A 72,089-nucleotide genomic window follows, 5' to 3' on the forward strand; every position below is an offset into this window, starting at 1 on the left:
ATTTTAAATTAATTTAATGCTTCTAAATATTTTTATCAAAAATATTAAAGATTGTTAATTATATTATTTAATTTATGATATATTATTGAAAGAAGAATATAATGTTATAAATTGTTATATTAATAGTTTATTAACTAAAAATTAAGAATGTTTTGTTAATTTTAATTAAATATTAGACTTGGGTTTAGTGATTATTTTTTACTTCACTAGACTCGGGGTCGAATTCCCTACCTCATTTGTACTTTCTTTAGTTTTGATCCATAAGATAACCTTTAATAAAACATGTTGTCAATCTATATCTTAGTGATGAACTTGGCTTAATGGCTAGTACTCTAAATTTAAAATTAGGATTAAATTAATAGAATGTGTAAATAATAAGGATCAAATGTGTAATCTCGAAAATAATATTAACATAATTATAATATTGTTATGATTATAAGAATTATTATAATTAAAAAGTTTCAATAGTTTTCCCGATATTCTTTATCGGCATCATTTTTTTTAAAATTAAAGGATAGCATATATTGATATTCTTGATAAAAAAAAGTCTCATTAAATAAATAAAAACTCCGTAGACCTATCTGGAAGAAAAAGAGTGCACCATTGCAAAGTAGGAACAAAGAGCTTCCCAATCCAATTATGATTCTGATTCTAGTTTTACATCATGAAGCATGTCATGTTTGTTATGTTACAATTGGGTCAGTTTGTGCAGGAGGAAGTATCTGATGTAACGACTGAACAAAGAAGAGACTAGTGAAAATATTAAAAAACTAAAGAGTAAACTACACATTTAGTATTTAGATTATTATTTTTGTTTCATTTCGGTACCTAAACTTTATTTTTTCCAAAGTAATACCAAACGTTAGTTTAGGTTTCAATTTTGTACCCCGTACTTTAAAAACTTAACGGAGATATTGATTGTGTCATCATAAGATCATCATCATTGAATTTTGTTTAAAAAATTACACATCAGCAGTTTCTATTAAATTTTTAATGGTAAGGTACTAAACTGAACTCTAAACTAAATATTAGGTATGGTTTTAAAAACAATAAAGTTTAAGTACTCAAACAGAGTAAAAACAATAGTTTAAATACTAAACGTGTAGTTTACCAATATATACAACAACAACAACAAAACCCAATTCCCATATGTATGGGGTAAGGGGGAGGTAGGGTAGTAGGCTACCCCCAACGCCAGGTTGAGAGTAGCTTCCGTGGAAGACCTCCGGCAGTCAGAAAATTAAAAATTTAGATAAAATGCAATGCATGTATAAATAAATACATAAATACATAGCTAATCAGTATTCATATGCAGTCATTATATGTGCGTCTGTAACGGGAATTAATCCCTGCATAATAATCCCTACGAAAGAATCTCTGCATATAGACAGAAACATAAGATCCGGCTAAATTTAAAAGAGGAAACATGAAGAGAATGATACACAGAAGTCAACGTTAGCAAGCCCAGTTATAATCCTTCATAAATACCAATAACAGAAACGTATAAAAAGTATAAGTCATGGAAAATACTACAAAGACATTAAAAGAAGACAGAGATGATACACCCTATAGATGTGACCCACACTACTCGACTACCCTAGTCTTTAGCCTCCATATTTTCCTATCAGAGGTCATGTCTTCGGTAAGGGCTAAATCCCTCAAATCAGATCTCAAGCAGTCTTCCCACTTTCGCCTTGGTCGTCCTTTCCTTCTGGCACCGTCGACTGTAATCGACTCTACCCTCCTTACCGCATCCGACGGTAGTCGCCTAAGGACATGCCCAAACCACCGTAGTCTTCCCTCCCTCAATTTTTCGGAAACAGACACCACCCCCAAGGACATCCTAATAGCAGAGTTTGTCGTCATATCCCTCAGAGTCCTACCACATGTCCATCGAAGCATTCTCATTTCTGCGGCCTCAATCCTCCTTACCAATATATATATATACTAAATTATTAGATTTGTCCCTGAAAAATGTAGATCATAAATTATTAAATTTAATTATCTAAAAATGTATATATTAATTTAGAATTTAGAAACCACTTAAATATTGTTTATTAGAAGAAATTAACATCCACTTTTTGTATTATTCTTAAAAGAATGAAAATAAATTTTCCTTTATTATTTTTGATTTCAAGATTAAAAAAACTATATATTTTTCATGTTTGATTGTTCATCTTTTTTACCATGTTCATCTCAATCGAGTTATCAAGTATAAATGGCAGATCTATAAAAAAATTTAAGGTGAACACACAAATATTAATAATATAAAATTTTTATATCTAAATAAATAAATACGATAAAATTTCGAGGTGGGCATACACATATATTAAGAGAAAAAACTTCTAATTTAAAGAAGAAAACTTGAATTCCAAAAACTTTCAAACACCAATGTATATCCGCCACTGCCAAGAATTTAACTTTTAATTTTATCGCAGTTGAAAGTAATTTAAAAAAAATAAATTCAATTTATATTTATGGTTTTATTAGAAATCTATGTTTATTAAATGAGTCCGTGAATTTTTATCTCTAAAAATAAAAAATTGGACATAATTTTAGATAATGTTGTTATCGATATATTTTATTTCTTTAATTGTTTATATGAACAAATGAATTTTAAGAATTTATAATTTTTAGGGTAAACTACATATTTAGTATATATAGTATCATTTTTGTTTCATTTTAGTACCTAAACTTTCAAAAAAATTTCAAAATCATACCTAATATTTAATTTTTTGTTTTAGTACCCGACATTTACTTTTTGTTTCATTTTAGTACCCATTGTTAACTTTTTGTTTAATTTTAGTACCTAAATTTTTAACTGGGGTACTAAAATGAAACAAAAAGTAAACTTTAGGTATGTTTTGAAAAAATTGAAAGTTTAGGTACTAAAACAAAATAAAAACGATACTTTAGGTACTAAACATGTAGTTTACCCTTTTTTATTAATATGATATTTTGATATAAAGTTCACATTGATAAAAATACTAAAATATTTTAATTAATAAATACAAAAATTTTAAAACTGTCCTCTCAACATATAATGTTGAGTTGATGGTTCAATCATAATGTGCTTGGCAACATTTATTGGTTCGATTACGATATGGTTGGTAACATCCACTTGTTAGTTTAACCTTATCATGGTTGGTAACATAGAATATGGATCTTGAAATCAAGAATATCTAGAAGACGGAATAATCCATATTATAATCAATGTTGAAGAAACGAACAAGATAGACGATGAAAGATGAAGATGAATATGGCATTTAGATGATGTCTTAAGTATCTTTTGGGTCAAAATTGATCCTACAAACTCATTCAAACAACTAATTTTTCCTCCAGGAAAGAACTCTGGCAAAGAGAAGGATGAAGATGGGTCACCACGACCTTAAAGTAAGAACGCGCTCGAACAACTCATATTTACGCATACGCGATATTTGAGCTCGACACATTAATCTCTTAATTATTATGGTCGTTTAATTTGTGTATCCCTCCAAAAATATTAGTTGCTAATAGAGAGTTGGAGAGTGATATTTCCCAATGTATATCAAGCAGTAAGAAACTGAAGCTCAAAAGTCAAAACCCAAATAAACACCACCTGTGTAATTTTCATATAATAATTATACATATACGGAATTATATGATTAATTGATATCCAACAAGTGACGACATTGATAAGAGTTTTTGTAAATTTACATGTGAGATTTAATAACTTTCTTATTCTCCTTTATTTATTGATTGATTTAAATATTATTTAATGGGATGTCAGTTTCATTTAACATCGTTTGTTATATGACATTTATTATTAGATATGTAAAAGATAACAATAAATAGGCTTAATACAAAAATAAGTCCTTACATTTATTTTGAACGACGGAGGAGTACCGACGGAGCGACAACGAAGATGGGTTTTGAGTGAAATTAGATGGTGGTTCGAATGATGGTGACAGTGTGACATATGGACTTCGGAATCAACCGGAATTGACGAAAAATAGTGACGGTGGCTTAAAATCCGAGAATCTTCGAACGTTTCTTCACGACAAACGACGACAACTTACGACGAAATGCCAAAAAGGTTTGATCGAGAGTCTACGCTGGTACTAACGATAGTGGTTGTTACGATCACGGCTAGCCGACCGAAGACCATGGAAGGTGGAAGGAAGGAGGGGGCTGCTGTAATGGGGATTTGTTTTTATTTTCTTTAATAAAAAAATATTTTTATTTTTAAAATTTTTAAAATAAATTCTCAAAATTATATAGCTCGACACATGTGCTCCGTTGAAAACATTAGACACCTAATTTTAACGAAAAAAATTTGACAAAAACATATTTTGAGACAAAAATTCATGCACTTATTTTTGTATTAAACCCAATAAATAATCATATAATTAAAATGAGATAAAATGTATTTATAAATTTCACTATACCATAAAATAGCAGTGAATTATAAATTATAAGATTATACGAGATTACATAAAATCCTAAAATCATATATATTTATATGGATACAATAACCCTAGCTTAATAAAATTGTACATATAACTATTTTTTTAATAAATTTCACTGTGTCACTCAATGAATATAGAATACACTATACAAAGATGTTACAGCCACTACATATTTCTCAAAAAGTAAATTCATTTCGTTCCCTAATTAACCGATGTTACCACACGTGAATTAGAATAAACCTCGTCGCAAATTTGAGCGCTTTAAGTAGACAAGCACGCCGATGCTAGTGAGGACAACTGCACCAGCCAATAAACCAAAGTGAAGAGGTACCCCTCCACCTCTCTTGCCACACACAATTGCTATTTCTTGATCGCACTCGGAGAAATCCAGATGCAATCTTAAAACCTGTCCCAAAGGAAGAGAGGAATTATAGAGGTATAATATCAAAATTAGCCTCTAACTTTTATCAAAATTATCATTCTAAGATCTCTTCTTTCTTATTTTTTTGGTGCATTCTGACCTCAACGTTTTATTTTAGACAAAAAGATACCTCATGGATGGTAACCATTAGTTACCGGTTAATGCTAAAAAAATAATGTTTTTTAACCATAGAATAAAACGTTTGAGAGAAAAAAATGTTTCAAGGGTCAAAATGATTATTTAGTCAAAAGTTATGGACATTTTTGTCTTAAACGAAACGTTGGAGCCAAAATGATCATGGTAAACGTAAGGGGCCAATTTTAGCAGTATGCCAATTATAAATTGGGTGAACTACAAGTTTAGTACCTAGACTATTACTCTTGTTGTGTTTTGATACCCAAACTTTTTTTTAAATCATACCTTACATTTAATTTAGGTTTCATTTTGGCACCCTATTGTTAAATACTTAACAGAATTGCTGACGTGATATTTTTTCAACGATGATGTGGTATTACCCTATGGTGCCACGTCAGCAATTCTGTTAAGTTTTCAACGAAGAGGTACCAAGATGAAACCTAAACTAAACATTAGGTATAGTTTTGAAAAAAATAAATTTGGATACCAATATAGAACAAAAATAATAGTTTAGATAAGTTAACCCTTATAAATTTAGAATGTATGTACCGAAAATGCAGAATGACAAGAGAGTACCACCAGTCCAATACAAACGATGTACCTTCTTTCCCTGTAATCTAGCACTTTTAACCGCAGCAATAAGATCAGCGTCAGTGGTGAGTAAAATCTTATCACCTTCGTCGTCTTTATACTGTATTAACCGAAAAGAATCAATGAAGAAAAATTAGAAAACCACAAGAACTGGGGATAAAATAAACAAGAACACGACTCACCAAAAGCTGAGGACGTCTATGATCATCACAGGAAGAATTTCTTTGCACCACAGCTGATAAGAGCTCATTTAAATTCTCAGTACCTGAAGAACAAAATATGAGCATGCCACTCTAGCATTGCATGCATGCAACATAAAGCCTCAAAGCGTGCTTACATGGTATTCATTTAAATTACACGTTTAGCATCTAAACTATCATTTTTGTTATGCTTTAGTATCTAAACTTTATTTCTTTAAAAAATAATGCATAACGTTTAGTTTAGGTTTCAATTTGGTGCCTAGAGTTAAAAACTTAGCTGCATCGATGATGTGGAATTTTTTTCCGACCATCTTGTAATGTAAATTCCATGTCATCGGTGTCGCTAAGATTTTAACGGTAGGTTGAAACATACACTAAACGTTAGGTATGGTGTTAAAAAAATAAAGTTAGGTACTAAAATGAAACAAAAGTAATAGTTTAGATGCTAAACGTGTAGTTTACCCAAAAATATTTCATTTCTTTAGTCAACGTATCAGTTCATTGTTGCTTCTAGGTATATCTAAATAAATTTAGGTCAATTACTGTCGCAATTAGCTTGACCTTGCTACGTACCACAGCTGAATCGATGTAGGAAACCCTTACGATCCTCAAATTTGAAAGAAAATGAGTTCCTAGGGACAGGGGAAGGATGGGGAGATGCCATGAGTGCAGACATTTCACTGAAATGAACATTCAGCACTGTTAATTCACAGTATAACAGGTTAGGACTAAGGACTAAGACCGGATGCAAGATTTTATGTTAGAGGGGACGAATTTATAAATTTTATGAGGCAAAAACAGATTATTAACAGAAAATACATTAAAAAAATTAAAATATAAGAGAATTTAAAAATTTTAGGGGACGACTGCCTGCCCACCCTCTCGTACCATCCCTGGTTAGAACTGTGAGGCAGGATTAGTAATACCTTTGCGTGTCATAATCACCTGACGGCTCTATAGTAAGGGCAGAGTCCCAGAATTTTTGCATCATTGTGTTCGACATTTCATTAAGAGCAGCTCCAGAGCCACTTTCAACCTTCAAAAGATCAAAATTAAAAGGGATAGGGTAGGAACTGCTTTACACTTACACCCTCCTATGAGTAAAATAGAAAGTCAAACCCATATAGTCATTTTTATTTGAATCGGAAGGTAGTTTTAAGTCAATAATTTAAATACAATAGTTTTATAAGACGGAAGTCATAATATATCTCTTGAAACAAGCACTTGGACGTCAGACTACACAAAATCGAGCAAAGAAACTCTATAGTAATTAAGAATGGATATCTTACCAGTCAATCAACCACCATATTAAATTTTCGCGGGATTCTCATTTTAATATTTTGTTTGTCACTAAAATGAATCAAGTACATTATACATATCCAACAACTTCGGAAGTATTAGCTTATATGGAGCAATATAAACATCTATACAATTGTAGAATCCCAAAGTTAACCCCACATTTGCGGGATTAGTTTCTCTAGTTTTCTTGTTTGAATAATGAGATTATGAAGTTTTTTCTCTAGAATCTCTTGTTTTATTTTTCTTTAATGTAAGGATCTAATTTGATTGTATCTTAATTTTAAAAGTTTGATGTGCGAATCAAACGACTTCAGTAATATAAGGGATGAATATTATCCTTAAAGGTCCTAGATTCGAGCACAATATTTATAGGGGTATTTGAGCGTCCATTATCAAGATAATATACAATGCATAAACATAAAATAAGAGTTTGACGTAAGAAATGCATACCATAGAAATTGCAGCATGAGTGATCTGCAGAACATCTAAACAAGCAGCTACATTTCCATCTGCACAACCACCATTTCCATGCACATAAAAAATGAAAGAATTAGGATTCTAAAACTATACAGAACAACCGAGGCTCACCTTTGTCTAGAACAGGAAGATGTAAAAACTTCCCATCATGCATTAAATGCAGTGCGTCAAGGATTGTTGTTTCTACTGTCACACATTCAGGGTTCGGTGACATCACCTTTATGATAAAGAAAATATTAATGTGGGCATAACGACTATGAAAAGTTTATCCATGAGAAAAAAATATCATTTTTTATTAAGAAAGAAAGAAAACATAACTATGGAACAACATCCCATTATACTAAAAAAATTGCAGTTTAAATCATGGATCCATCTCGTGTCAAAAATACATTATATAAATTGCACATTCCATTCCAAGGCCAGTTACCACCAACACAAGTAAGCAATATTGACATGCAATATATATACAAATACAAAAGAAAAATTAAATATATATTAGGATAAACTACAGGTTTAGTACCCCAACTATCACTTTTGTTCTATTTTGGTCACCCAACCTTTTTTTTTAAATCATGTCTAACGTTTAATTTTTTGGTTCCTTTTGCTCATAAAAATTTAACGGTGATGTTGATCTGATATTTTTTAAATTTCCATGTCACTTTCTCTATCGTATTTTATTCATTTCATTTCATTCCTAAACTAAACTAAACGTTAGGTATGATTTTTTTTAAAAAGCAAAAAAAAAAAAAAATTAAGTGACTAAAATGGAACAAAAGTGATAGTTGGATACTAAACATGTAGTTTACCCTAAAGATTAATATCTCCTGTCAAAATCGGTGGAGGGAAATTAACAATGACTATAATGTACATCAAATAAAAAATATAAAGATGAACCTTTTCCACAGGAGTAAGGTCAGGCGATAGATTTTGTGCCACAACTCGCAAAAGAATATCCTTTGAACTGCAGTTCATAGCATTAAAGCATCCATAAGAAATCACAATATATATTAAATGACTCAAAATAGACCTTTAAATACATACCAAATACAAGTAAACAATGCAGAAGATCTAAAAAATTATACTAATAAATTCATGAAAGGCCTGTGAAGAGTAAAAATTACGTTAGTATGCCCTGAATTTTATTCTCCGTAACCGTAACAACTGAATTAACCTGCAAATCCCGCATCAACTTTGCAGCAACAGATATAGGGTCTGATGAAGAAACAATTGCAACACTGAAAAATGAACAAGTTACAGGGATTGGTAAAGCAAATGGTAAAACAAACGTGACTATTAAGGAAATTGAATTCTAAAATACTTGGAGTTTTCTGCAACAATATTTGACAAGGATGGCTTCAGCATCCGCTCCCTCAAAGTCTCCACGAAGCCATGTGATCCTGATAAGAGCAAACCAAATAAAGCAAAAAGTTAGCCAAGAAATCACACATTTGTTCAAAGATATGTTGTTATTGTATATGAACCTTTCTTCATCTATATAAAAGAATCCATTGAGTTGTCTTAGTGGTTAAAGGGAGTTTTATTCTCCTTAGAGATCTCAGGTTTGAACAATTACGTTTGTAGGGTGTGTATCCGCTCGTTGATTGTCAATTGGCTAGAAAAATTATGAACAAATACTATTCTTATAATCACCCCCAGACTAATAAAAAAAATTCCCAATCCACCCCTCAAAATATATATGACTAAATAAAAAGAAAGAAATGCCTATCAATAAGTATTATTTTCCCTATGAACATTAAGCCATGAATTTAGAATGTGTACGAACCAAGCGACCTCAGAAGGAATTGATGTTATCCCTTGAGATTCTAAGTTCGAGCACCACATCTGCAGGAGTGTATATAGGTATCTCCTTTAAAATTTAAAATTACCATATTTTTAGACTTTCTCAATATATTTTCTATTGAAAATCTGTTTTATCCCCCCTAGAATTTTATAAGTTCATCCCCTACTAAAATTCAAAAAGCTCGCCCCTTAACATAAAATCTTGCGTCCATCCCTATGTATGAGCGTTCATTGTCAAATGATTGAGAATTTTTCGAATAGATACTATCTTGCATTCGGTCCAGATTAATAAAAAAAATCATTAGAATGTTATGGAATGCAAACAAATTAACCAACCAGAACCTTTGCTTCCACTATGGCGTTCAACGCCATCAGCCGAAGTGGCAATTGCATTTCCATGCTCAACAGCCTTCTCTATTCTGGAGATAGCATCATAAAGGCATCTTGTAATATCCAGCATGGCAATGACTTCACCATTTTCCACAACAGGGAGATGCCTGAATTTTCCTGTCGAAGAACCAGTCAATGAGATCAGGAGTGACGCAAGATTTTATGTTGAGAACGAACTTTTAAAATTTCAGGAGACAAACTTATAAAATTCTAGGAGAATAAAAACAGATTATCAATAGAAAATACATCAAAAATCTAAAGTATATGATAATTTGAAATTTTCAGGGAGACAACTACTCCTCCCCTCCCCTCGATCCATCCCTAAATGAGATGACTTTCACGTTTGAACGCCGGCACTATAGGTTTAAAAACGATATTGCTATTGTAAATTTGTAATCCACCTTAGTTTGGCTCTGGCATATATCGAGTCAATGATCTGCAGTTCTACGATTAAGTATAGAAATTATTTGGTAGTTTTTGACAAAGGAAATTTCACGGATGACACTCGACTATATAAAATCATACATTTTGATAGTTGAGGACTATTTAAAACCATAAGACCTTTTGTAGAAACTATTTTTAGATTCAAAAATATTTTTATGTTTCAAAAATCAGAGTCGTTATTGATTATTTTGGACTAAGACTATAAAATCATATATATATATATATATATATAGACAATTTTAGAGGCCTACGATTAAAAAACAAAGTCAAAATAGATTTGAGGGTTGATTACACATGGAAAAAATTAAATTCAGATATAAAAAGATAATGCATGAAATTCTAAATTCAAACAACGAATCTTTGGTTTTGTCTTGTATCTTTCTCTCATACAATTAGCTAACAATGAGTTTCAGCAGATGAAATAATGATAGAAACAATAATCTATGAGCACACCACTTCACCCACCCCCAAGTATTTTCCAAGTCTCTCTCAAGGATGAATGCAAGATTTTATATTACGAGGAATGAATTTCTAAAATTATAAGAGCCAAACTTATAAAATTCTAGGAGAGAAAACAGATTATTAAATAAAAAATACAAAGAAAATATCTAAAACATATGACAATTTAAAATTTTCAGGAAAGAGACTGCCACTCTGTCCGCTCCCCTCAATCCATCCTAGTCTCTCTCAATACAAATATCTTCATGACACAGGGGTGTATGTACATGGCTCCTTAGGGGAGCCATTGCACACCCATTATTTTGAGAAAAGTATTAAATTTAGTTTACTTTATAAATGGAAATAGAAAAAAATAAAGAAATTAGCATACCCAAAATGTTTTTAAAATAGAGTACTAAAATTTTGGACTCCCAATTTTTTATTTTTAGATCAGCCACTGATATGACATACTATCAACCATTTGAACTTTACAAACATATAAGAGTTCCTTATACTTTCAAAAACCAACTTTAATATAGGATTTCTTTGTCCAACTCCATTGGAATATAACCAATTATTTCTATAATAATAATAATAATAACTGGGTTATGTGATGAAAATAACATACTCAAATACCTTGAACCATCTTCTGAAGTGCCTCAATGGCCAAAGAGTCAGACGAAACAAAAATTGGACTAGACGTCATGATCTGAGATACAAATGTGTCCTCGGGCTTCAACCCTTCCCCTATTACTTTAGTGGCAACGTCCTGACAATGACATACATTGACATACGTATACTGAGGAAATAAAGAACGTTGATAAATACTTAAACAAAAGGTATAATACCAAAATTAGCTCCCAACATTTATCAAAATGGTCATTTTGACCCCTAATTTTTGGAACATTTTGAACACAACGTTTTAATTTTGGAAAAATGCCCTATATAGATGAAACCATTAATTAATACAAGATTAACATTCCAAAATAGGAGTTTTGTTCACTCTAAAATGAAATGTTGAGGGCTTTTCCTCTGAAAAAGAATAAGGACCAAAGTAACCATTCTTTCTAATGTTAGCTAGCTTTTTTGTTCTAAAATGAAAATCGGGACAAAATACTTAAAAAAATTGAATCTAAAATGACTATTTTGATAAAAGCTGATTTTAGTATTGTGCCTAAACAATAATTAAGGAGGAGAAAAAACCTTATCAGTGACGATCCCAGAGAGCAAGCCGTTGGAATCAGTGAGCAACACGGCATTAACACGGCGGGCTGCCATCCGTCTACAAGCCTCGGACACGGTGGCTGCTTCGGGGATGGTGAGGGCTTTGGACAGCCTTAGCTTCTTCACCGTTCTCTCAACAGAAATGGAACTGACAAAATGAAACAATGTTTGGTTAACAAAAAAAAAAGCTGTAATGCTAACATTATCCCCTAACATTTATTAAAATAGTAATTTTGGTCTCAATATTTTATTTTAGAACAAATCTTTTTTCTATAGATGGAAATCTTTAACAAGCCATTAACGGTCCAAAAGAATGAGAGGTAATAGTAAGGAATAAGAAAAAGAAAAAGAAAAGGGAAGTGATGAATGAGACCTGAGCTTGGAATTGTCGAAGGAGTAAGACTTCTTGGTGGCGGCGGAATTTCTTCTTTTCTGAGAATCCCGGCGGGATGGAGAAGGCGCCGCTTGGCTGCTCATTTCCACTAATTTTGTTTCCCAAAGCTCAAATGAATCGGAAAAAATAGGGTGTGAAGGAGATAGGGGTTATGAGAGAAAAGGATTTAAGTGGCCCTCTCTCTTCCACCACTCCTTTCTCATCCTCCGTTGTTGGTTTCATGGCTTCCCCAGGATTTTCTTTCAATTTTTCTGAGGCGGTCTATTTTTCTCAAGTTCAAATTTCATATATTATATTATTCATATTAAACTATAAAATAAATTAAAATAAAATCTAATTTGTTCAGTAAATTAAAATAAAATACATAAATAATTATTAACCTATATTGAAATGTTTAAAGTTCTAAAATTTTTAAAAAATCTATTATTAATTTTTTATTTGATTATAAAATAACGAGTCATTTTATACTTAAATTATAAGTTTTATTATTCTTTTTTAATTTGATTATAAAATAATAGGTAAACTACACATTTAGTATCTAAATTATCAGTTTTGATTTGTTTTAGTATCTAAACTTTTATTTTTTTCAAAATCATGCCTAACGTTTATTTTATTTTCATTTTAGTACCCCAACATTATAAACTTAACGTGTTTTGTACCTAACCTATCAAATTTGATCCGTTTTAGTACCTAAACTTTCAAAAAAAATCAAAATTTAATGTTAAATTTTGTCAGGATACTAAAATGAAACAAAAATTAAACTTTAGGTATGTTTTAAAAAAAATAAAAGTTGAGGTATTAAAACGGATCAAAACTGATAGTTTATGTATTAAACTTGTATGTAATATGCTAAATTACTAAAAAAAGTATCTTATTTAATCATTCAATTATAATTTTATTTTTATATTTTTATATTTTTTAAAATCATTAAGCAATTTCTCATAATAAGATTCGCTCGCCACTCATGAGTCAATTTGTTTTGGCTAAGGATCTATTTTGCATCAACTTTTCTATAACCCCCTCACAAAACGTTTCTATTTTTAATTTGATCTCCGTACACTTGATTAGGATCTGGTGGGGCTAAAGTGCATATCTTGCTATGGTACCTGGGTGAGTACCTATTCAATTTGTCATGGTGGACAGCAATGCATCTCTATTGTACTGTCGTGGACGTACAAGCAGCAAGTGGGCAACATGCATAAGAACTACATTACACTAAAACATCGTCACAATAATTACCCATACGAATTGTAATCGATGAGTAGCTTCATTTCCGAATCCTCGTTAAGTCATTAGAGATGATGGTGTCATTGGCAAGGTAAGGTCGTTAAAATGGCTTCATTTGGGCTTGAAAGACTCCATTTCACGGCTTCATTTGGATTCAAGGGTTTGTGAAAATGGCTTAGAAGCAATAGGGTTGTACTTATTGCAGCTAAGGCTCGTCTCATCTTGCAACTGCTCTAGGATATGTAGGATCTTCTTGATGAGGAGACCTCAAACAACTCATTTTTAGAACTTCTCAAGGATGAAGTTGGTGGGAAGATTGTTAACAACGAAAATTTGTCTTCTTTTTCAATTGATGTTCAATACTGATGGCATGAACATCAACAAATCGAGCTGAAGTATATATCTTCTTCGTCTCTTTGAAGTGATCATCCACAGATATGTCACCTCAGGTAAGGTGTTAAAGGCATTTCTTGTTGTCTCCATAGTATTGAGTGGGAACAAACTTTTTTCACATAACTCGTCGTCTTCAATGAATCAATTTGTTATTGATGATTCAATCGTTGCTTTCGCAAAAGCTGCGTCTACCAACTCAAAACAGATTAATATTTATCCCAATTGGGTCCATTGAACCACAACTCCATCTCTAATTTAAACATTTCTCACCTTTCTTCCCATTGATACCTACATGGACTCAGGCAACCAAAAGCTCGGCCTCGACCCCGATACATTCAAAAAAAACTTCTTCCAACGCTGGCTCCTAGAGCAGACCGACATCTCAAGAGCTTCTCTCGGCGTCCCAGCGGCTGAGCAGTGCGGACGAACATAGTCTCCGCCGACTCATCCGAACCGTATTGGAGCATTACGAACATTATTACAAGGCCAAGGCACGTGGGCCAAGCAAGACGTGTTGGCCATGTTATCACCTTCATGGACCAGCAGGTTCGAGGACGCTTTTCTTTGGATCGGCTGGTGGCGACCCAGCACTGCTCTTCACTTGGTCTACTTGAAATCCGGGATTCAGCTTGATGACCAATTAAACGAACTCATTCAAGGGCTGGAGAGGGGAGATTTTGTGATCTCTCACCGGCTCAGCTGTCGAGGATCGATGAGCTGCAGGGAGGGGATGAAGTGGTGAAAGAGAAGGTGGAGTCCACCATGGAGTTGAAGGAAGAGGGGTTGAAGGAGGAGTTGCAGAGGGCCGAAGAACTTCGGTTGACGACACTGAAAGCCGTGATCGACGTATTGAGTCCGATTCAGGGTGTAAATTTTCTGTAGCGGCTGCTGAGTTGCACATCAGGGTTCATGAATGGTGCAAGCAGAGAGACGATAAGTATCATCATCATTGTCACAAGCAAGGATTTAAATACTGGTTATCAGAATAGCAGCCGTTGTAACCTTTATTGCATGATTGTAACAACAATCGATATGTCCGCAATAGCGATAAACGCAACGCAACTAAAACACGACTACAACCGAAATTTATGAGATTACTGATAAACAAACTCAACAGCATGAGAGTTCCTGCTAAAACAAATATGAGCTAGGTCTAGTTGCTTCAATTGTTTTACTCGAGTCTAGCATTTTTAATCATCGCTATAATTTTACTTGATTACAAATTCTTCTGTGGGTGGTGCAATGTTAATATTTTGTCCAACCAATGATGATCAGCTTAATCTTTGCTTTTAAATTTATATAGAGCAGATCACAGCTTATTCAACCATTAAACGTGTTTCAGATAGAGACCAAAATTTAGATCGTGAATTCTGATATTTATAGAGATTTGCTTGAATATAGATTTAAATAATTTATAAATTTGAATGTTAAAATTATGTGTACAAGATTGCTCAGGTCAATTAATTGTGCTTCATGAAGAGTAGAGAAATACATACAAATTATCCAAATCTTTGAGCTTTCTGAGCCACTTTTGTGTATTTTGCGAAACGTATGGCTTTAATATCCCACTCTTTTCTTCACTTTCTGTGCCGCTACTTGCTGCTGCTATGTTCTCCATCGGTTTTTCGTTGTCACTGGTTTCCGCCTGTATGCTCCTGTGCTTCTTTCTCACCTTGAGCGATAATAGACGAGAAACTTCACGCAGGCCGCCCCATTTCTCCAATGCACGTGCAATGTCGTAGCGACCTATACGTATACAACAGAGTTCATAAGATCATATATATATTAACAGTGATGCTTCTTTGAACGACTTTCAATAAACCTGCAAGCTCAAATGACTTTCTGCTGGGCATAAATGATGGATCCATCCCCCAGCTCCTCTGGAATCGATCAATCTGTACGGTAAAACAGGACAATTACATAGTTCCTAACCATCAACTTGTACATATTATGATTCTGTATTGCATTAATTTTCAGCCATATGATATTTTACTGAATTTTCATTTGGCTGATTGCCCGACGCGTGTAGTGCTACAACGCTGAGTTTAAGGAAAAACATATGAATTAGTATTGAAAACAATTCACCTCCTCCTGCAGATTCTCGAGGTTGTCCCAGTAGCCCTTTGGTTTGCGTTGTTTGTATGCAAGGGAGAGATTCATCGAAGATGCAATCCTTCTAAATCCACCCATGCGTGTGATTGCTTTCTCGATATCCACTCTTCCATGCAAACGAAGTTGCTTTCTCATCGGCATAAATCCTTCCTGTCCGTGTTCGGATATAAAGTTCTGGAGCTCAGTTTTGAGGACTTCAATATCCCTTTGCAAGCCCGGAACTCTGGGTCTTTGTCTAAGTGAATTAGCATTACTGGAACCCGCATCCGAGTGAGCAGTATCACTACATTCTGTTTCATTGCCATTGCTGGAGGAAGAAGTTTGCTGCCCTGAAAGCAGTCGATCTTCTTGTGTTTCCAAGGAAGTTTCAGCCTCTCTTTTTTCAACACAATCTCGAATCGCGCATAAATTGGATGGTAGATCTTCATATATAACCTACGAGGTCAGAGGAGTAAACCTTCTTTATTTGTTAGCAGCTTTCCTATTTGTAAATGACAAATATTCAAGTACAAATTAAGAAACAAAAAGCCAAATATGTTAAGGGAGGATTATGGATTATGGATACATTAACCATAGAATCTAACACAATAGATGATTTTTTTTTTTATAGGAATAGGAGGTCTCATTAAAAACCTCCCTCATAGTTGACTCTTGATAAGTGGCAACTAATTGAGGGAGGAAAAGAGTACCTCAATTTATTAATAGACTAGAATTACATAAGATACATATTACATTCTAACCCTGAATAACATAAGATAGACATAACACTCCAACCCTCGATAATAAAACAGAACTTTAATACAAATAGTGTTGGGAAACAATGACCCATCAGCCTAACCCATCCTCAACTAGTTCATCTGACTCAACAGAAAGCCTGCAACACTCAACCGATCCCCTGCTTAGCTAACCTGTCGGCCTCCATATTGCAACTCCTAGGAACCCATCTAAGAACGAAGCCCTTTGCAGTAACAAGAACTCCAATTTCCTCCACCAAATCACTGAAAAAAGTTAGGAGCAGGTTGCAACTTTAAAATCCAATCCACTGCACATTTGCTATCACTTTCCAAAATAAGTCTACCCTTGTTAGCCCAATCGGAAGAAAAGAAAAAGACCAATCCATTCTTAATAGCTTTCAGTTCAATCAATATAGGGAGACCAGGCCCTACTGCAGAAGAAAAATTAGCTAAAGAGCAACCAAAACACCACCAATACCACCCTGCATCCCATCACCAGTCACTGCCCCATCAACATTGAGTTTGAACATATCCGATGGTGGAGGAGTCCAGCCAATAGCCTTCTTAGTACTCGTACTAGAGAGAAATTTATCAGCCCGCGTAGGATCTCCTACTAGTAGGCCAGTCTGAATCCGAACCCCAGGGTATTTAACTAAGAACCATTTCGCCAATCTAAATCTAGTGATAAAGAACAGAACAGTAGAGTCACACTTGCCGTTTTCAAAAACAACCAGATTTCTTACCTTCCAAATAGACCAGAAGATGACAGCCGGAATAAACCTCCAAATAAGTGAATTATGCCTTAGGTTCGACCACGAGCATAAAATAGAAGAAGGGTCTTGAGGCAACACCGAAGAGATATTCCATAACCTTAGAAATTTGCTCCACAAATCCTAGGCAACAATGCACGATAGGAACAGGTGAGCAATAGATTCATCATGAGAAAGACATAATGGACACAGAACATCCGAAATCTGAATCCCTCTTCTCTTCAATTCCACTCTAACTGCTAATTTCTGATGACAGATCTGCCATAAAAAAGTTTGTACTCTAGGAGGTGCCAATCCATCCCAAACCCACTTCTTCCACTCAAAACTCCCTTCAGACCTACCATGTAACGACAATCTACAAGATTTGACCGAGAACATGCCATCCCCCTTTCCTGACCATTCCATGAAGTCATCCACAGATCGAGACAGCAAAATCTTGTCAATCAATGACATTAAAGCGATCCACTGGTCCAATTCCCAATCACAAAAAATTCTTCTAAGTTGAATGTTCCAAACCCAGACATCATCTTCATACTCACCAAACTCAGAAACCATCCCCCATTTGTTCATCGACAAAACAAATATTATGGGGAAATGGTTTTTTAAAGGCAGATTAGTAATCCAAACATCAATCCAGAAAGCAATCGACCGACCATTTCCCACATTCATCTTTGAATTTTGTCTCAAACAATCACCAATCTGATCATTCTTAGCATAGTTACTGAAGATACCTCTCCATATCCAGGAATCTAAAGGTGAACTCGCCTTTGAAATTGGAAGAGACATAATGCTAACGTTGTTTTTGCAGCAAATCAGATTCTTCCACAGACTATATTTTTCATTAGCAAATTTCCAAACCCATTTTCCAAGTAGGACCCTATTAATCAACCTTAAGTCAAGTATTCCCAGACCACCCTCTTCGATTGGTTGACAAACCGATTTCCAATTCACCCAGTGAATTCGTTTTTTATCAAGATCTTCAACCCAAAGGAAGTTGGCCATTAACGAGTTCAACTTCTGAGTCACTTTGAGAGGGATCTTGAAAATAGATAGAAAAAAGATCGACAAGAATGATAATACGGATTTAACCAAAACAAGTATGCCCGCCATCGACAACGATTTAGCTTTCCACCCAGCTAATCTCTTATTAAAATTCTGGACAACCGGTTCCCACATACCCTCTGAATTTTTCTTAGTTCCAATCAGTAAACCAGGATAAGACATTGGAAAAGACCCCACTCCACAACTCGCTTTCATAGCCCAATCTTTAACCCTGTGAGCTTCCATATTAACCCCAAATAATGAACACTTAGACAAGTTTAAGTGTAACCCAGACATAACACCGAAAACCCTCAATACTCTCTAATATTTAGAATTTGCATTGGAGAATCTCTACAAACAAGGATTAAATCATCTGCAAACTGCAGGTGTGTCAACTGAAAGGAAAGCAGAATACAGTTCAAGTGCATAATTGACATACCTCTTCCATGAGAGCTTCAGAAAGAACGGAATCTCGGTGCATTTTTGACTCCACGGAATATTTCAGTAGTGTGTGATGATTTCCAAGTTGCTCTAGATGCCATCTTCCCTGAAAGGAATCAAAATCCCCTTCAACCTGCTCAAAACTGATCTCTTTTTCAAGTTGTTCATGCAGATCTAAAATAACCCGAGCATGAAATACCATATACAACAATCCCTTGCATCCCTCCTGCAAAAAGGATAGGTTACATCATAAAATAGGCCAGATACAAAACTTGCTTCGTATTTGGTTGAGCTAATAAAGATCTCCAGACTCGTGATGGTGCTTAAAAGCACCATAGTTAAGAGGCCAAAGCTGAAGCGGTCCTAAATATAGAACTACGACAAATACATCATATTTAAGGTATGGTGATGCCAAGAATGCTTTTTGCATGGTGAAATTGAAGTGGAAATTTATATGCATATCCACCGGCATATGAAAAGAATGTGGCTACTCAATATTGTTTGTAAGCTCAATATGGTGTTGCATATCCTTAAGCAATCACCAAAAGCATGGTTTGGGAGACTTGCGAGAGTTTTGTTAGCCATGGTTACAAACAAAGTCAAATAGATTAGACATTGTAAGTAGTAACTAGAAGTTAGCTGACGAGTAACTAGTAGTAAGGAGTAATAGATTCTATGCCAAAAGTTAGCTGGGAAGTTTGAGATTAAAGCATTAAGGAGACTAAAATTCTTCCTTGAGATTGAGGTTGCTCACTATAAGAAGGAAATTTTCATTTTTCAACAAATGTATTCGATCTACTCAAGGATACTGGTAAGTGGTAATACTGCATGCAAACCAGCAAGCTGTCCCATTGATCCTAATATTGAACTTAGGGAAGCAGAAAAGGCTATTACATTGGATTGGGTGATATATCAATGTCTGGTAGAAAAACTCATTTATTTGTCTCACACGCAATATGATATAGTAGATGCAATTAGTTTGATAAGCCAGTTCATGTACAAGCAACCTATAGAGTTAACAGTATCTAAAGCACATCAGGGAGAGCCATTTTGTTGAAAAGAAATTGAGGTTTACAACTTGAAGTCTACAGCAGTGCAGATTATGGTGGATTGGCTGTTGATAGAAGGTCAAATTCTGGGTATTGCACATTTCTCGGTGGAAATCCTGTGATGTGTTGAAATAAGTAGCCAAATGCAGTGGCTTGCTGAAATGCAAAGCCTGTATTCCGAGAAGTGACTTACTTTGAGTGTGAACTGCTTTGGTTAAAAATCATCATCGGCCTTAAAGATTAAAGTGGGTGGTCCAATGACACTCTACTATAATAAGAAATCTGCGATTAATTTAGCTCATAACAAGTGACGTGATCAAACCAAACACATTAAGATTGGCAGACAATTAAGAAAAAACTAGAAACTGGTTTGATTTGTATCCAAGGCTAGGAAGATGATAACTAATGCAACAAGATCAAAGCAAACACATTCAGATTATCAGGCACTTCAAGAATCTAAAAGCGTTTACTATGGCACCTTAAAAGTGAAAAAGTTTCATAAATAAATCTTACCCGTACCTGAAGAATGCGAACTTTGCTGTTTTCGCGTGATAAGACTTTACTGATAGCTAAATTCGGAACAATCCTGCCAAAACGAAACTTATTGAGGAAAACCCAGGAACACAAAAGAACTATTTGATTAGAATGATATAAATAATTGAATGCAGTGGATTTATTTAATCTAAATTATTCTCTTTTATCGTCAATCTAGGAGCAATGGAGAACGTGTAGTAATTGGTAACTAATAAGTTTGTGCTAATGTATGCTTCGAAAAAGAATGATGCTTTTTTTTTCTTTTTATTAATCTAGGGTGAATATAAGGTAGTATTTGTTAAATACTTTTAACTATTAGACATTAAAAGCTCATACCCCTGACATATATGGTACTCAAACCCGGGGCCTCAAGGAATAACAACAATTCTTTTACCACTGAGGTCACTTAGTTCGTGCACAGAATGAAATATAGCTTTGAATATAATATATGTGATCTTTTTCAATGCCATTTCTACCTTTATTAGTAGTGAATTCCTAAATTGTTAATGAATGCTATGAGAAAACATTATCATGTCATGATAATAGTGTGGTCTTTATAGTTAACCTATTCAGAGTGACAAAGGCCAAAGTCATGGATTCTTCTTCTAGAAAGAAAAACTTTTGGTAGAAGGAAATTGTTCCTAGTAGCTAGAAGTCAATGCCACAGATTTAAATTGTAGTTGTGGTTGCGTTTTCAATTGCATTGCATTTATAACGGTTGCAAACATAACAGATGCTATTGTGGTCATTGCGGGTATCGTGGTTGTGAATTTCTTTAAAAAGAGTTGATTTTTTTAAAAGGAGATTTTTAAATAAAAAAATAGAATAGCAGAAGCGGGAATAGCAGCCCGCTATTTTTGCAATCGGCCACTACCAGTTAAATTGTGGCCGCGATCCACCACTATTGGTGTGATTATGCTCCACATTGTTATTTTCCGCAATAGTGGTTTCAGCCGCCGCCGCTGCCTCTATTCCGCCTGACCGCTATTTAAAATCCCTGGTTAATGCTACAGTAATTCATCACTTCCATGAAGTTCTGGTATAATCCGTGCCTTGTCACTCCTTTAGTTGCTTTAATAGTTACATTATTTCCAAAGATGAAAAAATGTATTCAAAGATATGAAAAAGAAATAATAGTTTTCATGATTCTTATCATGGCCAAGTACCCAATTAGCTAATAACCCAATTTTTTTTTTGATAGAACAGCTAATAACTCAATCATTATACTTTTCCAACTCTACCAAGACAAATAGCAATTATGTTGCTCTAACTCTTCATTTTTCATGAAATAATCATGTCCAACAACATATCATACATGAGTATAGGGACATGATCCTCCAAAGGTCCTCTAATTACCTTAAAAAAGAACATATGCGTTTCATACACATAATAGTATTCTTCTCCTTTTCTCTTCTCTTTCTACATCTAGGACACCTTAGCTACTGTTCACAACACAAGACAGTATGCATAACCTTCTTTAATCTTTGCTAAACAGAACAATACATCACAGATTTATTCTAGCCCTGCTGCCACCTAGATTTCCAGCCTGCTTTTCCTTAAAATCATCTTTCTTTGGATAAAATATCAATTGAACTAAACAGTCCTTTGAATCCCTATGGTAGAACATCCCTAATTTTCTGCACCTACCTTCTATGCATCCTTATTCTATAATTCCCCAAGTGTCATACATCACTTTGGACTTCTCTAGGTTAGATCATTCTAATTACTTGTGCCTCAAACCAACACTAAAATAGCAGTGCTAGTTCCTGATTGTTTCTTGCGGATTGATTTTGGTGTTTAATGATAATCAAATCAAATGTCAACACTAAAAATTATTACATGGAATGTTAGGGGGCTTGGGAAAAGTGAAAAAATCATAGCAGTGTCAAGAATGGTTGATAGAGAAAAGCCATTCATTTTGCTATTACAGGAAACTAAACTTAATGTTTCCCGAAGTGGATTAAGGAGGAGCTTGGGGGCAATTTGCTTCGAGGTGGTTGCTTTTTTCCTGCAGATGGTTCTGTAGGAGGCTTGATGTGTTTGTGGAATGAGAATTTTTTGAGGTCAGTGCACAACATTTCCACAGTAGATTTTTGTCATTATCAGGGAAGTTAAGATGAGCAATTTTGAATGTGTTATTATAAACGTGTATGGTCCATCAGTAGAGGCTGATAAAGAAGAGTTTTTCAGGGAGTTTTTGTGTTTTCTGCAAAGTTTGAATATGCCTGTTTGCATGGGGGGACTTCAATGCTTATCTAGTTCCTGAGGAGAAATGTGGATTTACATAGAATTGGCATTCTATGGATCTGTTTAGGTCTTTTATACAACTTTATAATCTATTGGATTTTCCGTTAGTAGGGGGGAGATTCACATGGTGCAATAATAGAGAGTATTCCACTTGGGTAAGGCTGGATAGATTTTTGATTAGTGGTCCCTTTCTAAATCAATTCCCTAATCTGATCCAAAAAATGCTTCCCAAATCCCTCTCGGATCATAATCCTGTGGTGTTAGCAGAAGATTGCAATAATTGGGGTCCTAAGCCGTTTCGTTTTTTCAACTACTTGCTTGAGGAAGATGGGTTTGTGGCTGGTGGAAAACTCATTTTCAAATCTGAGGAAGGATAATGGTTGTAGGGGTTTTTTTCACTTCTTAAAGGAACTAAGCAGATTATTAGGAATTGGCCAAGGAATAACCAGAGGGGGATTTCTGATGATATTACAGAATTAGAAGCCAAAATTAATGGTCTATAACTGAAGATACAGGGAGGGGGATTTTTTTTCAAGAAAGGGATCTGCTTGTTCAATCGACGAAGGCACTATGGAATTTGCATAGGAAGGAGGAGAGTATTTAGTTACAGAGGTCAAGAGTGAAATGGAGTAAAGATGGGGATAGAAACACCAAGTTTTTTCATCTGTGTGCACTTAACAGAAATAGAATTAACACCATTTCAGCATTGAAGGTAGCAGATGATGTTATTTCCGATCCGAAGCAGTTGAGATGCTTTGTTTTTTATTACTTCAAGGATAACTATAATTCGAAAACAACTCTAGAGGTGGATAAAATAGATCTGAATTTTGCTAAACTGACAGATGATCAAAAGAAGGTTCTTGAAGATAAATTTTCAGAAAAGGAAGTGTGGGAGGCTGTTTTTCATTCGACAGTGCCAAAGCACCGGGTTCAGACGGTTACACCATGGGTTTCTTTAAGAAATTTTGGCCAATCTTGAAGCCTTTTATTATGAAATTTGTTGAGGATTTTTACAATGGAAGGAAATGGGAGCATGGGTCAATCATGCATTTATAACTTTGATCCCCAAGATCCGAAATCCTGAAGGTATCGAAGACTACAGACCGATTATGAAATTTGTTGAGGATTTTCACAATGGAAGGAAATGGGAGCATGTGGTCAATCATGCATTTATAACTTTGATCCCCAAGATCCGAAATCCTGAAGGTATCGAAGACTATAGACTGATAAGCCTAGTTGGCAGCCTGTACAAAATAATTTCCAAAGTCCTATCTAGAAGGCTTGTTTCTGTTATTAAAGATATAGTAAGTCCCTCAGTTCACATTTATTCCTGGAAGGCAGTTGCTTGACTGTGCCTTTTTAACCAATGAAACTATTGATTTTTAGAAGATAAACAAATGTGAGAAGAAATGAAATTCTTACTTTATTGCTCTAAACGTAAATTACAATTTATAAGGAAGAACTACTCTAATTGGAAATAATTCCTAAGATCAGGGAATTAGATTAGTTGACTATTTACTAAGGCAAACTCCTAGAATTAAGAAAAAATATTGTTCCTTGATTCTAGGAATTCCAACACTCCCCCTCAAGCTGGTGTAGATGTTCATCAACCAGCTTGTTAGTGAGATCTTCAAACATGTTCTTGTTTAGGCTCTTGGTAAACAAGTGCAATTGTTGTTATTGGTAGGTAGGTTATGCATACTTCCCCTGATTCGATATTTTCTTTGAAAATGGCAATCTATTTTACATGTTTGCAATCTATTTACATGTTTGGTACGATCATGGTGAACGATTGTATGCTATGCTCACTGCTGCCTGATGTCACAGTACAATTTCATAGGTCTGGTGTGAGGTATTTTTAATTCCCTCATTAGTCAGCTTCAGACTACTGCAGGCTACAACAGATTATTTTTACTTCTCCACGTCACAAGGTTACCCCACACGTAACTGCAGTAACCGCTTGTAGACCTTCTATCATTCACCGAACCTGCCCAATCAACATCTGTGTAGATGTCTACATATCGGTTATTTGTTTCTTGAAGTAGGCCCTTACCGGGTTCCCTCCAATTATCTCAACACCCTATGGACAGCCTCTAGATGTTTCTCCCTTGGGTTATGCATATATTGGCTGATAACACTCACACTGAAAGCAATGTCAGGACGAGTGTGGGATAGATAGATAAGTTTTCCCACAAGTTGTTGATATCTCCCCCTGTCTACTTCCTCTCCATCTTCATTATTTCCAAGTTTCAAATTGAATTCAATTGGGGTCTCTGCAGGTCTGCAACCTAACATGCCAGTATCCTTTAGTAAATCTAGAACATATTTTCGTTGAGAGATGGAGATACCTGTTCGAGACCTTGCTACTTTCATTCCAAGGAAGTATTTTAGATTTCCCAAGTCCTTAAGCTCAAATTCAATGCTAAGAAACTCTTTTAGGCATCTGATTTCATTCGAATCATCTCCTGTTAGAATGATATCGTCAACATAGACTATAAGGATTGAGCATTTACCTTCCTTTGAATGTTTGTAGAACATGGTATGGTCAGCTTGTCCTTGGGTATATGCTCTGCTGGTCATAGCCTTGGCAAATCGACTAAACCAAGCTCTTGGGGACTGTTTCAACCATATAGTGATTTCTTTAACCTGCATACCCGACCTTTTTCTTCTTCGAATCCTGGTGGAAAGTCCATATACACTTCCTCGGCCAATTCACCATTTAGGAAGGCGTTTTTAACATCCAACTGAGTCAAAGGCCAATCAAGATTTGCAGCAAGTGATAGAAGAACCCGAATAGTATTAAGTTTGGCAACAGGTGCAAAGGTCTCATCATAGTCGAGCCCATATGTCTGAGTGAATCCCTTTGCCACAAGTCGAGCCTTGTGCCTGTCAATAGTTCCATCAGTTTTGAATTTGGTGGTGAAAATCCATTTGCAGCCTACTGTTTTTTTTCCTTCAGGCAGATCCGAGATTTCCCATGTTCCATTGTTTTTTAGAGCATTCATTTCTTCCATTACAACATGTTTCCATTCGGGTGATTCAAGAGCTTCCTTCACATCCCTTGAAGTTTTTACATGGTCAATATTTGTCACAAAGTTTTTGTATGACTTGGTCCATAAGACACAAACCGAGAGATAGGGTGTTGGGTGCAGGTCCTTACACCTTTTCAAATAGCAATTGGGAGATCAATAGATGGAGAATCAGGGGTTACCTCTGTTGTAGAACAGCCCACGGTTGTAGATGAATTTGGCATTGCTATGTCAGCTTCAGGAGAGTAATGACGCCTTGAATAAACCCGGAGTTCAGGAGCACAGAGTTGTTGAGTTTCAGGAGCAAGCTGTTGTTGTTTCTGCAGACTAGGATCATCATTGTGCTGCTGGGAAGAGGGCTGCTGTGAGGGAACTATGAGGATGTCATTAGGTGGCTGTTGTGAGGGGACTATGAGGATGTCATTTGTATGAAAATTTTGTGGTAGATTAAGATCAGGTGGTGGAGTAATAAGGAGGGTATTGAGGTTCTCATCTTCATTGAGAATCTCCCCCTAAAGATGAGTTGCTGAAAAATATGGTTCTGTTTCAAAGAAGGTTACATCTCGGGAAACAAATGTACGATGCAAAGTAGGTGAGTAACATTTGTACCCTTTTTGCGTAGGGGAGTAGCCAACAAAAACACAAGTATGAGCACGAGAGTCAAGTTTAGATAGGTTGGGTTGATGGTTATGGACAAAGACTTTACACCCGAATAATTTAACCGGTAAGTAAGAACATGGAAAGAGGTAAAGCTTTTTGAAGGGTATTTAGAGGTGTTTGAAATTTAAGGACTTTGGATGGCATTCGGTTAATTAGGTAGCATGCGGTTAGAACAACCTCTCCCCATAGGTATTTTGGGGTATTTGTGGTAAACATTAGGGCTCGAGCATCATTTAATAGGTGCCGATTTTTTCTTTCCGAAATTCCATTTTGTTGTGGTGTGTCTGGACAGGAGCTTTGGTGTATGATGCCTTGTTCTGCAAGGTAAGGACTTAAAATCGAGTTGAAGTACTCTCTTCCATTATCGGTGCGGAGCGTTTGTATGGTGGAATTGAATTGGGTTCTAATCTTAGAATGAAAATTTTGGAATACTTTGGGTGTTTCGGACTTTTCTTTGAGGAGATAAACCCAACAAACTCTAGTATGGTCATCAATAAATGTTATAAACCATCTAGCCCCCCGTAATATTTTTCACTCGGCTAGCCCCCCATAGATCATTGTGTATTAAGGAGAAAGGTTTGGATTGGATGTAAGGTTTTAATGTATAAGGAACACGAGTATGTTTTGAGAGTTGGCAGATTTCACACTTTAGGGAACTTGGATTTTTATTTCGAAATAACAGTGGAAATACATACTTCATGTACAAGAAGTTTGGGTGTCCTAGCCTTTGGTGCCACAACATAATTGTGTCCTCATGTGAAACAAATAACGCCAAACTTCCTTTCTTATTGTCTTTATTCCATATGTAGAGTCCATCATCAACCTTAGCAGTACCAATCATCTTCCCCGATTTCTGTTCCTGTACAACACAACCACGAGCATAAAATTCAACAAGAGCATCATTATCCTCATTAGTTACTAACTGACAGTAAATTGCAGGATAAACTTCGGATATGTAAGACTTTGTCAAGAGAGAGTTTTTCAGTGAGTTGAACTGCCCCAGTCCCAGCAATAGGCGAGTATGAACCATCAGCTATTCGGATACAGATTGATTGTGACAGGGGATGTAGCTGGGAACAGGGATGCGTTACCTGTCATGTGGTCGAGGCACCTGAATCCAGGATCCAAGCATTGATTAGTTGAATCCGAAGTAATATTTAAAGCAGTACCTTGAATAGCCAAGGATCCTGAGCAGTAGGTGTTTCAAGTATCTTGTGTAGGGCTTCGAGTTGAGATTTGGTTAGGCAGACATCGAAGGTATTTTCTGTAGAGGATGAAGTGTTGGATGATACAAAGGCTAAGGTTTTAGATTCGAAAAGATGTTGTGGGTTGTTCTGCCATAGGAAGAAAACAACGCAAGAACAATTTCTAGAAGAGCAGAATAGGATCGAATGAGTCCTACAGCTCTGATGTCCATGAACAAATGTGAGAAGAAATGAAATTCTTACTTTATTGCTCTAAACGTAAATTACAATTTATAAGGAAAAACTACTCTAAGGAAATAATTCATAAGATCAAGGAATTAGATTAGTTGACTATTTACATAAGGCAAACTCCTAGAATTAAGAAAAAAGATATTGTTCCTTGATTCTAGGAATTCCAACAGAAGAAAAGGGAGGAAAGGTGTTGTTTTCAAGGTTGATTTTCGAAGAGCTTATGATTTGGTGGAATAGCCGATTCTGTTGAGATTACTGAAAATTATGGGATTTGGAGATAGGTGGATTTCATGGATTGATTTTTGCATTTCATCTGCCTCTATTTATGTTCTAGTCAATGGTTCTCCAACTAAGAAATTTTAGATGGGTAAAGGGTTGAGACAAGGATGCAGTTTGTCTCCTATGTTGTTTAATATAGTTGTGACAGGAAGCCAGTATCTTTTATGCGGTATTGGATCCATGATAAGTTCTAACCTGATCGCTGCTGTATGCTTCCAACCACAAGAAACCTGTAGATGCACACTTTCAAAAAAGGTAAAAAGCTGGAGTATATTCAAGAATTTAACATAGGATCCAAGCAGCTCAGGCATCTGGAGACTAATGCTTCAGAGAGTATGGAAGTGCGAAGCTTAAAATACGATGAGAGAGTAAGAGAGAGAGTGAGTGAGAAAGGCCAAAAGTCCTCCGATAAGGATGGACGGCGTTCGTAGATAATCTGAGTAAGAGAGTCTATAGGAGAGTAGTAAGGGAACTCTTCCACAGCAGGGTAGTGTTTGAGGGTCTATATTCCGAGTGTTTTAAATAAACCAAATTATAGGAATCATACTTTTGCGTTCGTTCAGCAAGGGAAGACTTGAGAAGGCGATTGTGAATGTTAATGGAACATTGTTTGATGGAAGAGATTATCTGTAGGGCTGCAAAGTACAGAGTTATCGGAATAGGAATGGTGATATTAGCAAATCAAAAGTGGAAGAAGAGAATTCCAACAAGGGCGAGGTAAGGAAAAGAGAGAAGGAGCAAAATTTTTCTATCGCCTGAGGGATGAAAGAACATATAAGGATGCACTGGTCTGCAATGGAAGGCAGGAGTTGAACTGGGGATAAGTCAAAATAGAGAGGGGCGTATGAGAATGGACTCTAGGAAGAAGAACATGTGGGAGATGCACATACCCTCATATGAATCGGATTGAGTTAAAGATCCTTAACGGGGATTATTAAACCACTTTTCGATTTGGAACTAGTTCAAAAGGGTCTGGTGAGTGATGGGATTACGGTAAAGATAACCAGCTGGGGATATGCTTGGAACTCATGCATTATAACCTTTAGTTCGGTTGAAGAATTAGAGGAGCTGTTGTTGAATAAAAGGAGGAAATAACCTTTTGGTTTGAATGGTTGGAACCTATTCTGAATGAGGATGGTATTCCTTGGCTTTTTGTTCGGTGAATTGGTAGGAGTTCCATTGCTATACTGGAATGTTTCATTTATGGAAAACTTGCTGCAAGGTGGGGGAAATTTTGTATCCATGAATCGCGGTCAAGAGAGATGATATATCCGTAGTAAGGTTGCTACTGAGGGTGGCGAGCCCCTTTGATATTCCGGAAAAATTAACGTTGGGTCATATGGGAGATCTTTTACGGTTAAGACAAGTTTGGGGTCAGTGTTCAAAAAACATGAAGTTTTTCCAAAAGTTGAAACATTTCTATGGCAACTATCTCACCTAAAACTAGCTGTTAGAGTGGAGTTAAAGAAAAGAGGTGTTCCCCTTGTAGATTTACTCTGTCCTCTATGTCAAATGGAGGAGGAAACAATTCAACACCTCTTTTTTTTATGTCCTGTTGCTTGGGAGCTATGGAATAGGTTCATCAAGTTATGGGAGATAGCTACAGTTTTGCCAAAAGATCCCCTGTCATTTCTTTACTCTTGGTCTTTTTAAGGGCTTCTTCTATTTGGAATTTTATCCCAGGAGTGGTTCTGTGGTCGCTTTGGAAGTCTAGGAATTTAGTGGTGTTCGAAAACTGGAACTTTGACAGCCCTACTCTGTTCTTCATTTGCAGATTTAGGTTGGCCAAATGGTTTTTAGCTAAATTTCCTAAGACTAATATCCAAGTCGATTTACTAATAGGGGATCATTTGCTTGCAGACAGGATTGCAGTTAATTATCCTAAAAAGAAGAAGGATCACTATTGGTTTCCACCTCCGCCCGAATTTTATAAATTCAATGTGGATGGGGCGGTTAGAGCTGATGACTTGCAGAGTGGAATTGGAGGATTGTTGAAAGATTCGAATGGCTCTACATTGATCTCTTTTTCTAAGTCTATGGGACCAGGTCCTCCTTTGTTTGCTGAGTTGAAAGCTATTAAAGAAGGCATTGATTTGTTTCTTTTGTCGGAATGGGTGCTAAAGGGTAGTCTAATTCTTGAGAGTGATTGTAAAACAACAGTGGATTGGATTTTGAGGCCTTTTGTTGCCACTTCGTTTTTCAGTTCTTTAATTGGGGAAATTGGGATTTTAATTTCTGCTAGAGACATTATGGTTAGGCTGGTTCCTAGGGCTTGTAATTGAGAGGCAGACAAGTTAGCTAAGGAGAGGATAGGTTGAATGTCTATAGTGTTATAGTGGTTATGTTTGGTATTTTATTTTGGGTAATTATCTGTAATATATAGTTTTATGTAATTTTCGTTTATTAATATATTGAGGTACTCTTTTCCTCCTTCCGCTAGTTGCCTCTTCTCATAAGGCAACTATGAGGGAGGTTTTTAATGAGACCTCCTATTCCTATAAACAAAATAGCAGTGCTAAAAAGTGGAGTTCCAAGACCTAATTAACAACATTATTGAATGTAAACTTTTTAAGAGAGTGTAATAAGCTGCTAAACTAACAGATTATAAACAACTACTGCCTATAGCTTTTAGGACTGAAATGTAACTAATGCCACTAGATATGGGAATTAAAAAATAAGTCCTTTAGTAAACAGAAGGCTAAAGTACAAGGATTCTACTTTCGCCTTTGTTCATTTTGGTTGCCAGGAAAACATGGCAAATGCCATAGCGAAGGTTAGCAATACGATGATCGATCAAAAAAGGGTTTCAATTGGTGTAGCAAAGTTCGCGAAAAAGAAGGATTTTGGAGCAAGTCGTGGGTTGGCAGTTGAAAGGTCAAGGAATAATTTGAACGTGCATATTAGGAACGCCGAAAACAAAAGGGAGTTTTTCAACAAGGTTAACGTTGGAAGGTCTTATAAAAAAACATTGGCAAATCAAAAAGTTAATGTTGGGAGGAAAAAGATGGAGAATGTATTCATACCTGCTAAAGAGAAGGAATGGATGAGGTTTGCTTTAACTGGAATTATGAAGGCAAGTTTAGAGTTTTAGTTTTTTATAAAAAAAGACAGGTTTAGAGTTTTTGTTTTTTATAAAAAAAAGGCAGATTTAGAGTTGGATGTGGTTCAAAAAGCTTTGTTCAGTGACGGAATAGTTGTCAAAATAGTTAGATAGGGCTATGCGTGGAACTCTTGCATAATAATTTTCTCCTCGGAGGAGAGCTTGAAGGAGGCTTGGCGAAACAAGAAAGATGAATTGTCTTATTGGTTTGGATGGATTGATCGGCTGGTGATGGAGATTGGTGTTCCAATGGCGTATTGCTCTGTTGAGCTAAGTGGAGTTCCTTTAAATTGTTGACATGAAACCTTCTTCGCAACTCTGGCGAGTCGGTGGGGTTTACTGGTTGGCATTCATGACGAGACCTTGAGGAGAAAGTACTTGTCGGTTGCAAAGTTGATATTGAGAGTTGTTAATCCTTTTGATGTTCCAAGTTTGGTTACTGTTCTTGCAGATGGGAGGTCGTATAAGATTGGGGTAAAGATTGGATCAACTTCAGTGAAACCAGAGGTGAATTTGGATCTAAGCAGTTCTGAGGATGTTTGGAAGGAGGAGGTGACGCCGGAGGACCAAGACGGTGGTTGGCTGGAGTGGTTTGAAGAGGATACTGAACAGTCGCTGGAAGAGTCTTTGAATCGAGTTACTTCGTGGCTTGAGGAAGGGAGGACATATGGCAACCCAGAGGGAACTTTGAATCAACAATCATTGCAACAAAAAAAAGAGATGGAAGTCATTTATAATAAGGAGATAGAACCCCTCGATACTAGGAGAGTGTTTAATAGGGAGTATGCGAGGTTGGGCTTGAGAGATTTTGATAGACAACTCTAGAGTGGGCAGGCCTAATCAGAGGATGGTAATGAGCCCATTTTCCCTATTAAGAGGATTTATCTTTCTGAGCCAGTTGTTAACATTGCCCAATTCTATTTTGGGGAAAGAAATGGAGAATTAGGACAATTTGTTGTGGAGTCAATAAAAGAATGAATAGTTGAGGGTGAGACTAGAATGATTGATTTTAAGAGTGGAGATGGAGTCTTTAGCAACTCTAATAGGTTAGCTCAGAAAGATTGTGGGGTGAGCGAACGTAACCAGGAGACACGTTCAGGGGACCTTCGGAGGAAATCACAGTCCCTTTTTTCAAGTCGATTATGTATAAGGGTTTGGTGCCAGATCATTTTTGGAAAAGTTATCTTTGGAAGGGTTTGGTGCCTCCAAGGGTGGAAACTTTCATGTGGCAAGTAGTTCATCAAAAATTGGCTATAAGGGTTGAATTAATAAAGAGAGGTGTTCTTGGGATATTGGATCCACTGTGCACTCTATACAAGCTGGAAATAAAGACCTCTTCGCATTTATTATTCTCCTGCACTGCTGCGTGGAGATTGTGGAATAGGTTTCTGCATTTGTGGAAGATTTCAACTGTTATACATGAAAATGCGTACTGCTTTCTTTCAGCTTGGGAGGAGTTGGTGCCTCATTCAACTATTTGGAGATTTATTCCTGGTGTAGTTATGTGGACGATTTGGAAATGTAGGAATGCCATTGTTTTCGAGAAGGGCGTGTTCGATCAAGTTCAGTTGTTTTTCACAGCAAGGTTCAGATGAGTAGCTTGGTTTCTAGCAAAATTCATTAATATTCCTATTTCGATGGACTCCCTCATTGGTGACCCCTCTCTCAAAGACATGTGCTTTGTCTCAAAAAGTCAGCCAGCAAATCAGATTTCTTGGTCCCCTCCCCTTGTGGGGTTTCTAAAATATTATGTGGATGTTGCTATCAAAGGTGATTGAAAGGCAAGTGGTATAGGTGGGATTCTAAGATAGCTCCGACACAATGCTAGGATCCTTTCAAGAAGTTGCTGGTTCGGGTCCTCCACCTTTAATGGAATTGAAGGCCATTAAATTTGGCTTAATTTTTTTTAATCTTCTAGTTGGTGCTTTACGGTTGATTATTGAGAGCAATAGCTAGTTGTGTGTGGAGTGGATTAAGAACTTGGATAAATGCCCAAGTTTGTATGTTTCAATTTCTAAAGAAATTGCAGATAATAACAGAAACTTGGAGGGTATTCTATGTTGGATAGCTAGGCCAACAAACTTAAAGGCAGACGTTTTAGCTAAGGCAAGAATAAGTAATAAGTTAAGATAGGGAGTTTTGGTTGGGTTTTGTTTTTCTTTCTTTTGTTTTATGTTTACTCTACTGGGTTAAAAGTTTGGTTGTACTCATATGTTTTGTATTATTCTTTTAATTAATAAAATTTGAGGCATTCTTTTCCTCCTTCCGCTTTTTACTGGAATATCATATGGTATTCTAGAAATTATGAAGGGGGTTTTTAACGAGGTCTCAATTTCTTATAAAAAAAATCAAGTTCAGTTGCTTTCAAAAAAATAAAACAAGTTCAGGTGGAAAAATGCAGTTAAATCCTTAGATTGGAGTTCAAGAAAAGGGGATAAAAATTACTTACTCTGGAAGACTCTCGTATGCAGTTAAAACATTCCAAACTTCGCGAACAGGAGCTTTTACGGTTATGCTAGCAACAACACAACGATGGACGCCTCCATTTTCCTTCACCCCAAAAGCATTTTATCAGGAACAGATAAAGCATATGTCATTATATCAGCAATAGCTAAAACAAAAGTGGCTTACAGAAAATAAGGGACCCTATGAGAACTAGGCCTGTAAACAAACCGAACGAACACGAATGAGGATGTTCATGTTCGTTCGTTAACTTTAACAAAACAAACGAATACGAACAACTAAACAAACAGAATTTCTTGTTCGTGATCGTTTGTTAAGGAATGTAGTTTGTTCATGTTCGTTCATAAACGAATGGATTACCGAATGTACACGAACATAAATAAACGAATGGGCCCTGTGTTCTTGTTCGTTCATTTAATTAAATGAACAAAAATCTTGTTCATATTCGTTCGTTTAATAAATAAACAAACTTGCTGTCGAATAGTTCACTGGACGTTTAGTTCATTTACAAGCCTAATGATAACGGTCTTGAATCAATTATTTACCAATAAGCCATCAAATCTACGAAGATGAAATTCATCCACCATGCAAGGCCTGTCAATTCTGCAGACTTTTCCAACACCCCAGTTACTGTTCAACTCACTTGTAGACGGTAGAGGCCCAGTTATTTTTAGGTCTACTGATGGTGGTTTCTCCATTCCTAAAGGTGCACCATCCGAGTCCATAACAGGTGAAGAAAGAACAGGATAAGATGCTCTAACCAAATCTTTTGCTATTGACATCTTCTGATTCCCATGAAAAATCTTTTCAGCTTGACAAGCCAAGGCTCGAAGATTCAAAGGAAGATCAGAGCTGATAATCCTCTCCAGGAATATGGCAGGGAAGTTAAATCTCGGAATTACATTAACTTCATATGATAAAATTGCAGTACCATACCTACAGTAATGTCAAATAGAACAATGGATTTTACATCATATGGTAAAAGCAAGAATTCCAAAACATGTTGGCTGTGAAATAGAGTACATCAATGCTACCTTGTTCCAGATTTGACCGACCATTTCCCTTCAAACTTTTTAAAATCTCCATCAACCATGGTAAAATGGAGTTCACGACCATTAGACTGAATTAGAAGCAACAACTTGTAAAGCTTGTAGGTATTAAAGAATATAGATAGTCATTTGTGAAAACTAAAGCTACCAAGACAAATGAAACGAGGTCAAAGTCATTTCTGCAGAACTAACAATCCAAAGAAATAAGACTACATAAACCTCTACTGCACACAGCATTTCACACACATAGAAGCCAAAAACACATCCATACAAGGGTCTGCAATATAGTTCTTTGAAAAAACCCTTTGCACTGATTACAAGTCAGAGCTTTCTATCAATAAATTTTGGAAGAAAACATGCTATATGATCCAATTTCAGATCAATATCCTATTTCAAGTAGTGTCACTTACTAAACCATCAACTTAGTGGCTTAATGAGCATTAGCATTCTCCAAAATTTCAGATTGAGCTTAGCATTGCTTTGCCTTCATGAGCATTCTCCATTCTTGATTATTCACTCATAGTCCATGCATTATCACATTGTTAGAAGTTAATTTTATATTTTCTCCAAAATTGTGATATTATGACTTAAGAGGAGCTTGAATGTTTCATGGATCAATTAGCATATCATATAAGAAGTCATTGAGGATCTATGAGCGGTAGAGGAACCAAGGGTGTTATTGATTTTAAGCTTAAAGACCACACAATGTCAGTGCATAGAGGATGGCAGAGATAAGCTCCCTCTGTTTACTCCTAAGCCAAGCAGATCCCAAATATTTTCTCCAAAATTCAGATTCATTCCTTTCCATCAGCTAAACATAATCAAGATGATAGTTGTGAAGAAAAACCTTTAGTGAAAAAGTTGCAGACTGGATTTCTACTGATTTCATGTGCATAACATGGACTCATGGAGATAGCAGTATTCATGGGAAATGGAAGATGTTATACAGAGGATTTCTAGCCTATTAGGTACCAACTTGAGAAAAGCAAGGCCTTGTGGTTAATTATGCAACCAAAATAAATAAGTGATAAAATAGGTCAGAAAACAACAGCCATTTGTACTAGTGCAAGGTATTTGAAGCAAAATCTTGTGATTGACTAACAGAAAATTACTTGCGTATCTATATCACAGTTCAACACCATAAACTATAAGGTTTAGGATGCTTACTGAATTGGGAATTTCTTGGAGATCAAGAACAACACGCGCTTCAATATGCCAATATAATGCCCTTTGCAAACCTCTCTGCTCCAACCATATTCGTCCAGGATGTGGGCAAGGAATCCTTCCACTATCAACCAGACAAAGTTCATTCCAGTCAGGTATCAGAGAAGGGAATGAGATGGAAATAAGAAAGAATTTGATCCAAACTGAAATTAACTTCAAGTAAAGGTGTGGAGCAAGGATTTAAACAGTGGTTGCGGTAGCGTTTTCAGTTGTGATTACTGCAATTGAGGACATAGCAGATACTATTGCGATCATTGTGGATATCGCGATTATGCAATAATGGTTTCAGACGACATCGATACTGCTATATAAAGGCCACTATTCTGATAGCAAACCCCTATTTAAATCCCTGGTGTGGAGAGATAATGATTTGTAAGAAACCGATTTGTGTACACTTCACAATGCTTTATGGCATGCAACAAGAGTAAAAGTGAAAGAAATGATCAAAATCGACAAATACATAACTTCATTTAAACTATAATAGTACATAACAACAGCACGAAGCATTCATGTTCTACCACTGAGTGAGTTATTCATGCTCTAAAGAAGGGAGTTGAATTTCCATGTATACTATGAGCACAGTTCAAGGAGAGACCGCATTCTCTTTATAAGATTTCAAGGGCTTAATATATAGGATATTCATCAGGGATTCAAATAACGGCGTAGTAGAATAGCAGCTGCATCCGAAACTGCTATTGTAGAAAGTAGCACAGCTAATTGTGGCAATAACAGACCGCTATTCTCCCTATTGTTATGCTATTCTATTTTTTTTAATAAAAAATAGCTCTTTTTTAGAAAAGATTCCTTTCAAAAAAAATATAGTATCCTTATATATGTAATCATAATAAAGGCAATGGGACCCCAACTGCAATTTAAATCCTTGATATTCATCAAATTCGCAATGGCGGCATAGACTAACAAACTAACACAATTTAGTAAGGGAAATACAGATTTTCAATAAAAGAATAGAGAAAACGTCTAAAATATATAAAAATTTGAAATTTTTAGGAGGTTACAGGCTTTCTCAGTCCATCCGAAGAGCAACATTATACGATCAATATACTAGAAGGGTGACGTTGATAAATGGGTTAAAAGAAAAAACTGCAAATAAGATTAGGGATGAAATCGGCAAGGCGTTCATAATCAGTTAGAGCATCCCAGACGGAATCGATGTCAGCGGAAACCGAAATCTCGGCTTTGATCCGTCTTTCCCTCCAAGAAAGCACTTCCAGTTCGCAGTGCACCCTCTTGTTCCTCTGTGGCTTATTATCTGTTTCCTCCTCGTTTCCGCCGGGATGAGCGGCTCTTTTGGCGTAAGTGGTGGTGAGGGAACAGGTCTTGGGTGCGGTGGAGAAGGCAATGCGATGATTTTTGTTGGAGAGAAAAGGGTCGTTGTTGTTCAATGGGAATGAAGATGAAGAGAGAGTCAAAGTGGAAGAAGCCTCGCATACGCAGAGTTTCATAGTGGCTGAGAATTGAGAGCAGCCGCAGTTTCTTCCATTCTCAGTATGAAGCTTCAAGTTAAAACTAGAGAGCGAAGGTGATTGGTGGCCTGGCTTTGTCGTTTACTCAACCAGAATGTGTGGTTCAACTTCGTGCTTCGTTTCAAAAGGGCCGTTTAGTCCTTATGAAAAGAAATAGGGTAAATTACAAATTTGATGAGTAAACTTTATTCTCTCCTTCTTCATTTATTATACATTAAATCTTTTTAATTTTTAATTTAATACATTAAGTCTTTTTTATCACTCGATTGTTAAATAGTTAACGATATTAAAATATATTATTATCTAGATACAAAACGACATCATTTTAGTAAAAATTTTATTTTTTAAAATAATATCATTTTTAAAATATTTAATTATTTAACAAAAGAATAATAAAAAATAAGAGAGAAAGTAAACTCCACTGATAAAAAAATTTAATATATTAAATTTAGTGAAAAATAGATTTTTCTAAAGTTTAATAAGTAAAATAAGAGAGATAATAAAATTTAGTGATGAAATATATAATTTACCCAAAAGAATATGTGGTTGTTGTCACGCACTGTCCACAACCCGGACTGATTTTGCAGGATAAATTACACTTTAATATTTAAACTATTACTTTTATTCCACTTTAATATTTAAAATTTATTGTAACAAAAAAATATTTTAAATTTTATACTTTTAAAATTATATCTAAGGATTAGTTTAGATTTTTATTTGTATTTAAAAAATTTATAAAATATTAATTTAATATTTTTATTCTTTTAATAATGACGTGACATTATCTTACGATGACACGTCAATATCATAATGCAGTTTTTAATAATGAGATACCGTTAATTTTTTCAATAATGATATAATATTAATGATTTTAAATTTAATTAACCAATGAAATATATAAATAAGATAACACCTTTGATATGGATATCCTATAATATATAAAACTGTACTTTTAACTATGAAATCAACCGCTTCTAACAGCAATATTAAAACATTTAACAACAATTTATAATGACCTTTAATCTCCATCCATCCTTTAAAATACCAAAATTTTCATTCATCTAAAACATTTTATGATATTATTCTCTTACTAATTTCAATTATTGTAATTTTTTACTTTTTATATAAATTCACACTAGATTTTAAAGTATTATTTGATACACTATCAATAAAAAATAAGATAAACTACATGTTTAATATCCAACTATCATTTTTTTTGGATAAGTAAGTTATATTCCATCCAAAAGAATGCAGCCAAGGCTGCTACAAACCGACACAGACATACAAGCGCAAAGACTACTTACATCCTCAAATCAGAATATCCATGCCTGTACATCTTAATTTTTACAGACTCTAACAGTCTATTTACAATTACATCTATCGAACGAATCAAATTTCTATGATATCTATGATCACGTTCCTCCTAAATGAAGTAAAGAAAACCAGTCCACACAAGCTTAAGGACACGAACTCTAAGAGATTTACCTTTGAGGTTAGCCAAGAGCCATTGAAGGAGATCATCCCAGGAACGAGCCACAAACGAGAGGCTACAAGCATTCAGAACAGCCCCCCAAACACCTCTTGCATAAGAACAGTCAACAAAGAGATGGTCACGAGATTCCAAACCATCACCACACAAGCCACACCCAGCATCCACAGTCAGTCCAAACCGAGCAAGCCTATCTTTCGTGGGTAACCTATCAAGAATGACCATCCAAGAAAATTAAAGAAAACTTAGGAACATGGCCCGGGAACCAGATAAGTCTATGCCAACTAACTTTCTCCTTGCTTTCACAAATGCAATCCCAAATCCATTTCCCATTAACAAGATTCCAGTTAACATAAGGCAGAAACAGTCTCCTAGCCTCATCTCTCAGCTTCAGAAGTTTGACTAATATCCAGCTAAAGTGGGGTTTGCAAACAACCTCCCAGTAGCTCACAGATTTAAAGCAATACTCCTTTATCCATGCAATCCAGAGCAAGCCCTCACCAGCCAAAATGTTTCTGACAAGTAGCAGGCAGCATGCTCTGCTCCAGACCACAAGATTCCTGAGACCCAAGCCACCCTTAGACTTTACAGAGCAAACCTGGTTCCAGCCAACACGAGCACCCCTAGCAGGGATGTCACTGCCCTTCAAGAAGAAACGCATACAGAGCCTCTCAACATCCCTTATAATCCCTTTAGGAAGGACAAGCTGCCTGCTCCAGAAATTGAAGATACCAAATAAAACAGTTTTACCAACTGCAGTCTCCCCAAAGCTAAGGTTCTGTTGGACCATTGGCTAAGCTTGTTTTTAATCCTAGCCAATAAGGCTGCACAGTCTTTACCTGTGAGCTTCATAGTCACCAGTGGTACTCCAAGGTACCTAACAGGAAGATGCCCTAATATGAAGCCAGTAGCAGTGCAAATCTGATCCAGAGCATAAGTACTCAAACCACAAGCAAACAATTCTATTTTCTGGGCATTTAGCCTAAGGCCAGACAACTCATAAAATTTCTCCAAAGTACTCATCACTCCCAAAACAGAATTAAGAGACCCATGGCAGAAGACAAGTAAATCATCCGCAAAGCAAAGATGAGTGAGAGGAACTCTCTTACACTTGGGGGAATTTAAGATTCCCTGTTTAGCCGCAACATCCAAAAGAAAGACAAAACATTCATGGCCAGGAAAAAGGTAAGGAGACAGGGGATCTCCTTGCCTAACTCCCCTAGCACCCTTAAAGAATCCACAAGGCTCCCATTAAGAGACAGAGAACATAGGAGTAGTGATGCAAGCCTTGACCCAATTACAAAAGATGGAAGGAATACCCAATGCCTCAAGAACAGACAACAAGAAACCCCAATTAACTGAGTCAAAGCTTTTGAATATCTATCTTAATGGCACACCTAGGGGAAAGACTACTCCTAGAATAGCCCTTAACAATTTCCTGAGCTAACAAGGTATTATCAATAATATTCCTCCCCCTCATAAAGGCAGACTGACTTGGAGAGATCATGGTAGGGAAGAATCGCATAAGTCTATTCACAAGGATTCTAGTGATGGTCTTATAAACCACAGAGCAACATGATATGGGTCTAAAATCTCTAGCCAAGCAAGCATTGAGGGATTTAGGGGCCAAAACTAAGGCAGTAGAGTTGAAAGCAGGTAACATGCAAGAGGAGTGAAAGAAGTACCTCACAGCAGAAATAAAATCTGCTCCAACAATGTCCCAAGCAACTTTGAAAAAACCAGCTGTATATCCATCTGGTCCAGGACTTTGTCTTTACCTTGCTTAAACAAGGCCTTTTTAATCTCTAAATCATCAACCTCTTTAATGAGAGTCAGCAGCAACATCAGGCAAGGTGTAATTAACAGTTTTGAGATTAGCAGAAGAATAGCCCCTAACCTAGGATCAGTGGAACCAATGAGACCAGTAAAAAGTTGACTAATTCAGCAACCATCTCATCAAAGAGTCAAAACACTGGCCCTCCTCACTCATAATAACTCTGGTATTCTTCTTTTTGTTAGACTCAACCTTCTGATGGAAGAATCTGGTATTTAAATCACCCTCCTTTAACCAATGCATTTTAGCTCTTTGCCTATAAAACTCAGACTCAGCAACTTCTAGGTCAACTAACTCAGCTTGAATAATTTTTTCATCATCCAGCCTTCTCTGATCCCATGAGACAGGTTAAAAACTTGAAGCTGTTCTAGCTCAGATCTCTTGGAACTAACTCTGCCAGAAATATCCGAAAAGAATTCCTTATTGAATATCTTGAGGCAAAGCTTGAGTCTTTCAGCTTTTGAATAAGCATTGCATAGGGTTCCCTTCACAATGAACCTGCCAGATTCCAGAACAGTACTCAGAAAACCATCCCAGTTTAAAAAATTTGAAGGCTTAGGCCTCTTGGAAAACACCCTTTTTTAGACCCAGTAACCCAGACAGTGGTTTGACACTCCTTGAGCCTTGAATTCAACAAAGGACTCAGGGAAATCCAACATCACTGAGAGTTGACCAATATCCTGTCAAGTTTCCTGGCCAAAAAGAGCTCATGTCTGTTGACCATGTAACAAAGGGCCTAGGAAATGATGATCCATCAACTCAAGATCATCCAGACACTCCTGGAACTCCCTCATATCAGGAGTAAAATGCACACCCATGACCTCAAAGTCAAAACTTTCCTCAGGACTAGCAATGATGTTAAAGTCCCCTCCAACCACCTATGAGAAAGAACTTAAATCATTAGCAACAGTCTTCAAATGAATCCAAAGATCTCTCCTAAGGACCCCATGATTGCTACCATAAATGGCAGTTATGCCAGTCCTGTGCCCATCAACAGTACCAAATAAGGTGATGGCCTGATCACATTTCCTCAGCACAGAAAGCAAAAGATTCTTCCTCCATAAAATCCAAAGTCTACCTCCTTCAACAGAATCATAATTCTCAACAATATTCCAGTCACTAGATAAAGAAGAAATAAACTTAATAGAACCATCTCTTCTAATCCGAGATTCCATCAAACATATAACATCAACCTCAAAAAAAACCAGTCTCCTTAAAATTTTCCTTTGCTTAAGGGGGTTGTTAATCCCCCTAACATTCCAAAATGCAACAATCATCAAGAGGAAACAAGAGGCGCTCCACTACCATAGACTAAACTAACCACATTACTTTTGGCTTTATCATGATGGTCCTTTTTCTTAGCCTTTATCTCATTAAGCAAAACTGCCACCCCCATAGAAGCTACACGAGTCTTCCTAGTACCTTCTGCCATTATCAACTTTATCAGAGGTACCAACCGCATCCTTTTCTTACCCCTAGCCTTCTTTTTAAAAGAGTCTTGAAGAGGAGGGAAGTCATTAGCCTGCGAGACAGCTAACTCAACACCCTCAGCAACAATACAAACACTACACTGACCACTGTTATTCTGTTGCTGACCCCCAGTGGTAACAACCAAATCAGTAGACTGATCCAAGACAGATAAACAGAATGCTTGTGACAGGAATACAGGTAACCCCATGAAAGGCTTCACCACTAGAGCTACAAGAAGTATCCTTGCAAATAGGAACAGGCTCAGACAGAACCTTAGAAAGATTAGAAACAGAAACAAGATTACCAGAATTGACCACATTATCAGAAGAGGTATAGGATACAACCTTCTTCCTCTAAACTTTAGCTTCCTTAGGCTTTAATGGAATACCAGACTCCAACAAGAGCTAACATGGTGACCAAAACCTTGCACTTATCACAGCTTTTAGGAACCCAAGGCACATACACTCTGATTCTCACAGAAGATCCATTTAAAAACACATGAATCAACTCAGGGATAACACCCCCAGCTTCAAGCTCAACACACACTTTGGCAATTCAAGCCTCGACCTAGCAGCATTATAGAATCCATATAAAGAGGGTTACCAATTACGCTAGCTATGTAGCTAAGACCCTTTTGAGTGTAAAGCTCCAAAGGGACATTATGAAGTTGAACCCAAACCTACATACAAGACAGATCAAAACTAAGATTCTGAAGCTCTGGCTCCCATTTCCTTAAAACTAGGGGCTTATTTTGAATATGCCAGGGACCGTATCAATCACCCAGTCCCTTAGATCATAATTCAGAACGAGAAAACATAAGATTAGGGCCAGCCAACTAACCGTAACCTGTGATGAATTCCCCCAAATCGCCGCAATTGTTCGTTGCAATGAGGAAAAATTTGGGGCCAAATCTAAAAATTGCCCCACTAACGCATGATTCCAGTCAGCAATACCCTCCTCAATCACCTCAGAAGGGGGTTTAACAGTAGCAACACCGTCCTGCAGAACAGGAGGAAAATATTCAAGCGACTGTTCCTTAGAACCCACAAAAAGCTTCCTCCAGTCTAAACCCAGCGACTCCGAACCCATGAAAAGGAAAAAAGAACAAGACGAGAAAATGAGAAACAACCAAAACGAAGGAATAATCAACAGCGAAGAAGAAACTCAGGAAACCCATTAAGCCAGCAAACGAGCGTCCAGAGAGTTTTCATTTTTCTTCACTACTAACTATCCTAATATAATTCAACAACTATCATTTTTATTATATTTTAATCTATTGATTTTTTTCAAAAATTATACCTGATGTTATATTTTAATTTCATTAACACCACCTACAGTAAAAAGCTAATAGAACCACGGGTGTGATAATATCATAATATTATCTTATAATAACACGTCAACATCACCGTTATTTTTTAATGATGAAAAACCAAAATCAAACTTTAAGTAGGATTTTACAAAAAAAAAAATTGACTCTAAAAAGGAACAAAAATAATAATTATAATACTAAACATGAAATTTACCCTAAAAATAATACTCAAATAATGCCATGTTCCGTTAGGTTATTTTTTACTGTATCAAATAATAATCCCTTACTTTATACAAGGCACGTGCACACGACCACTTATAGTTTATATATATATATATATCGTGCGTCACACAAGATGAGAAACTGCTACAATTTTCTAATTGATATAACCTAACGAGCTATAGCTAAACTCGAAAGCAACTCATGATTTATTCATTTCTAGATGAAATGAGGTATGGAATTCCATGCTTTGTATGCCTATGTCGAATACACATAATAATTTACATACACGAGATTGGAACTGTGACTTCCACCCACTGCCCTGACTCACTCTACAAGCCATTAGTAAGTTTAAGACCATTGTAAATGAATCACAAACGATATCAAAGAATCAGCAGACCTGCCTGCCCTGCATGAGCACCCAGAATACTGGAAACCATACATCACTTGGTAAATTTGAAGCTGGAGCTTAAACGAATTCGAATATGGCACCCGTATGATTGAATCCACACGATACCTCCAACGCTTTAACATTTTCACCAACCCGGACCATCGTAGGTTTTATGTAATCTACATCACTTCCATGACCCTGTACAAAGAGCAAACAGCAAATGATAGCATCCATGTACATACAATCTTGACAATCTAGCCATAAAAAAATGACAAAGATGAAGATTAGTATTCTATATCTTTCTTTCTAGTTGCTAAATTTAATTCATTTCCTGAGAAAATGCTACCAGCAAAAAACAAAAACAATAGTGTAGACTGGCTAGCAAAATGGAGCCTGGTGCACGAGTAGGCGTTATAAATCTCGTGTATCCTCTTAATATGCTGAATTCTGTCTTTTCCTCTGTGTAGGGATTGACTACTCTCGGGTTATTTCCTTGTAACTTTCACGCATTTTCCCCCTTAGCGACAACGAAAAGAAATATCTCCAAATTTGGAATGCATGGGAACATAATAATGAACAACAAAGGAACTATGCTCCAATAAGTTCTTTATTTTCCTTTCTCCACACTTCTACCAGTTGCTTTCTTTTTTAAGCTTACATTAAGTTATAGTGATATTCTAGTTATTGGTTTGGTCTAATTTGTGGCTTCGATTTCTTAGCAGCATCATATTTAAAGCAAAATCCATACCCATGCCAGGTCTAGTTGTTCAAACATGGGTATGCAAGAAAAAAAGTGTAAAGAAAATCAAGAGCATCCCCTTGTTTTTTATTCTTTTGGTATATTGTGTTACGAAACTGATGCCATGAAAGGGGGAAAAACACTAAAATCAATGAGGTTTTCATTACCCTAACGCTTCATGAGGAACCACAATAAAAGAATTGCAATGTCAAATGGTTCAACTATCATTTCTTAGAAAATGCAAAATGAGAACCAATAAAATGCCAATAATACAAGAAAAATAAAAGCAAACCGGTTGTCCACCAGAAGAATGCCCATCTTCAGAAAATGTTCCATGAGAACCTCCCCAACCCCATGTTAAAACCTTGCCATCTGGACATGAATGGCATCAAATACACATTTCTCACACAAACCATTTCACAGAATATTTAAGAACTTGATCATTCAAACTGTATGCAATAATCAATACATTTAGCTCATGTATCAATTATTAGTTGCTTCGGGTCTTAATTTTATGATTCTTTGAGCTAAAAGTATAGTTTTTATTTGTTTTTTTCCCTAAATTTTAGTATCAACAAAATATTGTAAATTCCTAGCAGGTGACAGGACACTTCAGATTGGGTCGTATAGTATTACATTTATATCAAGTCTTCATATCATGGTTTAGAAGCTTTCTTTTCCTTCAACTTAGTTTTCCATTCAAGACCTAAGACTTTGTAGAAGTCTTTCTGTGATCTGAAATTAATGTTGAGCAACTTCTCACAATATTACATCTTCAAATGTCTATTTGATATCAAATATATGAGAAAAAATAAAAATTGAGAAATAGGAGTTACAGTTTCTAATTAATAATTCTTTCACGTGACAGGAAGGCAGTATCTTTTATGCGGTATTGGATCCCATGATAAGTTCTAACCTGATATCGCTGCTGTATGCTTCCAACCACAAGAAACCTGTAGATGCACACTTTCAAAAAAAAGGTAAAAAGCTGGAGTATATTCAAGAATTTAACATAGGATCCAAGCAGCTCAGGCATCTTGGAGACTAATTGATTCAGAGAGTATGGAAGTGTGCGAAGCTTAAAAATACGATGAGAGAGAGTGTAAGAGAGAGAGTGAGTGAGAAAGGCCAAAATTCCTCCGATAAGGAATGGACGGCGTTCGTAGATAATCTGAGTAAGAGAGTCTATAGGAGAGTAGTAAGGGAACTCTTCCAACAGCAGGGTAGTGTTCTGAGGGTCTATATTCCGAGTGTTTTAAATAAACCAAATTATAGGAATCATACTTTTGCGTTCGTTCAGTTCGCAAAGGAGGAAGACTTGAAGAAGGCGATTGTGAATGTTAATGGAACATTGTTTGATGGGAAGAGATTATCTGTAGGGGCTGAAAAGTACCAGAGTTATCAGAATAGGAATGGTGATATTAGCAAATCAAAAGTGGAAGAAGAGAATTCCAACAAGGGTGAGGTAAGGAAAAGAAGAGAAGGAGCAGAATTTTTCTGTCGCCTGAGGGATGAAAGAACATATAAGGATGCACTGGTCTGCAATGGAAGGCAGGAGGTTGAACCGGGGATAAGTCAAAATAGAGAGGGGCGTATGAGAATGGACTCTGTGAAGAAGAACATGTGGGAGATGCACATACCCTCATATGAATCGGATTGAGTTAAAAGATCCTTAACGGGGATTATTAAACCACTTTTCGATTTGGAACTAGTTCAAAAGGGTCTGGTGAGTGATGGGATTACGGTAAAGATAACCAGCTGGGGATATGCTTGGAACTCATGCATTATAACCTTTAGTTCGGGTTGAAGAATTAGAGGAGCTGTTGTTGAATAAAAAAGAGGAAATAACCTTTTGGTTTGAATGGTTGGAACCTATTATGAATGAGGATGGTATTCCTTTGGCTTTTTGTTCGGTTGAATTGGTAGGAGTTCCATTGCTATACTGGAATGTTTCATTTATGGAAAAACTTGCTGCAAGGTGGGGGAAATTAATTTGTATTCATGAATCGACGGTCAAGAGAGATGATATATCCGTAGTAAGGTTGCTACTGAGGGTGGCGAGCCCCTTTGATATTCCGGAAAAATTAACGTTTGGGTCATATGGGAGATTTTTTACGGTTAAGACAAAGTTTGGGGTCAGTGTTCAAAAAACAGGAAGTTTTTACAGCAATGTCTTCAGAGATGGCTGCCGACGGTGTGAATAGCGATCATGATGCATCAAAGGAGGAGGAAGAAGAAGAAGGTCCTGCTGCAAAGGTAGTTGGCGGACCTACTATGTCAGCCGATGACTTTACGAGTAGGGTGGACAAGTGGTTGGAAGTTAGGTGGATTTGATGGGCTGTCTACAGACTGTGTGGGACAACAACTTTTTAGGCAGGGTAGAGAAAGTCAAAATAATACTGCCGACTTTGTGGGACAAGAATTAATGCAGCATGGTAGAGAAAGTCAAAATATTACAGCAGGAATTTCAATTACACGAGATCATGAGCTAAATTACAGAGGGGATTTTGAAGGTCTCGGGTTGAGGGAAATTGATAATTTGGAGGGGAGTGAACAAGCCCAATCCGAAGAATTATGAGTCATCCTCCAATTTAAAAATCATTCCTTCTGGGCCACAGAGGGGATTTTGAAGGTCTCGGGTTGAGGGAAATTGATAATTTTGAGGGGAGTGAACAAGCCCAATCCAAAGAATTATATGAGTCATCCTCCAATTTAAAAATCATTCCTTCTGGGCTAGTAGTTAAACTTACAAACACGGTTAATGGGAATAATATCCTGGTACGGGAGGAGCCACAATATGTTCGAGAGGAGAGTGTTTTGGAAGGAAAAAATAAAACAAATAAAAAAAAATGCTCAACCTGATATAGGAGATAAGGGTGATTCAAAGGGAAATTGTATAAACAGAAGGTCTTCTTCATCCCCTCCAACAAATCGAAGAAGATTGAATTATGATACCGTTTTCTGTGACAGAATTTACAACAGGTCGGGAAAAAAAAAAATAAGGTTGATTCCAACAAGGTTGTATCATCGGTTGATTGTTCGGTAGAGAAAGAGGATGTTGAATCTACTTGGCAGATTAACAAAATGTTGGGGGTAACATTCAAAGGAGGGGAGGAAGCCTTTGCCAAGAAGTTTTCGGATTTGAATCCGAGCATGGGAGCAGAGGGCGGGAATTAATCCTGCAACTCTGGATAAGGATTATAATGTACTAAAAATGGTTGGGGTCTCTTGTGTAACTTGGAATATCAGGGGATTAGGTAGGAAGGAAAAGGCAAGGGCTGTTAGGAAGGTTGTAAGTAATAGGAAACCTTCTTTTCTCTTTTTACAAGAAACTAAATTGGAGCTGGTTAAACCATCATTGAAGAGGATATTAGGGAGTAAGTATCTTGGAGGTTATGTTGTGTCGCCTTCAGAAGGAGCATCCGTAGGAATTCTAAGTTTTTGGGATGATAATTGGTTCTTGGCACATATACAGAAAATTACATTCAGGTTTGTGGCGATTAAAGGTACTATCAAGGAGTTAAATGAGGATTGTTGTTTTATAAATGTGTATGGTCCTACAACAAATTCGGAAAATGAGGCTTTTTTTTGGAGGAATTGTTAAGTTTCATCAGCACATTGGACTGTCCCGTCTGTGTAGGAGGTGATTTCAATGCGCATTTGTCACAGGATGAGAAGATTGGGAAATCACAGGATTTTACATCATCAAGGCTATTCAGGGATTTTGTTTTTCAAGCAAATTTAGTGGATTTACCTATGGTTGGAGGGAGTTTTACATGGTGTAATAACAGGTAAGTCCCTACATTTGTGAGACTGGATCAATTTCTAGTTACAAACAATTTCTTAAGGCTATTCCCAGACATTGTACAGGTGTTGTTACCAAAATCACTGTCGGATTACAATGCAGTTGCTTTGGAATCAAGTAAGATAAATTGGGGTCCAAAGCCCTTCAGACTTTTTAGTTACATAATGGATGAGGTGGGTTTTAAAGATATAGTTGAAAGAAAGATTGAAGAGTTGAAGAAAGGAAAAAGGAAGGGAATTGAAGTCTTAATTAAAGAATCAAAAGAAGTGATCAGAACGTGGTCTAATAACAGCAGATTGTAATTGCCGAGATTGATAAAGAACCTGGAAAAATCTATTTCAGACAGGGAAGCATTATTACAACAAGGGAATTCAATGGTGTCGATGGTGGACATTGTAAAAGATAAGAATGAGCTATGGTCTTTGTATAAAAAAGGTGAATCCATTTGGTACCAAAAATCAAGGGCGAATTGGATTCAGAATGGTGATCGGAACTCTAGATATTTCCACCAATGTGCAGCAAATAGAGGGAGAGTCGATGCATTAAAAACTTTGGATGTCAGCGGTGTTTTGTTATCGGATCCGAAATAGATAAAAAAAATTATTCAAGAATATTTCAGGGATATCTATAACTTGCATCCTACGGTGGAGGTGGAGCATTTGGATTTGAACTTTAAACGGCTTTCTGAGAATGAAGTTGCTCTTCTTGAAAGAAACTTCTCGGAGGAAGAGATTTGGGTGGCAATTGCGTCTTCGGACAGTAATAAGGCACCGGATGGATTGAACATGAGGTTTTTAAAGAAATTTTGGTCAGTTTTGAAGGATGACATTATGAAGTTTTTCAAGGGTTTCTATGACGGGAAAAAGTTAGGGAGAGGTGTGAATCATTCCTTTATCACACTTATTCCGAAGAAGCCGAATCCAGTTCGTATTGATGAGTATAGACCTATTAGTTTGGTTGGTGGTTTGTACAAAATTTTATCCAAGGTCCTATCAAGAAGGTTGAGGATGTGTGTAGATGTGTTGATTGGCCCTTCACAGTTTGCTTTCATCCCAGGGAGACAGATATGCGACTGTTCATTCTTGGCTAATGAAGGTATTGATTATTGGAGGATGAAAGGGAGGAAAGGAATTGTTTTCAAAGTGGATTTTAGGAAAGCATATGATACTGTGGATTGGGATATCTTGATCAAAATAATGAAGTTTATTTGGAGAAAGATGGCGGTCTTGGATAGTAGAGTGCTTAACTTCTACTTCAATTTCAATTCTTGTGAATGGTTCTCCAACATTCAGTTTCAACATTTCTCGGGGACTACACCAAGGATGTTCCTTATCTCCACTTCTTTTTAATCTTGTGGGAGAATTTCTAAACCTTTTGCTTTATAAAGCAGTCAAATTGGGGTTGTTTGATGGTTTTCAGATAGGCCGAGATAATTCATCTTACGCTTTCTCACTTACAATTCGCTGATGATATGATAATTTTCTGCAGAGCCTCAGAAGGTCAATTGAAGAATATTAAGAGGGTTTTGGATGTCTTTGAATTGTGTACATGTTTGAAGCTAAATCTATTGAAAAGCAAGATTTTTGGGATAAATATAGAAGATCAAATATTTGAGGATTGGGAAAATTCTATTGGGTGTATTCGTGGTGAATTTCCGACGGATTATCTAGGGCTTCCTTTGGGCGCAATGCGGAATTCTGTATCTATGTGGGAACCGATAGTGAATAAATTTTATCAGAAGCTTGCAGGGTGGAAAATAGGGTCGTTATCGTTTGCGGGAAGAGCTGTTCTTGTAAAATCGATCCTGGATACACTCCCAAATTTTTACATGTCTTTTTTTAAAATGCCCGTGGGTATTCAGAAGAAGCTGAAATCTATCATAGCCAATTTTTTGTGGGGGACCACAGTTAGGGATGGCAAACGGGAACAATTTCGTGGATTCCGCACCACACTTGCTCCAATTGGGGCGGGGATGGATATAATTTTAGTGGGTAGTGGGCGGGTGTGGATTTAGAAAGTGGTACCCGTCGCGGGTAGTGGGCGGGTAATGGGTTTGACACCTTACCCACCTCGCATCCGCCCGCCCCACATCCGCCCGCCCAGCTAAATATCCATTACATTTTGGACATTATGAATTTAGGTGTAATTTTAGAGACTAATTTATAAATCCTAATATTGTATAAGATATAACTTGTTATTTAACCAAATATTAGGGATAAGTTAAGTTTATGCATAATTTTTTTTCCTTTTAAACCTGTCATTTTCATTACTGCGCCAATCTTCAAAGGCAGTCTGGGTGCTACGCATTTCTCAATTTCATATGTTACTATCAAGTTTCTGTCGATCTTCAAATGATGTTGGATTTTGTGGTGTTTTTGGTATAAAGGATTCACTGTCTTAGGATATTGGAAGGGATTGCATAATAAAATACTCGTTTTTTAGTTAAAATGTCGAAATCTTATATCAATCTGCATGCATTGATATTGGTTGGAACAGTTCGAAACTTATCGAAACTGTGGGAACGTACTGAAATTTGGATTAGAATGGAGCTTAGACTACTTGATATCAGTTTAGGGCAAAATGAGTAAGTACTAGTTTTATTTATGTGTTTGTTGCTTATGTATAACTTAAGTTTGTTGTCAAGCGGGTCTAGCTGGGTATATCTCTAGTTGGATAGTGGGTGTGGGGATGGATTTGAGAATGTACCCGCGTGGGTGGGTGTGGATTTGAAAAATTTTACCCACCATGGGTGGTGGGCGAGTGGTGGATTGAAAAATATTATATGGGTATGGGGATGAGGGAGGGAGTATCCGCACCCGACCCGCCCGTTTGCCATCCCTAACCACAGTACAGAAGAAAAGGATCCACTGGGTTAATTGGTCGCTAGTATGCAAAAAGAAAGAATTTGGGGGTTTGGGTATCTCAAATTTAAAACTGCGAAATAGGGCTCTATTAGGAAAATGGGTTTCCAAGTTTGGGACAGAGAAGGATTCTTGGTGGAAAAAGCTTTTATGTTGCAAATATAATGTTGATAGGAAATCTATTGTTTTGAACAAGGAATTGCCTTCCAATGCTTCTTGGATTTGGAAAGGAGTCATCAATAATTATTGGTCAAATGACACCGTCGGATTATGCTTTTGTAATCACCATATTTTACAGGTGGGAAAGGGAGATTCAATTAGATTTTGGCATGATAGTTGGTTAGGCAACATCCCTTTGAGGACCAAATTTTCCAGGATGTTTTCTTTGTCGGTTAAAAAGGATGGGTTCATTGCAGAATTTAAAAATGTTAGCAATGGGAGGTGGAGTTGGGACATTCACTTGAGGAGAAATTTGATGGATAGTGAAATTGATCAATGGATTGAACTGATGTCGTTGTTGGATTCATTTCAGCCTAGATTAGAGACTAAAGATTGTTTCATTTGGAAAGGAAATGGTGAGGGTGTGTTTTCGGTTAAGTCATGCAGTAGCCTAATTTCCAGCTTGTCCGAACCAGATTTGTCATGGTCAAAGATTGTTTGGAGTGGGTTATTACCTCCCAAAGTTGAGGTTTTTCTTTGGTAGGTGGTACATCAGAAGCTGGCTGTTAAGACTAATTTATTGATTAGGGTTGTCCAAGGAATTCAAGATTCTCTATGCACGTTTTGTGGTTTGGAGTAGGAGTCGGTTAATCATTTGCTCTTTTCGTGTCAAACTGTGTGGGAAATTTGGATGTGCTTCCTTCAAATGTGGAATTTATTTTCTGTTTTTCCAGATAATCCTAAAGGTTTTCTGCTATCATGGTTTGAGTTAAATCCAAATTTTGATATTTGGAAACTTATTCCGGGTGCTATTTTGTGGACTGTTTGGAATTGCCGGAATCATATTGTGTTTGAGAATGGTAGACTGGATAAGGCTAATCTTTTCTTCTTGGTTAAGTATAGGGTGGCTTCTTGGTTCTTGGCTAAATTCAATGATCTCAATATCCAAGTTGACTGTCTGGTGGGTGATTTAACCTTAGCATATTATAACCGTGCCCCTCCAAAATTGAGAATGAATAAGCCAAAGTGGTGTCTACCACCTACGGGTTTCTTTAAAATGAATGTGGATGGGGCTGTAAATTTTGATTGGAGGTGTAGTGGTATTGGGGGTGTACTCCGGGATGCTGAAAATAATAGGTTGAGTTCTTTCTCAAGAGCGACTGGTCCAGGCCCCCCGATCCTAGAAGAGATTCTTGCAATCCAATAAGGCTTAAACTTGTTTATTTTTTTTATAGGAATATGAGGTCTCATTAAAAACCTCCTTCTTAGTTGGCTCTTGTGGAAGAGGCAACATCGGAAGGAGGAAAAGAGTACCTCATCTTATTAATAAACCAAAATTACAACATAATCTTACATCTTACATCATAACTTCCAAAATAAAATACAAACCAAACCAACCATAAAGCTATAATCATCAACCAATTCCCTCCTTAGCTAACTTATCTGCCTCCGAATTGCAACTCCTAGGAATCCATCTAACAATAATACCCCTAGCAGAAACTAAGGTCCCAATTTCCCCAACCAAAGTACTGAGAAACGTAGGGGCAGAAACTGGTGACAGAATCCAATCAACTGCTGATTTACAATCAGGCTCTATGATTAATCTTCCTTTCGAAGCCCATTCAGACGAAAGGAATAGATCAATTCCTTGTTTAATAGCCTTCAGCTCAGCTAACATAGGAGGACCAAGACCCACCGCTATAGAAAACGAGTTTAAAATATTGCAATTCGAATCTTTCAAGACTCCACCAATTCCACCCTGCAGCCCATCACCTCTCACTGCTCCATCAACATTGAATTTAAAGAAATCTGTAGGAGGTGAAGACCAGTAGATAGCCTTATTCGATTTATAGGAAATAGAGTGAAATGTATCTGCCAATGTTGGATCTCCTACTAGTATGTCAACCTGAATATTAGCATTAGGGAATTTCGCTAAAAACCATTTAGCTAATATAACCCTGGAAATGAAGAACAAAGAATAAGTATCTAGTTTCCAGTTCTCAAACACCACTGAGTTCCTAGCTTTCCATAAAGACCATAGAACGACTCCTGGAATAACTTCCAAATAGTAGACTGCTCCCTTAGATAAGACCAGGAACAAAGAAGGGAAGAAGGTTCTTGAGGCATAACTGAAGAGATATCCCATAGTCTTAGAAATCTATACCACAATTCCTCTGCAACCGAGCACGAAATAAACAGATGATGGATTGTTTCCTCATATTTATGACATAAAGTACACAGAACATCTTCTATCGAAATCCCTCTTTTCTTCAATTCCACTCTAACCGCCAATTTTTGATGAGTAATCTGCCAAAGAAATGTTTCTAATCTAGGAGGAGCCATTCCAGACCACACCCATTTCTCACTGCTCCATCAACATTGAATTTAAAGAAATCTGTAGGAGGTGGAGACCAGTAGATAGCCTTCTTCGATTTATAGAAAATAGAGTGAAATGTATCTGCCAACGTTGGATCTCCTACTAGTATGTCAACCTGAATATTAGCATTAGGGAATTTCGCTAAAAATCATTTAGCTAATCTAACCCTGGAAATAAAGAACAAAGAAGAAGTATCTAGTTTCCAGTTCTCAAACACCACTGAGTTCTTAGCTTTCCATAAAGACCATAGAACGACTCCTGGAATAAACTTCCAAATAGTAGACTGCTCCCTTAGATAAGACCAGAAACAAAAAAGGGAAGAAGGTTCTTGAGGCATAACTGAAGAGATATCCCATAGTCTTAGAAATCTATACCACAATTCCTCTGCAACCGAGCACGAAATAAACAGATGATGGATTGTTTCCTCATATTTATGACATAAAGTACACAGAGCATCTTCTATCGAAATCCCTCTTTTCTTCAATTCCACTCTAACCGCCAATTTTTGATGAGTAATCTGCCAAAGAAATGTTACTAATCTAGGAGGAGCCATTCCAGACCACACCCATTTCTTCCACTGAAAAAGAGTTCCCATTCTACTTGAAATAGTAAGTCTACCCGATTTTGCCGAATACACGCCTTCGCCTTTCCCCGACCAAGCTAGAAAATCCTCCATATATTCATTCAAGACAATATTATGAATCAAACTCATTAACGCACACCACTGCTCAAACTCCCAATCACAAAGATTTCTCCTTAGTGTAATATTCGAAACCCATCTATTATTTTCAAAGGCACCAAATTCAACCACTTTACCCCTTTTATTAGTAGAAAGGGCAAAAATCCTAGGACATTGTATCTTTAGAGAAGATCCATTGCCCCAAATATCATTCCAAAACTCAATTGACCTACCGTTCCCCACTTGTAACTTCGAGTTGGACCTCAAACACTCTCCAATCACGTCCTTTTTCTCATAGTTACTCAGAATCCCTCTCCATAGCCAAGAATCTTGAGGAGAAACAGCTTTGCCTATTGACACAGATAACGTACTGATATTATGCAAACAACAAATTAATTTTTTCCATTGAGAGTCTTTTTCATTTGCATACTTCCAAACCCATTTCCCAAGCAAAACTCTATTAGCCAAACTCAAATCCAAAACTCCTAAGCCACCTTCTTCAAATGGTTGACATATCGTATTCCAATTCACCCAATGAACCTTTTTCTTGTCTGAAACTTCACCCCAAAGAAATCTGGCCATTGCTGAATTTAGTTTCTAATTTACCTTCCCCGAAATCTTAAAAATAGAGAGGTAAAAAATAGGTAAGGATGACAACACCGATTTTACCAACACCAATCTTCCAGCCTAATCTCGAGTAAACTTTCCGTAAAATGGGCTCCCATAACAACTCAGAATTTTTATTCGCCCCAATAGGTAAACCTAGATAAATCATAGGAAAAGATCCAATCCCACAACCAGCTTCCAGTGCAAGATCTTGTAGACTGTCTTCTGTCATATTAATCCCAAACAATTTACTCTTGCACAAGTAGAGGAAAACTCGATCCCCGAGCACATAAATGCATATTTCTAGGTTTTTCACCAACACAAAAAGGGTATAAATGCTTTGATCCTAAATCTGGGAAGTATTTTTTTTATAGAAGTTGGAGGTCTCATTAAAAACTCCCTTCGTATTCGTTAATACACTAAAGGTATGTTAACGAACATTGGAAGGAAGAAAAGAGTACCTCAAATATTATTGATAAAATACCCGATACAAAAGATACCACGAAATATCCTCTCATGGTGATGTACACCATTACAACAAACACCTTAACCTCATATGACCTCATCCAAAGCCACAGTCAAATCACCTTACTTCTAATTACACCACCAGCAGTAGGAATAAAACAGAACATAATACAAATTAAAAGCAACACCTACAACCATATAGACTAAAACAACCACAATTGAAGAGACAAGATCTAATGAGACTCGTCTTCTTCAGGAGCCCAAGAGTTTGGTTTGAATGAAGGTTCTATCTCATGCACCATGACCTTGAAGAAGTTGTCAGCAACCTTCAATTCCACCATCGCATCAATTCTCGCATAAGCCTTTGTGAGGACTTGAATTTTTGCCCGATTAAAGGATGATGGATACTGACAACTTTCGTTGATAGCTAGTAATAAACCCCATTTATCAGCAATGTTCTTGAAAGTATCCCAATTCCATGCGTGAAAAGGAACACCCTCGCAAACTAACCATACTCGACGATACTCCATTACCAAACTCTCTAACCAAGCTTCGACTATGGAGAACCACTCTGCGAGAATCTTTGATTTATCGTTCTTCACGCTTCTCAATGAAGCATTGTCTTCGAAAATCATTAAAATCGCATTACCAGCAGCTCTCATTAAGGTGAAGCCAATGAGGCCCTTCGCTTGCATTTGTCTGGCGAGATGACCAATTTTGACAAAGTCCTTGCACCACCCCACTAGACAATTGCTCAACACCTGAAGTTTTTCTTCATCTATAACACCTTCAACTTTATAATGATTCTTCCTTGAAACATCTTCCATCCCGGACTTGCGAAGAACACCTGTCAAGGACTTTCTCCAAAATGACTGTCAAGGTTTGAATTTAGCAAAATAAACACCAATTTTGCTTCCGTCGATATGAGAACCATTCATTTTTGAGATCGCTCTCCTTGCTTCATCGAAAGTTGCAAAGCGAATGAACCAAAGCGAACTCCTTTTGAATTTCTTTTATTTGTAATAAAAGCATCAAGAACCCAACCATGAGAGCGAAATAAAAATCCAAACCTCTTCCAGTGAATGTTCTCTGGTAAGTTATCAATAAATAACGTGTAGCATCCAGTCTTATCATTACTGCACCCCTTTGAGGTGGACTCCAACATCATCCTCTCATATTTCTCCCCCGCCGCAGTCCTACACTGCTTCTCTTTGGCCTTCTTCGCTACCTTCAAAGTCGGCGCCTGCTGCTCCACTCTCTGTTTATGAAGCTCCGATTCCGTAACCTTCGGCACCAAAATCTCCACTCGATTCGCCTTCTTATCCGGAATTTTCAAACTTTTTCCAGCCTCTTTATCCCCACTATTGGACTGACGGCCAGCCTTAGCCCCGAGAGCTGCGGCTTCAACCCTCATCTCATCTCCTTCCACGCGTTTCTTGGTCACCTTTTCCTCCAGCACATGGACATCATAACTTGATGGACGAACTTCTTTAGGAACGGAAGATGAATTTGTTGTCTCCCGCCCAGCTGCAAGCTTCTCATCGACAGATTTCTTTAAGGTTTCTGCATCTTGCACAACTTCTCTTGCTTCCCTTAGTTTAGCTAAAGACTCTTTAACGAGCTGCTCAATATCAAGCCTTGTCTTATGCAATTTGTCACGTAATTCAGCGGTGTCTTTAAGTGAACCAAGGGAATTAACAAGGCGATCAAATGCCACAATAGCAGTTCGTATCTTGGAAATCCCCGCCTCCACAGACTGCAAAGCCGAAGCATGTTCTGTAGCTAGTCTTGGCTTTTGCCGAGAGGACTTATAATGGAGAGGGGTAGCAGGACCCACTTCAAGTTTCCGGGAACTCATTTCTTTTGTGTTGCTTTATCGTTGAAGAAAAGCAAAGGAAGAAAGGGTGATGAACAGAACCAAAACTGCAGCTAAAGATCAGCGACGAACGTGGCCGACTTGATTGCTTGTGGAGAGACGACAGACGCAAGGAGATGGAGAAAGTAAAAATAATGACTATACTGCTGTTGTAGATCGCGCCGTCGTTGGAGAAAAAGAAAGAAGAAGCGTCGCCAACAGCTAAAAAGTCGAAGAGCCACGTTTAAGATCCACTGAGTTGTAGGCTCTCCTTGGTGAAATGAAGCCTAGATCCTTGATGCTGACGTCGAGTCGAAAAAATCTGAAAGTTTTGGGGTTCAACGGCCACCGGAAGTGACGGCCAGCGCGGCGTCTGACGGCGACGGCGGGTGGCTGATGATGGCTGCGGACAACGGGTGTAAGTCGGAGGAGAGAAAAATTTTCAAAAACGCCTGGGGAATTTGAAATTTGAAAACGCAGGTTAGAGTGAAGCTGGAGCTTCTCTCACTAACACGTGACTCCAAAATATTTTGAAAATGCAATCTGGGAAGTATTATGTGAGTATAGATGTCACGTTTTTTGAAAAACAACCTTTTTTTTACAAAAACTCTCTTCCGGGGGAGAATGACTCTGAAATGAGTTTTTGGGATCAAACATCCTTGCCAAAATCGGTTGTAAATAGCTCAGTGGAACCAATTCATATTTCCGTAACTAATCCTAGGATTTCACAACCTATAAATTCACAACCTCGTGAGACTCAGGTAGAAACCAACTTGGAACCACCTACTGAACTTCGTGTTTATTCTAGACGGATGACTCGACCAAGTAATATTCCACCGGTCCCCAATGTATGCCAACCATCGGACTCGACTATGGTCCAAGGTACGACTTCTCTTTCTCCTATTTCTTCTCCAAATTTAGAGCCTTCTACAGAATTCTTTGAACCCATAGCCTTGTGCAAAGGTGTTAGATCATGTACCACAAAACATCCAATATCCAATTTCTTATCTTATAATAAACTCTCTCCAGATTTCAAAGCTTTTTCCACCAGGATTATGGATGATGCACTACCTAAGTCGATACATGAAGCTCTAGAAGTTCCGAGATGGAGAGAGGCAGTTTTTGAGGAGTTAAAGGCCCTGAAGAAGAATGACACGTGGGATCTAACTCCTTTACCTGAGGGGAAACGATCTGTAGGCAGCAAGTGGGTGTTCACCATCAAATACCATGCAGATGGCTCGGTCGAGAGATACAAGGCAAGACTCGTAGCACGAGGCTTCACTCAGACATACGACCTTGACTACGAGGAGACCTTCGCACCTGTGGCCAAACTAAACACCGTACGTGTCCTACTCTCACTAGCCGCCAATCTGGATTGGACTCTCAGACAGTTTGATATGAAGAATGCGTTCCTAAACGGTGAGCTAGAGGAAGAGGTGTTTATGGAAGTTCCTCCAGGCTTTGATGAATTGAAGAATGATGGCAGGGTCTGCAAGCTAAAGAAATTTATTTATGGATTGAAACAATCTCCGAGAGCTGTGAAACAACATGGTTACACTCAGGCCCAGTCTGATCATACTATGTTCTACAAACACAATAATGGTAAAATTGCTATTTTAATTGTGTATGTAGATGACATTGTTATGACAGGAGATGACACAGTAGAGTTGGAGTCGTTGAAGAACTTCTTATCCAACCAGTTTGAAGTCAAGGATCTAGGAAAACTCAAATATTTCCTTGGAATAGAGGTGGCTAGATCCTCAAAAGGTATAATTATCTTGCAAAGGAAATATGTCCTCGATATCTTGAAAGAGACCGGATTACTCGGATGTAAACCAGTGGCGACTCCTATTGATCCGAATCAAAAACTCGAAAAAGAAGATGGTGCTGAGCCTGTGGACAAGAATCGATATCAGAAGCTGGTGGGGAAACTGATTTATTTGGCTCATACAAGACCAGATATTGCATTTGCTGTGAGCTTGGTTAGTCAGTTTATGCATTGTCCCTCAGAAAAACACTCCAAGGCTGTTTACCGGATTCTTCATTACTTGAAAGGGAGTCCTGGTAAAGGAATCATGTTTTCGAAGAATGGAAGTCGAAGAGTGGAGATCTTCACTGATGCTGATTAGGGCGGAAGTTCTACAGTCAGAAGATCTACTACCGGTTATTGCTCCTTTGTCTGGGGCAACTTAGTTACTTGGAGGAGCAAGAAGCAACCAGTTGTCTCTAGAAGCAGTGCGGAGGCCGAGTTCAGAGCCATGGCGCAAGGAGTATGTGAGTTGTTATGGCTTAGGAGGATCTTGGAGGAGCTGAAGGTTGAAAGAGATAAACCGATGAAGTTGTATTGCGACAACAAATCGGCAATCAGTATTGCTCAGAATCCTGTACAGCATGACAGGACCAAACATGTCGAAATAGATCGACATTTCATCAAGGAGAGGCTGGAAAATGGCGATATCTGCATACCGTTTGTTCCATCATCAGAGCAGCTCGTCGATGTTCTCACCAAGGGACTGTTTACTACGATGTTTGAAGGATTTCTATCCAAGCTGGGAATGATCGATATCTATTCTCCAGCTTGAGGGGGGTGTCGAGAATATCTAAATTAAATATTAGATAGGATCAGTTTTAATTAGATAGAATCAGTTTTTATTCTATTAGTTATTAGATAGGATCATTTTTAATTAGATAGAATCAGTTTTTTATTTTATTAGTTATTAGATAGGATCATTTTTAATTAGATAGAATCATTTTTATTATGTTGCTAATTTTATGCATCTTTTTATGTAAAGTTGTTACATTGTAAACTCTATTTAAGTCAGCCATATTCAGCAGAAATAAACATGATTTATTCGGAACAAGTTTTTTTGTCTTTATTTTACATTATTTCATCATCTTTTCGATCAACTCATACTCCCATCTCTTCCCAATTGGAAATGAACTCTTTAAAAACTTCCCCAAAACTCAATTCAGGTTATGGAGACAGATTGCATTCTCAAAAGGTTCAGATACAAAGCAAAGGAAATTCAAGCATGTTGTTAATGGAGGTTTTTCTACTAAAATTGGATTTGTTAAGGGGAAGTCAATATGCAAGCAAAGGAAAGGTTAGTTGAAAATAGTTAATTATAAGTAACTTTTCTAACGTGGCAACTGCAGACTGGAGGAAAACTCTTCATTACAAACAAAGGAAGCAATGCAACTATTTCCTCTATGGAACTTGATGGAAGAGCCATAATGAAACAAATCAATGAGGTATTTGAAGAAGGCATCCTCCGATGGAGGAAAAAATTCATAGGTTTTCACACATCATTGAACATCCACTAACCTTTGGCTTGTTTCAAAGGATCATTAATATGCTACAGGGAAAATGGTGAGATTGTTGTCAAGCCTGCAAGAAAAACCTCTTTTTCATCCAGTTCACCCATGCCAAAACTAGGGATTGGGTCATTGAGCATGGGTCATGGCATATTCAAAATAACCTTAACATTCTCAAGAAGTCTAAACCATGAATGAAATCAATAAAATTTAACGAGTACTTAGCCCATTTGTGGAATATACCTCTTGAATTGTATACCTTGGAGGGAACAAGCTACACTGCAAGTTCATTAGGTGCTCTATAAAATCACTCCCAATAGGCAGAGGCTTACTGATGCCAAAATAGGTTTTAAGATCAAAACAATAAAGGACATGCCAAAGTTCATCAAACTTCAATTCAAGATGATACTTTAGCCTCTATATCCATGCAGTTACCTTGATTTCCCAAAAATATTGCATGAAGTATAGCATTTTAAGGCATTTTGAAAATGAGAGTGCTCTAGTAAGCCAGCCAAGACAGCCGCCAAACCAAGATGATAAGAATGACACCAAGAAGATTAAAATGGAGCTAATCAAGACTAGACCTCATGACACAACAAGAAATAAAGTAGCCTATGTTGAAGGTAAGCCATTTGCTAGTGTAGCAAAAACATGTTTTCCACTTGGAATATGTAACTGATAAGAATGAAAGGATGACATAGCATAGGTCGCTTCAGTTTAAATTCCACATCCCTAAGAACTCTATGTCAGCCTTGATGATAGTTCTACACATACTACCAATCAAGGATAGATCAATCTCTAATGGAGGAAGAATGCCTTTTGTGAAAGCAAGAGAAGGAATCAATGGATTGTTTGTTTCTCAGCTGCAGGTACTCTTACTGATATGGCACTATCTGAACGAATGGCACAAGATCAAAGAAGAGACTAGAATGCATCGATCACAATGGGCCACAAGCAGACTTAGAGGCAAGCCTCAACCTCAACCACAATCACAATCCTTATTGCTTGGAAAGCATTGATCTACTTCTTTTGGAGGGAAAGAAATAAAAAGTTGCACTTGCATGCCAAGCCCAACAAAGACAAGATATCAGAGCAGATAAGAGAAACAGTCTCCTCACATTTGCATGGTCACTGTTGGATTCTATTAATTCGGCGCTATGTAAACTCATTTTTCCTTAACTGTCAGCTAATGTAACAAAAGTAACATCATAGCAGTTATGTTGCTTCTTGGATGAAATAAGCTTAAGCCGCTTATCCAAAACAAGACACAAAAATAAATTCTTTTAAAAAATAACCTTAAAGAATGTATATAATTGTTTTATCTGTATCGATTGGCATTATTGAAACTCTGTAATTCCCAATATCTAACTTCCTTTCAAGCTTTTCAACATGATCCCTATGCAACAAAAAACTTACAGACAGCCAAAATTCAGATTTATTCATTCATTCTTGCGAACATGATATTTAAGGAGCTCAGTCTAGCATCCTACATTTATATATGACCAGAATTATAAGTTCAATTTGCAATAGATAAAACAAATTACATAAGCATAATTACCCTGTATTTCGCCAATCATTGTCAAGCATTTTATTACCATGATCGAGCAAACCAAAATAACAGAATAAAAGGTGGAAAAAAATCTGACTGTAGAGTAATTTACAGAGTCTGCTGAACCTAGCTGCCCAAAATCATTGAGTCCAGTGGCATAAACCCTCCCGGTTTCTGTCAAAACATAGAAGGGTTTAATCGGAGACCGATTCCAAAAATGATCAATCATGAATTCACGAGAAAACGCAAAGATCCTGAAGTTCAGTTCGTAAAGGACCTGTTAAGAAGAGAGTATGGGCGCCACCGCAGGCAATGGACTTGAGGGTTTGGTGTTGGAAGGAAGAGGAGTTGATGGGTTTAGGCCGCCATTGGGAGTCGAGACTCCCAACACCCAAACGCCCGAAATCTCCATTACCCCACACAGCAGCGAAACTCCTTGCGGGCTGAGCTGAGGTTGATGAACTCAAACCTCTTCTCCAAGTTAAGAACTCTTCTCTTCCACAAAAGATGTTTGTTTTCCTTAGAAAGTTTCTCAACATCTTTGTTCAAGAGTGTACAGCTTTTGGTTTTGGGCTCTACTGAATTGTATGGTTATGACCAAAATGAAAATGAGTTGATGGCTTGCAAGATTGCCACGTCCCGCGTTTTACTTTTTATATCTCTAGACTCAACTCGATCTTTCACTGGTTAAATTTTGAGTTTAATCCTTCTACTAACCTCCAAATTTAGATTTATATCGATTTTGTTATTATTGGGATTTTTATCGATTTTGGTAAAACGTTATCGGTTTTGTTATTTTTTTACCGTTTTTGTTATTGTTGGATACTTTATTGAAAATGTTAAAAAATATTGATTTTTATGTAAAAATAATAATATTTTAAATAATTTTTTAACAATTTTATTATTTAATTAATAACAAAATTAATAAAATCTTTTTTAGTTGTATATTAAAAATATCGCACTGTATAACTTCCCAAAATAAGTCCCTCTTCTTAATAGTGGACTAATCAAGTCCCCACACTTTTAAAATGGAATCAAGTCGGTAGAACTGACACTAGCAGGTGTACAACTTCTTTATTGAAAATCTATATTTTATGAAAACACTATTATTTTATTATAAAATTATTATTTAATATATAAATTGTGTAAAAATTATTTTACATAACACATTTTTTAAGGCTTAAATATAAAATAAGTGTTCAAATTATATCACTTTTCATGAATATGTGTCTAAAGTAATTTTTTATTCATCATGGTTTCTAACATTACAAACATTATCATTTTATGTGTTCAGACCGTCAACGACGTTAATTTCCTCCGTTAAATGACATGTGTCATAATCTTAGAATTTTGAAATTTTTATTTTTTCTTAAAAAATAAAAATATTATTAAAAAAATCCCAAACCTTTCCCTGTGTCCCTCCCCTGCTCCTCTCCCTCCCGCTGCTTCCATGGAATTTCCATGGCCAAACGATCAACCAAATGGTCGGTTCCATAGTCGATTAAACGACAGATTATCACGATTGATTAAAGGAATTTAAGGGACTGAGTATTTGAGATTTTAGGGTTATAGATTGAAATTTTGGGATTTGGAAATTTTGGGTTTTGAGATGATAGTAAGGATTGTGACATGTCATGGGTGGTCAATGATATATGGATGACTGATTGTCAACGAATTGATGGTCGGAAATGACTCACGGTTGTAGTAAATGAGACTAGAATAAGAGAGTAAAGAGTTTTGGATTTTTTTTTCGTATTTTAGAAAAAAAAATTGGGGCTTTTTCAAAAATAAAATATTTTTAAGTTTTTTTTTAAATCAAAATTATCAGATTATGACATGTGATACTTAATGAAGGAAATTAACGTCATTGATGACCCGAACACCTAAAATGGTAACGTTTGTAACGTTAGGCACCGAGCTGGATAAGTACAAAAATAATTTAGGCATCTATTCATTTTAAAGACAAAAATTAGTCTGTGTTTACCAAAGATTAATTCTAAAGGGTTCGTGAGTCGATTACGCGTGGGGAAGGGTAAGCACCCTCACAACGCCCAAAATTGATACCTTCGATTATATGTTGTCTAAAATGATGGAATTTGACAAATTTGAATTCAAAATTTAAGGTGTTATTAAATTAAAAACCCCCATTAATTATTTTTTTTTGACCAATATCCCCTTAGTAGATTTGTTAAAAAATAACCCCCTTTGTGCACACGTAGGACTAACTCATGTCCTATCCAGTATGTGAATGTGTATCGCATTTCACAAGACGTGAGGTACCATGCACTTTTCATATTTCCCAATTTAATATGGTTATTTAATACCTCGCGTTTCCTAAAACGCGAGGTCCACGAGATATTGAATCGTCTCGAGAAATTTATCGTGAAAAGTATTCAATGTACTTCGCGTCTTCCAATAAGCGAGGCATGTTGTTTTCTTATTGTCATCCTTTGCCACTTCCAACAATATTATTTAATCCCCACGCCTCTGTCATAAATAAGACATATCCCACCACGACGCTCAAGCAAAATATGTAATAGAACATGTCTATGCAAGTTCTTGAAGAAAAATTCTCAAGAGTCTATATCTTCCTTTTTTGACTATTGCGAATGTGAGGGGAATTGTTTTCCTATTATCGTCCTGTGCCACTGCCAACAACATTATTTGTGTGTACCTTCCGTACAACCAAGTGTCGTCGATCTGAACCATTGGCTTGCAGTGTCAAAATGCATTAACACACTGTAGAAATGTCCAAAATATTCGGTGAATTTGGCACACACCTTCTATGACATGATCGTTTTCATAAGTCAACACAGTTTCCAGTTTGACGATTGTGCCCGATATGTTTTTCTTTATTAGTTCCGAATATGGCTGTAACTCTTTGTACGATTCTTCCCATTAAACATACACTTTTTGTTGAGCATGATACCTGGCGTACCATGCTTTATGGTAGTTAACAGTGTAGTCGTACTGAGATGTGATTACAACAATACATCTAGAAACTGAAATACATGGATTTACTTTGACTAGTGGTACGAATGTAACACCCACAACCCGAATCCGACCCAGATCCGAGTCTAAGGTGTCACATTAACTTTTCAAAACTTTACTTTTTCCAAAAGAATGAAATTGCTAACTTTTATTAATCCAAAATACATAATTTACACAAATATTTAATTTAAAGAGTTTACAAAACTTATCAGAGCTTATACAATTTAAATCTTTTAACTACATGACAACTAGATTTTTATACAATAAAATAGCTATTATTCATTTCTCTTCTGATCTGACCTTCAGTAAGAAGAAATTGACATGTCTTGCATCTCAACAATCCATAAGCTTATCAAAACCTGCATGTGAAACACTCACACGCTAAGTCATAGACTTAGTGAGACATGTAAATACATATGTAACTAACAAATACATGTACATATCATATCATACAACATTACACTGGTATACATACTTAACCATCATTAACATGCTTATCATCACATAATTTATTATCCATAATTCATTTATATCATATGAGCACATACTTGCACTAAACATATAACATAAACTCTTATTAATCACAATGCATGAATCATTACTACTATCAGATCATACATAATCACATATCATTTCATATAACCAACACACATATTCACTTATTATTATCATTATGAACTTTCTATTTATATACGTCATATAACACTGATACCATTTCACCACGGAACACATATTATCATAACAAGTTATTTATTATCTTTAAAGCCCATGCATACTTTTGAGAACTGAAGGTATGTGAGTACATAGAGGTTGTGCACAATGTTGTCACCACAGCTCGTATAAATCCCATTAGGGGCGCATAGAAATTTGTCTCGAAAGACCACTATGTCCCGAAGGACCACATAGAACACATATGTCCCGAAGGACCACGTAGAACCCTCGACTCTTGGCATGCCAACTATAGCTCTCATAACACATGAAATGGGCATTATCTTTTATACCATTTCACATTTTCACATAGGCATATAGTTTACTTTCACTTAACATATTTACATGTAATTCACATTCACGTATCACATAGCTTTTCCCATATTCATATCATATACACATATAACCTCATGGCTTATTATCACATGTATCGTGTAATACTCAGTTTGAGTTTCATATGATTTTCACTTTGCTTTTTTCTTGTTCATATATCTTCTCATATACATATTAACACATATTTTCTTATTTTATAACTTATGTTACATATGCATGTAATCTTATGACTTATTATCGAATAGTTCAGGTAACCTTCTTCTGTTGTTTCATAGATCATTATCATATAACATATATCACATAAATGCATATCACATAACATGTAATGCAAGCAAAGCATATTCACATAGTACATAATCCTAAGAGAAAATAACCTCAGTGACCGAAAATCCCCTATAATATACGATTTTAACCAACTTTTTTTGGATTTGCCAAAATAACCAACAAAATCGTAATGCGATCTCTAAATCGCAACACGATCTCAAAATCACAACACGATCTCTAAATCGCAATACGATAGTCCAAATTCGCGTTGCGATAGTCCGAATTCGCGTTGCGATAGCACTGTTTACCGTTGCGATAGCACTGTTCACCGTTGCGATAGCACTGTTCACATTGCGAATTTGCGATATTATTGTTGTTTCCTGTCCAGAAGGATGCAAAAAAACTTTAAACTTGGGATTTTTTTTGTTTTAATTCTCTTTATAAGGTTTTATGATAGAATATAATTTTTTAAAAAATAAAAATAAATTTTATAATGTTTATTTATGATAAACTATAAATTTTAAACAATATAAAATTAAATAAATATAAATTCTAAATTATTTATGATAGAATAGAATATAATTATTTATTTATATTTAATCTCTTAATTTTCTTTCTTTTAATTCCCAGATTCTTCAGTTGCATCTAAAGGTACTAATTGTACCTTGTATTTCTTCCCTCAAATGCCAAGTTTTTCTACTCCTGTTAATGCCATTTTCTTAAACTTTGTCTTAATGGTTTCCAGCAACTAGCAGTGCTATCGCAAAAAAAATCATTGTTGTTTCCTGTCTAGAAGGATGCAAAATAGCTTTAAACTTGGGATTTTTTTGTTTGAATTCTCTTTATAAGGTTTTATGATATAATATAATTTTTTAAAAAATAAAAATAAATTTTATAATGTTTATTTATGATAAACTATAAATTTTAAATAATATAAAATTAAATAAATATAAATTCTAAATTATTTATGATAGAATAAAATAAAATTAAATGAAATCCCAAGTTTGAAGTTTTTTTGCATCATTCTGGACAGGAAATAATAAAAAAATTATAAAATGTGAACAGAACGGTGAACAGTGCTATCGCAACGGTGAACAATACCATCGCAATGGTGAACAGTGCTATCACAACGGTGAACAGTGTTATCGCAAAGGTGAACAGTGCTATCGCAACGGTGAACAGTGCTATCGCAACGGTGAACAGTGCTATCGCAATGATTTTGGACTATCGCAACGCGAATTCGGACTATCGCATTGCGATAGTCAGAATCGCATTGCGATTTTACAAATTCGCGTTGCGATTTTCCAAATTCGCGTTGCGAATTTGATACCTTATTTGAGATACTGGAGATTGCGTTGCGATTTAGAGATCGCATTGCGATTTTGTTGGTCATTTTGGCTAATCCAAAAAAAATTGGTTAAAATCATATATTATAAGGGATTTTCGATCACTGAGGTTATTTTCTCTAATCCTAATCATGCTTCGATTCATGTTATTATATATTCATATAAATCTCGTACATGTAATACATACTCATGCAACCTAATATAGGGATTAGACTTATCACAAGTCTTAATTCCATATCATAACTTATTCTTATGATCATGCACTCACATGTCTCAATGGACACTACCAAGCTCTTGTTCTTTCTTGCGTATCTTACTCTGCCAACCCATCCAACTTTGCTTTCGATCAATGCCTACAAAATCATGTATTGATACATATCAGTATCTAATTGATATACTCTAATCTTTCATTTCTTAGACTACAGAAAAGATCTATTTCTATTTTCCCTTTGAATTGTATCGGTACACACTAAAGTGTATCAGTACATTCCTTAACGTCTGTATCGATACACAAATTACATTCGAAAGTTTTCCTATTCAATGGGGTATCGATGCACTCCTTAATGTATCAGTACACTTTGAACATCTTCCCAGATTTTACTCTTGAGGTGTATCTGTAACATCCTCAATACCGATTTAGTGACTAAATTATAAAATTTTAGAATTTAGTGATAAAAGTAGAATAGTTGAATAGTTCAATGATTTATTTGAAAATATCACAATGTATCGGTACACTTTGAACATCTTCCCAGATTTTACTCTTGAGGTGTATCTGTAACATCCTCAATATCGATTTAGTGACTAAATTGTAAAATTTTAGAATTTAGTGATAAAAGCTGAATAGTTGAATAGTTCAATGATTTATTTGAAAATATTACCTGAAAGTTATTAGTAATTTTCAAAGGAATTAAAGGGAAAATGGATATTTGGACAAGGAAATAATTAAATAAGAATTTATGGGTATTATAATAACCCATGAGGAGCATGTTTGGAAACAAAGTTTCCAGACAATTCTCATCTTCTTCCCTTCTCCAACGTAAAGACCAGCCAATGTAAGTTTAATTTCTTTTGGTTAATTCTCAAAATTCAAGAGTGGGTTTTGATCCTTAGGTGATACTTAAGCTTAATGAAAGCTTAAGTTGTCTTATAATCAAAAGATGAAGAAGTTATGAAAGATTAAAGAGAATGGGTTTCAAAGTGAAATTTTGAATAAGAAGGTTTAAATGAATTTAGAGGTTGAATTTGACTTGTCATCAATCTAGTTAAGACATAAGAAGTGTTAGAATTGAATTTAGAACATGTTGAAATTTGAGTATGATTCTTGAATTTCATAAAGAGAATAGGATATTGAGGTTAAAGAGGGGATAAATGAATATTAGTGAGGCTAAGCATGAGTATGTAAGTTAGGATTGTTAAAGGGAAGGAAATATGAAGTATTGAGCTAAAATGAAAGTTTAGGATATGTTATTAGTATATTGATCTGTATCAATGAATTATTATATAGATATAGAATGTAATCCTCTTCAGGAACAATCGAAGGATTAGAATCGAGTCAAAGTAAGCAAGGCTAAGGTGAGTGTACATACTAGATAGAATTGTATGGAGATAAGACTTGTGATAAGTCTATCTCTTATAGTTGAATTCATGATTTCGTATTCATGTACATGCATCCATATATATATATTGAATACATTGATTTCTTGCATAATTCGTTTATGCTTTAATATGATATTATATGAAAGAATGCAATTGTCAGAGAATCAATTCAGGTATGTGAAATAATGAAAATAATCATATGTGTACATGTGAAGTGAAATGTGTGTTTATATGAAAAGTGATGAAAAAGATATGAAAATGAGAAATGTATTCATATTTAAGCCCATGTTAATTAATATGAGAACTGTAGGTATAATTGGCATGCCAAGAGTCGAGGGTTATACAGTGGTCCTTCGGGACATAGTGGTCCTTCGGGACAAATATTTCGTGCCCTTAGTGGGAATTTGTTCGAGTTGTGGTGACAGCATTTGTGCACAACCTCAGTGTACTCATTTACCTCATGTTCTTAATAATGTACATGGGCAATACAAAGATAAAGTGAAATAAAACTTGCATAAGATGATAAATTTCATATATGCATTACATGATCATATTTGTTGTAGTGTAATGGTTACATGCAGGTTATAATGTTACAATTGAACGGTAAGAGTGCATGTTTCATGAATTCATTGTTATATATTTTATTATGCCTCACTAAGTCTATGACTTAGCGTGTAAGTGATTTACGCGTAGGTACCAAGAACCAATAATAGCATAAATAGGAGTGGCAATAACAACAACACTGCTAGAAGATCAGATCAGAAGTAACTGATAAAGTAGGTATTTTGATTGTATATAGTATGTTGGCATGTAAGAAATGTTTTAGTACGAACGCTCTGATCGACTTTTCTAATGTTTTAAACGTATTTATATAAATATAAATGTATAGTAATGAACAGTTAAATTTTTACGAGTTTTATATATGTTTTACGAAAGTACTATAGCAGTACTGTAACAGTGCATAGATACACAATTTTGTTTCGATATTTTTATGCATCGATGCACTGTAGCAATGCATCGATGCACTATAGCACTGTTCACGATATTGTTCATCATTGTTCATACCGTATTTTACTGTTCATAAAAATGTATATTTTCTTAAATTGGTTATAACGAACATAATTCAATAGTATATTATCGTATTTTCTTAATATGAGTTCAAATGTTTTGTTATTTTGTAATAAAAGTGTTTTAAAAAGTCAATGTGACATCTCGGACTCGTATCCGGGTTGAGTACGGGTTGGGGTGTTACAGTATCGGTACCTGTTGAATGGATACCAATACACTCTTACCAGAAATCAATTTTAAGCACGAAAATTAAACACTTACCTCCAACTTATACTTTTTAACTTTTCCTTAAGCCTTAAAACTCATCCATATACATGCAAACCCTCTTTAAACCTCATAACACTTCATTATCTTCCATAACTAACCAAAATTTTTGAATCAAAGAATTTCACCAATTTTTCCATGTGTTCTTAATTCATTTATATTACCTCTAACTTCTTAATTAACCCTTTGACAAGTCAAATTCCTCCTTAGAACTTCAAAAACCTTTCTATATCAAAAGTTCATTTCTAAACTCTTAATAGAAATTCCTTTCTAGTTCTCTCTTCTTGGTGTTTTAAGCTTATATAAGCTTTACTTAAGCTTATATAACTCCCAAATAATCAAAACCTACTTATAAATTCAAGAAATCAACAATTAAAATCCAACTTACCTTATAGATAAAGCCCACATGAAGAAGAGGAAAGCAAGAAGAAGAAGAATAAGGGTCTTCCAGATAACTCCTCCCCTCCTACGTGTTTCACTCTTAAATGAGGGGAAAAATATCTTTTAAACAAAAATTACCATAATGCCCCTCTCTTTTTCCATAATTATTATTTAATCCTATACTAAAATATTCTTAATTAAGTCCTTGAACTTTTCAATTTTTCCTAAACTGATCCTTAAATTTCAAAAGTTCTCATTTTAATCACTGACCCGGATTTCGGGATGTTACAACGAAGGCATCACAAAGCACATGAACATTTATGTTTGGATGATCCTGAGAGAACCTGGTGGTGGTGTATGTATGAGGTTGTTCATTTTTTGTTAGCCTCCATAGGTTGTTCAACCTCTTCAAGCGTGATACACGAACCCTCTAATTACATCCATTGGACTTGTGGACATATTCAACCACGTACTTGTCCGCTA

At 36.2% G+C, this 72,089-nt stretch overlaps 2 protein-coding genes, 1 long non-coding RNA gene and 1 pseudogene across 3 annotated transcripts; 1 reads left to right on the plus strand and 3 right to left on the minus strand.

Moving 5' to 3' along the window:
• Window positions 1-4,583: 4,583 nt before the first annotated feature.
• On the minus strand, window positions 4,584-12,499 carry LOC120166737 (CBS domain-containing protein CBSCBSPB3-like). Its single transcript, XM_039175952.1, has 14 exons — window positions 12,241-12,499; window positions 11,847-12,015; window positions 11,280-11,412; window positions 9,714-9,878; window positions 8,890-8,968; window positions 8,693-8,806; window positions 8,466-8,532; window positions 7,683-7,788; window positions 7,545-7,603; window positions 6,722-6,831; window positions 6,369-6,475; window positions 5,778-5,860; window positions 5,606-5,695; window positions 4,584-4,854 (listed from the first exon to the last, which is right to left on the minus strand). The coding sequence occupies exons 1-14, from the start codon at window positions 12,342-12,344 to the stop codon at window positions 4,678-4,680; spliced, it is 1,563 nt and encodes a 520-aa protein (XP_039031883.1). The 5' UTR covers window positions 12,345-12,499; the 3' UTR covers window positions 4,584-4,677.
• Window positions 12,500-14,173: 1,674 nt separating this feature from the next.
• On the plus strand, window positions 14,174-14,823 carry LOC120166712 (annotated as a pseudogene).
• Window positions 14,824-15,329: 506 nt separating this feature from the next.
• Window positions 15,330-37,583, minus strand: LOC120166681. Its single transcript, XM_039175919.1, has 10 exons — window positions 37,151-37,583; window positions 35,993-36,113; window positions 34,811-34,896; window positions 34,322-34,712; window positions 33,763-33,863; window positions 20,548-20,614; window positions 18,978-19,205; window positions 15,967-16,428; window positions 15,704-15,776; window positions 15,330-15,627 (listed from the first exon to the last, which is right to left on the minus strand). The coding sequence occupies exons 1-10, from the start codon at window positions 37,510-37,512 to the stop codon at window positions 15,353-15,355; spliced, it is 2,166 nt and encodes a 721-aa protein (XP_039031850.1). The 5' UTR covers window positions 37,513-37,583; the 3' UTR covers window positions 15,330-15,352.
• Window positions 37,584-44,274: 6,691 nt separating this feature from the next.
• LOC120166769 lies at window positions 44,275-46,044 on the minus strand. Its single transcript, XR_005519959.1, has 3 exons — window positions 45,901-46,044; window positions 45,277-45,356; window positions 44,275-44,443 (listed from the first exon to the last, which is right to left on the minus strand). It is a non-coding gene; the product is annotated as an uncharacterized LOC120166769 (long non-coding RNA).
• Between the last annotated feature and the right edge of the window lie 26,045 nt (window positions 46,045-72,089).

This window comes from Hibiscus syriacus, unplaced genomic scaffold (assembly GCF_006381635.1).
Source record: "Hibiscus syriacus cultivar Baekdansim isolate YM2019G1 unplaced genomic scaffold, ASM638163v2 tig00111644_pilon, whole genome shotgun sequence".
In the NCBI taxonomy this organism is placed as follows: domain Eukaryota; kingdom Viridiplantae; phylum Streptophyta; class Magnoliopsida; order Malvales; family Malvaceae; genus Hibiscus; species Hibiscus syriacus.

Excerpts from the sequence above, each read along its gene's own strand:
- LOC120166681 (XM_039175919.1), bottom strand. The coding sequence starts at position 37,512 with ATGAAACTCTGCGTATGCGAGGCTTCTTCCACTTTGACTCTCTCTTCA. Across the intron at positions 36,114-37,150 it reads ATCCCTAATCTTATTTGCAG|TGGAAGGATTCCTTGCCCAC; the intron begins TTTTTTCTTTTA and ends TCTGGTTGATAG. Across the intron at positions 34,897-35,992 it reads TCCAAGAAATTCCCAATTCA|TCTAATGGTCGTGAACTCCA; the intron begins GTAAGCATCCTA and ends CTTCTAATTCAG.
- LOC120166737 (XM_039175952.1), bottom strand. The coding sequence starts at position 12,344 with ATGAGCAGCCAAGCGGCGCCTTCTCCATCCCGCCGGGATTCTCAGAAA. Across the intron at positions 7,604-7,682 it reads TCTTCCTGTTCTAGACAAAG|ATGGAAATGTAGCTGCTTGT; the intron begins GTGAGCCTCGGT and ends GTGGTTGTGCAG. Across the intron at positions 4,855-5,605 it reads CTAGATTACAGGGAAAGAAG|GTTTTAAGATTGCATCTGGA; the intron begins GTACATCGTTTG and ends CCTTTGGGACAG.